Source organism: Watersipora subatra, chromosome 6 (assembly GCF_963576615.1).
Source record: "Watersipora subatra chromosome 6, tzWatSuba1.1, whole genome shotgun sequence".
Classification (NCBI taxonomy): Eukaryota; Metazoa; Bryozoa; class Gymnolaemata; order Cheilostomatida; family Watersiporidae; genus Watersipora; species Watersipora subatra.
Genome location: NC_088713.1, coordinates 47,933,589 through 47,984,187, shown reverse-complemented (window position 1 = coordinate 47,984,187; position 50,599 = coordinate 47,933,589). Strand labels below are relative to the sequence as shown.

General features: G+C 35.1%; 1 protein-coding gene across 3 annotated transcripts; it reads right to left on the bottom strand.

Annotated features, from left to right (window-relative positions):
• Positions 1 to 443: 443 nt before the first annotated feature.
• LOC137398495 (long-chain fatty acid transport protein 2-like) lies at positions 444 to 50,022 on the bottom strand. Of its 3 annotated transcripts, XM_068084612.1 has the most exons (17): positions 49,886 to 50,022; positions 43,071 to 43,114; positions 27,567 to 27,745; positions 22,868 to 22,994; positions 22,337 to 22,468; positions 21,352 to 21,462; positions 20,604 to 20,759; positions 16,153 to 16,222; positions 15,927 to 16,066; positions 14,980 to 15,069; positions 13,328 to 13,402; positions 13,060 to 13,211; positions 9,932 to 10,126; positions 6,957 to 7,060; positions 3,944 to 4,104; positions 3,065 to 3,180; positions 444 to 1,321 (listed from the first exon to the last, which is right to left on the bottom strand). In XM_068084612.1, the coding sequence occupies exons 3-17, from the start codon at positions 27,735 to 27,737 to the stop codon at positions 1,190 to 1,192; spliced, it is 1,932 nt and encodes a 643-aa protein (XP_067940713.1). In that variant the 5' UTR covers positions 27,738 to 27,745; positions 43,071 to 43,114; positions 49,886 to 50,022; the 3' UTR covers positions 444 to 1,189. The 3 variants fall into 3 exon arrangements, with proteins under 3 accessions (XP_067940713.1, XP_067940711.1, XP_067940712.1); XM_068084610.1 differs by lacking the exon at positions 43,071 to 43,114; XM_068084611.1 differs by lacking the exons at positions 43,071 to 43,114; positions 49,886 to 50,022 and adding an exon at positions 34,023 to 34,193.
• Positions 50,023 to 50,599: the final 577 nt, after the last annotated feature.

Here is a 50,599-nt window from a genome sequence, read left to right as displayed (position 1 = left end):
GTAGAAATTCCAAGCATGGTCACATAGTGGTATATCTTTGTCATGGTGACAGTTTCAAGAAAGATTACAAGACTATCAGAGTTTTATGAGGAATCAACTGCCTTCTGGTTTTGCAATTTTAATCTTAACTATAATAACAGCCGTGTTTCGTAGCACCAAAAGATTCTTGCGTGAGAAACCATTCATAAAAGCAGACTACCAAAGTTCCACGAGACATCTACGACTTATTCAATGTGAAAAAGCAGGACTTCTCCAATGCTGGGTTCAATTGACAATCTTAGAACTTTTGCTTTTTGTATAAATGCCTTATGATCTACCGGATCAGAAACTCAAGAACCCGTCTTTGCATGTGCAAAAGACACTTCTTTTCAATGAACACGCTCACGGACTTTGGTTGTTAAATCATTTGAGTTGAAAATGAAAAAATCCTGAGCATAGCCATGCTCAATGCTAGTAATATATATTTCCATAGCAAAGCGAGACAGCGTAAATACATTTGTAAAAATTGGAGCAATCATTTGGAAAAATTTCAAAATATAATATTAAATTAATATAATAACTAGTCATGATTTGAGCTCACCTTCAAATGCAAAGACTGTCTAAAACAATAAAATACATCAGGATGTTCCCTAACAGATGAGCTTACTCAAAAACTTAATAGATATTATCAGAAAGTATCAGTTATTTTTCTATCATTTGCAACTTTTTTTGGTGTTTGAGGTGATCTGACTACCAGGATATTTCAAGATTAAAATCGATAAAACTTGATTGCGATTAACGCTCAGAAGAAAAATGCGTGTGAAATGACGTCACAAGTTGTTATAGTTGTGATAGTTGATATCAGCTATAATTGCGTTCAAGTTGGAAAGTTACGCGTCTCTATTCTATCAGTTTCTTTGCAACTATAGACATCATAATCACACTTTTAATTGATCTGACGGTTTTACCGTGGTCAAGTTTTGTCAATTGTAATCTGATATATCAATTTTATATATGATCAAGTTTTTTAAAATTTTAACGTGGAACATCCTTGCGATCAGATCACCTCAAACATTAAAAGCAATTCCAAATGATGGAAAAATACTGATAATTTTTGATGGAATTTAGTAAAAATATTGTGCGTGTTCATCTCTAAGTACACCAACCAACAACATGTAATACCTCAGTCTAAACCAGTCTAAACCTCAGTCTAAACCTTTATACGGCCATTAAGAATGCCTTCATAGACATCTGTCGTGAGAGGGGCATAAGTCTCTGCCCTACCATCTCGCACATAAACATCAGGTACATCAACATCGAAGCCCTCCTGCTGGAGTTTAAACTAAAATATTCAAAGGAGAGGTAAGTGCAATATGAAATGTATTGGGGTGCTCATCATTTGTAATATATAACCATCATAATCATAATACAAACATAGTCTTTACTATGATAAGAGCTGTGCACGTCTGTCCGATAGTAAGATGCTGGGGAAAAGGTTACAACATACAGAGTTTGAACCTGCAACATTCTGCTGGGCCGCCCGGCAAGCTGCCCCCAACGCCAATTGTTCACCTTCCTGTATTTTAGCATATTTGTATGTATAGTTATTACACCTCGCGATTTCGTGCCGACTGGTTGGGGTTCAACATTTATGTTGGTTTTCTTGAAAGCTCTAACAATAGAGGCTGACTTTACCTTAGCTCATGCGTCCCACACTCCCGCTTATATGGTGGCGTAACTCATCCGCCCCTGTTTTCCAGTTTAAACTGAGTATTATAAGCATGTTGCTTTACTGATGCCAGTTTAGGAGGTTTCTTAAACGAGTGATTAGCAGCACACCTTCCTGTTATACTTAGCAGGAGTTTTCATTGTTTTAGTGGGAATTGTCTGCGGAGTGGTGACTGTAGCACACTTACCAAAGGCAAACAACAGATTTTAGAATTCAGTTTACAAAAAGGGCTCACTGTAATAAATGTGCGCACAGTTGACATTGTAACACATTGAAGTCTGCACCTGAGATAACTCGGAAATGTATTTTTCCACTTGATCCTATGCAAGAGTTAGCTTGGATTTGTAATTTCGCTATGTTTTTACAAAATTCCGGTTTACGAAAACTATGAAACTTTGAAGGCTTTGTGTGGTATAGGATTTTAGTACAATCGCGGTTTCAAGTTGATTGGACTATGTGTTTTTCATATATAGCCAAAATACTAACGCCACTTTTATCAGAGCAATAAATTAAAAAATGGCTACTGATGGAACAAGTTCTGTTTGCGATTCAAAACTTCTGGCTGACTTAGAATAAAGAAACTTCAACGACTGTGTGCAGCATATGTTTTCAGTCTAGTTTCAAATTGACTGGGTTATTATTTCTTGAGATAATATCAAAATAAGGAGGACACTTCTAACAGACTGAGAAAGGCAAAATGCCTGCCAATAGAACATTAATTTATTGTATTTCTGGTTTATGTAGTATTACTAAACTTTGCTCGCCGAATGGGGCCTATACTGTCAAAATAATTGATAACATCAAGTCAATTGAACTATTAGTTTTGGAGAAATTGCCGATATACCCCAAACATTTCTATTAAAAAAATAAATGATAAATTACTGTCATCAGAACACTAGTTTCTAATGATATACTAGTTGCAATTCTCAGTGATGAACAAATAGGCAAGCTTATTAAACTAAAAAGCTTCTCCTCAACAACAACAGCTTTATACTAAAATATTTGTTTTTCTATTCATAAGAATATACACACGCTATCAAACTTGGTATACTGCAATCACGTTTTTTCAGTTTCTAAAAAATATGACCAAAAAACTATTTGCTATATTACATTTCTGTTTTTTGTTGAGTTCTACAAGCTTCGAGCTATAAAATTTAGTTCAAAGAGTTCTGCTATTCCACTATTCCAACTACTTTCACAGTAGATAGAAAGTTGTTACGGTCTGGGATCAGGGGGCTTGCTTGTGTCTAAAAGGTTAGGCTTCAACGCGCGAAATTTTTTAAAAGATTTTAAGTGCGCCGTATGGTGCAAAAAATGAGCAGATTTTTTATTTCAATGCCTAACCATAAACCTCACCTTCTGGTGTTTGAAGGTGCCAGTAATGTGGAGCTGGGACATGAACCTGAGGAACACAGGCCTGGCATATGATGGTAGGTAGTGTTCACAGTGGGTGTAGATACTCTTTAACAGTTCTGTAAATTCACCAATAAAATTGTTCTCTAAATATCCATAGGAAAGCCTCCTACTCCTACATATGCTGCGGCGGTATGTGTGAAAAATATAAAACAAATATATATCGGAAATTGTGTGTAAAACTTGACTTCAATTTTTATTTTTTCATTCTAGTAATGTTCTAAACAATAACATGAAAAAAAGTGAAATAATGTATGTAATAAATACTTGTTTAATTAAACAATTATTAAAACAGGAGTTATCCTCTCCATGCAATTTTTGGCTATCTATGAAACTATGACAAAATTATATGAGTAACACAGTAATTACTCTATCCATGAGCAGTGATGAAACCTAATAAAACACATTTAGCTCCAAACACATTCGTTATTAAGGCTATCAAGTTTTTCGTAACCTAAAAACATTTGAATATTTGTAAATCTCATGAGTTGACTTTCAAAATGTGTCTGCCGCTAATAAAACATCAACAACTCAATAAAGACCAGAATCATCTCCGCGCATATATGGTTTTTATCTTCACATATCAATATACAGGAGCTGATAACTTCATATTTCCAGCAATAGCAATCTACTAATCTCTCAATCTACTAAACTAGTCTAGTTACAACTAGTTACGAACAGTTCAATTACCTCCGAATAGACTAGGAAAAGCCAAGACCCTGTAGAGTCACTAACACTAAGCCATGGAAGAAAACAAACATGTGTCGCTAAAAAAATGAAACAAAATATTTTAAGACGAATATGCAGAAGAGCGACTATTACCTGAAGTGATCTGCCCGCCTTCCTTGAGCACTATGGCTGCCATACCACATTTACCATCTGTGCCAGGAACAGCCACTCCATAAACAGAACAATCCTCTATTACAGCCAGTTCTGATATCAAGTTACCAACTTCCAGAGTGGACACATTCTCTCCTTTCCATCTGTTGGATACAACAAGGTACAACAACTACCTTTTATGTTATACTTATGCACGAGCTCTAGTTAAAATAGTTATGGAGTTTTCCATATTTAAAAACCTGAACGTATATACCCTACAGGATGAAAATATTCGTTGGTTATAAAAATTCGCGATATCGCGAACAGTCAATTCCGCAAATTATTAAATTCTGTGAATAATTTGTTCTATTTTTAATCACAAGGGAGAATAACTACTGCATCAAATTAAAAACTAGCCGCTAGGCATAAATACTAAACGTAGTTGAGTTCTAAAACATTTTTAAAATCATTGCCTGGGTTTTGAGCTAACACCATTGCCAATGCATCACATTTCTTTACAAAATTATTCAAGGTTGTCACAAGATATGCAGAATGGCGTCATCGCAAAAATAGCCGCGAGGCAGAAGTACTAAACGTAGCCGAGTTCCAAAACTTCTTTAAAATCATCGCCGGTGCTTCAAGTTTTATTGCCATTGTATCAAACTTTACAAAATTATACAAGGTTTTCACAAGTTATTCGGCATGGCTTCGTCATCGCAAAAAATCTCTCCTAGTCTTTTTACATTGAAATCAATCTCTAATACCGAAGTTGAGGACGATCATGATTCTGATCTGGACATTATGGTATGTATTTGATTTGCAGTGCAGATACGTTTTTCCATAATTAACTGCATTAGTTAATTCTTTTGTTTAAAAACTGATCGCTTTCATTAAATACTTCAGCTATTGTTTTTGCACTTCTGCACCGCAGCACGTTTTTGCACTTATTAATATGTTTTCTTTTTTTGTTTACTGCAGATTGAGAATGAAACAACCTACTCCGATTACGAAAACTAGGGACAAGTAGTAATATTCATCAAGGCAGGAATATTGGCAGAGAAGCAACCAGTCAACCTAGACCTTCATCGACAACCTAGATTTCATCGACAACAACTCCTTGATATCGCTGCAGCAAACATGATTATATTATATATTTTATTTTGTGTATAGATATATTATAATTTATTACAAACTTGAGTGTACAAATAAAATATTTCAAAAAACAATAAAACTTTACAAACGATGAATGGAGTAAATATAAACAGTTTAGTCATTATGGCGGTTGTCTAGCAATAAAATTAATCTGGTACTCTTGATAAGTGAATACTAGCGTGTAATGGTGCTCACTGACTAATTATTTTGGTAATAGCAGCTCTATATCGCTGTCACTGTCTTGGGTAGATGTTAAAGGCGATTCTATCGCTACTGCATGACTGGTAAGGAAGTTATCATCAGAACTCTCCTCGTGGCTTACTATTGCAAAGTTCTGCCGGTTGGCCAAAAATTTGTGCTTGTAAAGGCGTTTTTGTTCCTTTTTTAAAACAGATATGTTCTTCTCGTTAGCAGCTGCAGTCACTTCTACCCTAATTCAAGACCTCCCTGAATGATTGGTGATCTTCTAAGAATGACATCTACCACCCTTGTAGTCATGGTGCCTCCGTGTATGATGAAAAATCTCTCTCACACTAAAACAAATAACGAAGCGGTAGGGTTGGAAAAAATAAATATTGCGTTTTACTGAAGAACCAAAGTAAAATTCAACTAATTTAGTAAATGGTTTTGAAAAAACTCATTGCTTACCACAAATCGTTGGTTCATCAAAGGCCTCCAAATCGATGAATATTGGTGAAAACCTCTGAGCGCAGCAAAGAATTTATAGCTTAGCATGATCGACTCGTAGTTGCAAGCTGTGGTGTATACTGCGTTTTGGTGTATGCGCACACCGAAACACGCAATGTGCGCATGCATAGGGTAAACTCTATTGCAAGACGCAATAGAGTTAACTCTTCATAGAGAGTGACAGTTTTCAGCCGCAAATAAATTAATCCGCGAATATGCATGAAACGGCAATTTTCACGAAATATAATTCCGCGAATAAAGTAATCCTGTAGGGTATACTATATATACATGTACTACAATTATTGTTATTCAAATCTTATATATATTGTTTTGTCTAATTTATGATTATGTTATTGAATGACTATGTAGTCTAAATTCTAAAAAAATCATTTTTTAATGATAGAAGAATCAAACGCTTTTATTTGTTTATTTCTAGTCATAATTTCATGATTTCAAATAAGCAAATGAATAATAATACAACAATATAACTTTACAGCTGTTTGGTTTACATATTTGAAACCAGGACAGAATGAGGATTAATTTATTATATAACTCGTGGCTATTGACTAAATTCACTATGAGTAACAATGTTGTAAATGAGAATATTAGTTTTCAAACAAAGGGCTGCAGTATATTTTTTACACTACTGTAAATTTAGGTGTAAATAAAAGTGTATCTGGTGTGATCATATCTGTACAGATTGTAATCTTCAACCATTAAAAAATGAATTGCTCACATTTATAGCTACTGATTAAATTCACCATGTGTAACAGTGCTGTAAATGAGAATTTTAGTTTTCAAAAGAAGAGGTCCAGTTTATTTTACAGACATCTGTAAAAGAATGAGATCCTTTTCACCCTCTCAATAGATAGTTTTGCACAGATTGTATGTTCAATAGCTATTTGAATATAAGCAAGAAAATGCAAACGCTGATTTTGTAAGAATTCAATACTGTATTAAATGAAAAAACATTAAAAATTTTTTATTTTATTACAATTTCTACAACACTCCAGTTAGTCTATTTTGAAAACAACGGTTGTAAATGATAATTTTAGTTCTTTAACGAAAGGATCTAGTTTGTTTCTTACACCACTATATATCATTTTAGTTCAAATGACACAATTTACAAATTCTCTCAGATCAGACATTTAGGAATTTAGAAACGAGTGTCACTTACCTGAAAGTGTCTCCAACTCTGTCAACAAAGTAGACATAGTAATCATGGTCCCAGAGCAGCATGTCTCCTGTGTTGAAGTAACAATCACCTTTTTCCACCACGTTCTGAAACAAACTCCAAACAGATAGGACATAAAGACCACAAGAAACACTAACTTGAATAAAATGTTTCAGTTGACGCAGACACAGATTCAGCTAGCTAATTAGCTAGAAAAACATTTTTTACAAAAAAGTCTTTTCCAAACATTTTACTAAATATCATTGATGTAACCATGAAAAAACAGCACTTACAAAATAATTTTCATTAAGTTTTAGACTTGTTTTCTCTCATATAAAATGAGATCGTTTGATGTGGGAATTATGTTCTTCATTGGTTTTACTGAGGTATTTAGCCAATATTTGATGCATTGTTTAGTAAAACAGCCAATTGACAGAAACCTCATTTTTGGTAGGGCAGACAACTCCCTTTTGAGAATGATTTGCATGATAAAATTATCGTGGTTGATGGGGCTGTGCCGCTGCTAGTCTCAAACTATCGGACAGTCTCATTTGCTTAATGTTTGTATTTTGGTTGTTTTTTATGCTTCACTTATAAACTATATGCAATAAAACTAACACACTCAAACACCACACTCACACGTGCACACATACTCACACCATAGAATAGCATATTAATACTGAGTAGCATGCCAGTGTTAAATGAAAAGTATTATGCAGCTAGATTTGAAACTTCTAAACAATTGGAATTAATATAAAAATGGATGAAACATTACAATTGAAAGTAATACAAAAATAAAAGGCTAGACAATTTGATAATTGTAGCAAACTGACAGACCCACTCTGACATTGTCTGTTGCTCCATTGAATTGACTCAGAAAATGTTTAGGTCAATCTTTATTATAATAAGAGCATTATCTGTCTGTCCAAAAGGAGTGTAAAAGAGTACTGACTCAATTAGTACCAGTCAGTACCGTCTCTATTAGTACCAGTCAGTACTGACTCTATTAGTAGCAGTTAGTACTGACTCTATTAGTATCAGTCAGTACTGACTCTATTAGTACCAGTCAGAACTGACTCTATTAGTACCAGTCAGTACTGACTATATTAGTAGCAGTTGGTACGGACTCTATTAGTATCAGTCAGTACTGACTCTATTAGTATCAGTCAGAACTGACTCTATTAGTACCAGTCAGTACTGACTCTATTAGTAGCAGTTGGTACTGACTCTATTAGTACCAGTCAGTACTGACTATATTAGTAGCAGTTAGTACGGACTCTATTAGTATCAGTCAGTACTGACTCTATTAGTATCAGTCAGAACTGACTCTATTAGTACCAGTCAGTACTGACTCTATTAGTAGCAGTTGGTACTGACTCTATTAGTATCAGTCAGAACTGACTCTATTAGTACCAGTCAGTACTGACTATATTAGTAGCAGTTGGTACGGACTCTATTAGTATCAGTCAGTATTGACTCTATTAGTATCAGTCAGAACTGACTCTATTAGTACCAGTCAGTACTGACTCTATTAGTAGCAGTTGGTACTGACTCTATTAGTACCAGTCAGTACTGACTATATTAGTAGCAGTTGGTACGGACTCTATTAGTATCAGTCAGTACTGACTCTATTAGTATCAGTCAGAACTGACTCTATTAGTACCAGTCAGTACTGACTCTATTAGTAGCAGTTGGTACTGACTCTATTAGTATCAGTCAGGACTGACTCTATTAGTACCAGTCAGTACTGACTATATTAGTAGCAGTTGGTACGGACTCTATTAGTATCAGTCAGTATTGACTCTATTAGTATCAGTCAGAACTGACTCTATTAGTACCAGTCAGTACTGACTCTATTAGTAGCAGTTGGTACTGACTCTATTAGTATCAGTCAGTACTGACTATTAGTACCAGTCAGTACTGACTCTATTAGTACCAGTTAGTATTGACTCTATTAGTACCAGTCAGTACTGATTCTATTAGTACCAGTCAGTACTGACTCTATTAGTACCAGTCAGTACTGACTCATTTAGTACTGACCAGCCCGTAGTAAAGAATTTTCATTTGATTAGACTTCAATATTTGAGATTGTTTTGGAGAGTAAAAATACTGCGACAATTTGTGTTGCTGGAAAGCATAATGTGATAAAACATCATCGTTCACATTATCAAGTCATGTACTTAGACCGTTCAAGATGAAAAAAAATCCGGAGTCAAACAAAAAGTGGCCACGAGGAAGGCAAGATTAAAAAAGCATGAAGCACAGAAGGACATACAGTACTGACAGTTGACATCAACAGACAACAGATTTTCTACACTCCTTCCTGGACTATGCTTTCATAGAACTGATGATATGGATTTAAACTTGGGCGCATGTTAAGTTATCGTGTGATAAGTGTTTCAATGGACATTTGCATGTTGTGGATTGATGAGGATGCTTTGTTAGAAAAAATAAGGAATTCTATGCTAGACATCAAAGCGGCACACTTCTGTCTAGCTTAACATCACACTTTCGAAATGAGAACAATTAAAGTGTAGAGAATGTTTAAACCGAATAAATTGCACGGCTAGTGCCGTTTCCAATTTTTGCAAACATAGAATATTTGATAAAAATTTGCGAGTTACAAGACTTATTTGACTTGACTTGCAGGCTTTTGCAGTTTCCACATTGAGGATGACGCAAACTTGCAGATCAACGACCTCATCGATGGAAACATAGCGTTGGATCAAGGATGATATAATAGCACAACAGATCATGGCTTGTTTTAAACATTTTAATTGGTCAAGTTTATCGATTAAAATCTTGAAACATCCTGGCAATCAGATCACCTCCAATATAAAAAACAATCACAAATAATATAAAAATATCGATAATTTCCAATAAAAAGCTACAAAAATTTTGTGTAAGTTCATCTTTATTTTAGGAAAGTCAGCTGATTTACAAAAAAAAGAAGATAAAGTTGAATCACTCTTACTAACCCTGACTATCTTTCTGTTACTTTGCTCAGCGCTTGCATAGCCATCAAACCTGGCACGCTCATTTATCTGTCCTACGAGCAAGCCTGGTGTGCCCCGAGGAACCTGTATGCACATGCCATCCGCGTCGCGTACAATCTGGTCATTCTCCGTGTCATACTTGACGAAGAAGCTTTTAGGCACTTTTTCAGACTTGTTCTACAAACATTAGAGTGTGCTGAACTCTGTGTAAAATGACTAGCCTTAGGGTACCATTGCCTACAGCCAGTGTTCATTACCGGCATGTTTGGGACACATGTTCCATGGAACTAGTACTAAGCAAGCACATTGACAACTGTTTGAAACGCTTCTACAACACCTGTTAGTGATTTTCAACCAGGTTGCTGTGGCACACTAGCGTGCTGTCAGATATTGTCAGGTATATGGAAAAAATTATCATTGAAAGGCTTCGTTTTTTAACTTTCTTCATATTATTAGTATTCATTATTGCTACTATTATTATTCAGTCCTATTATTATTATTATTATTACTATTGGCTGTCCTTCTGTTCGCTTTTTAGGATCATAAAGCAGAGAGAATACGTATTTACACAATTATTCTTCAACTCAAAAAGTGAACTGATTAACGCAGTTGGTTAGAGCATCAGTCAGACAAGTTTCGGGTTCAAAGCCTACACAGCACAATGTTTTCTCGGATCTTCACAATTATTCTGAGGCTTTAGAAAATGGTGAAGAGCTTTTAAGAATCTATAAACATTTACACTTTACACTTGGTTCTTACAAGTTGGCTGATTTGTAAGGCCAGTTAGAGCATCAGTCTGACAAGCTGAATATTATGGGTTCAAGCCAAATAGAAAGCAATTTCTTTTCAGATTGTGACCATTATTTATGGAAAGTGACCAAAAGCTTCATGTCTTTTTACCATTCCTACACAGATATCCATGTTGTGTTCATCAGAGCAGGTTTTCCACTAACTGAGTGTATAAATACACTTAAAAACTAGATGTATTACTACATTAGAGTGGTATGGTACTCACTATATCTATGTCAAGTGCTTTGGTATTGCGCCCGACGATTTTATAAATGTAAAAAATATGGCACGGCTTAAAGAAGGTGGAAAATCACTGGTCTAAATGACTAAAAAATATTTGCCTTCGATTGAAAATCTTTTTTATCGATGAAACAAAATATGGTTAACAATAGCCTGAGAATTTCATAAAGTTTGCGCAGAAAACTGTGAGAATCCTAAATGGATGAGAGACAAGTGAAGTCCATCAAGCATCAACAGGATATGCAAATTCTAAAACTACACACAAGGGCTTGTAAAGGCATAGCTAAAAGCAGAACAAATAATTTGAAACAACAAACACTAATCAGAACACTAACTGCAAGAGTTGACCTTCAGTAGTTGCCCTTGCGCAAAGCTGCCATAGATCTTTCAACATTTTCTATAAACAAATAGATATAAAGCATATACACCCTAAGTCAGGACAATTTTATGCCCAGCAAAGCAAGATCCAAACAACAAAAGTATTTATTCGTTATCTGTAATATTATGGGAGGTACCATTTAATGATTATTAAAATTGGCCTATCAACATTTGTTAATATTGAGGCTTCCAAACATTAAATGTTTTATTGATATATCTTGCTGAACTCACTCTGCCAGAGAATTTTACAACGTATAAACTATCTATGCGACTATATCTACCCATCATGTAATGACTGCTTCACAATGTACAGATGACATTGATGAAGTCGAAGAACTTTTATTGAATTTTTCTGTTAGAACTATTTGTATTCGTAGCATGTTTTTAGCTTAACAAAATATCTATACGCCTTGGGTTTAAGAATTTAAAAACATTTTTGAATTTTTTATCAAGAAAGTAGCAATAATGCTATATTGTGACTAAAAAATAGTAAAAAAGACACTTGAAAAATTTCTGATTTTATACCCTAAATTTCTGTAAAGTTTGCAGTCAAGTTGTAAAATTTATAAAAGAGTAAAAATTGGAAATTCAAGTCTTGTTTTTTACCCGGACAACGCAGAGTGAAACGTTTTTGCAGTAATCATAATTTTTACATTTTTCTATATTCATACTTTATATACATTCATGTTTTTAGCTTAACAAAATATCTAACAATTTCAAATTTAGGAATTGAAATTTTTTTCAAATTTTTATTAGGCTAGTGGTAACAATGCCATTTTGACCAAAAAATGGCAAAGAACTTGAGAAAATTTCTGATTTTTTGCCCTGAATTGTTGTAACACTTTGTTTATTCGTTTAAAGACAACTAGAATAAAAGAGTAAAAATCATAAATTCAAGTAAAAGTACTTTTATCCGAATAAAAAGTACTTTTATCCGAATAAAAAGTACTTGTATCCGAATAAAAAATACTTTTCATCTGGACAGTGTAAAAAGTACAGCTTGACTGCGCAGAGTCAAATGTTTTTTTTGCAGCAAAAACCTCTTTTACTATCTATCACTTTTTTTGACATCATCAAGCCGTTTACACATGCGCTCGTTCACGAAAAAGCCACCATATTTGTAGAAAACGATCGCCATTCTCTTATTTAATAGTATTTTTTGCTGTTGTTTTGATACTATAATGAAAAATTGCAAACAAAAGCACCGTTTTCAAAAATTCAATGCAGAAGCCTCATATTTTTAACGATAAAAGTTGTCTATAAAGATGGCCGACAAAGATAGAATAACATCATGAAAAAACGAAGGATTATCTATATTCATAAACCCTACTCTGTCATTGTGTTTGTCTGTTAGTCTGCACAGCGACTATGCCTTATCTACTTTTTTGCCCAATTTCATCCAAACCCCCAGAAGGCATATACTCTATGCCTTCTGCCAGGTTTCTAAATCTATCTGGTTCCTGAGGACCTGCCTATTAAACACCCACTTAATGGCTATCTGATTGACAATAGAAGAAATCTCGGTCCATGGCACGGTTACTGATCGCTATTATTATTATTATTGAAATTAATGTTTATTGAGGTCACATTGTCAACACACTGTCAGAAATTTATACCGTCAAAGAATCATACGAGGCTATTAAATCATATAAATGATCTACCTAACCATGATGTTATTGACATGTTATATTCAACTTTCATACCGAAAGAGGACTCTTTCTTCCACATGAACCAAACTTGTCTCTTAAGTTTCCAAAGAAAACATTTCCTTCAGTTGCAGCATAAAATTCGCATATGCTTCGTATGTTATATCTCGTTTTGAACTCATTCCAAATGTCTCTTCGAAGGCCATTTCCTGCAATATTCCAGTTGTTGTTTCAGTCTGGCACATGGAAAAACAAATTTAAAGAGCTTTCTTTATATACAATCATCGACACCGTAAAACTACATCACGTGATGACTTCAACTCACCGATAGCCTTTCTGACTTTGTGTTTCTTATCAGATGGAGATGGAGGTCTGGTCAGTAGATATCTGCAGGTTTCCCCTAAAAGCAAGAATCTGCAGATAGTAAATCATAGAAGTTCCAGGTAGTTGAACTTTTAACGTAGTATGTAGTTAAATCTAGTTGAAAGTAGGTTTTAGCATGGGCTCCGCAGCAGACTAGATATGTGCAGTTTTGATCAACGTGACCTTACAGGTATAACACACAGGATGGCCTTTAGGTTTGAATGATACATGTTGAGGTCCTGATGCTAACTTATTAGAAGAAAATGAGAATAGGAATAAAGATATTGAGGGACACTCCACTTACAACTGCCCAACAGTTCAAAAGATTCCACTGCACTATTGTCATAAATTTATCAAAAGAATTTTTACATTTTGTAAAAAGCATTTACAATGACGATAAAACAGATGCATAAGAACAATAGACATAGTTTTATTGAATGCGTGAAGTATATTTGTGAAAATATTTCGACGAATGAGGTTGCAAAAAAGTGTAAACAGAAACCCTCTCTCACAGCTACATCCCATTTGAGCCGTTTTGGAAAGGGAATCCAAACTACGGCGGTCTCGTGTGGCTACGATTTTCTGTTCGTTTTGAGCTTTTAAGAGCTTGTAATCACATTTCCACATATTTGGCACTTACAACACAACAGAGTAAGACATGGTGAATATTTTGATACCAAATAACTGTAATGTGAAATTTGTTGCAAGTCAACATTTAAAGAATTTTTACATTTTGTAAAAGGAGTTCAAATTCAGTGTAATAAGAATTTCCTACCTTACGCTTATTTTTTACCCATAAAACATTAGCAATGCTTGATATTCGAGGTATGTTGTAGCATAATCAGATTTCATATCTTACAAGTGACTAGTTGTAAAAAATAACGAGCAGATACCAATTCGGGAACAAAAGCATGATTGCAGAAACTCAATTTGGATTTCAAAAAGGGAAAGGAACTCGTGAAGCATTGATAGAATTAACTAACAATACACTTGAAGCTTTAAACAATAGTCTATCTGTTTCAGGTATTTTCATTGACTTCTCAACTTCTTTACCAACTAAGAATAGGTCTTTTAGCCTTTTCACAATTTGAATCTCAAACTAACTTGTCAACACATTACAACACTCGTCATTCCTTATTTTCATTACCTCTTCCACCCTACTCCTCTACTGGTAGCCATAAACGAGTTGCCTATCGTGTCATCAACATGGAATTCCTTGCCAATTTGGTTAAGGAAAATTGATAGCCATGATGGTTTTAGGGCTGCTTTGAAGCAGTACTTGCTGGAGCCTCTGGAATAGATTTGTTCTGATTTCTTTTGCTAAACAATCCATGTTTTTTCTTTATTAACAAACTCGTCTGATAACTTGGGCTCTGCCCCTCGAATAGCTATGCTACTGCGCATATGGCTCCTCATTGCACATTGCTTTTTTTTTCTTTTTTGTTGTATTATGATTTATTGTAGAATAAAACAAACAAACAAAAAACTATTGACAAGTAAATCTATAAATAAACAAGTCATCAGATGAATAATTCAAATCAATTTTATTTTGATTCAAATCGAATTAGGATTTAAAAGTTGAAATGATATGGATATGAGTAACAAGCCACTCACCTATGTACTGAATGACTGTTGCTCCGTGTTTGTCACAATCCTCCCAAAAATGCCTTACTGAGAACTTTCTAGCAAAGCTGAATGTGCATCCTGTTAAAAAAAACTATCAGACGGGACAGCAGAAACCAATAAAACATACTCATCAAGCAAGCCAAATCCTGTCATATTACAACAATACATTTCGCCTGTCAAATCCTAAACGAGAAGCCGTGCAAGCCGAAAAGAAATCGACCATTTGACAAAGATGTACTTAAGTAAATGTGATTTCCAAAACGACTTCAACCATATAGCGACACAATTAACAGCAAACATATTCTCATATGGGTTATTTAAGATGTTTAAAGCCATTTTTATTTTATGTGTTTACACAATTACTGAGTAATTACTGTGGCGATCGCGTATTGCCGAAAGTGGCATGTAAGAGCAACCCCAAGTTTATGGGTAGGACTAAATGAATGTCACGAATTCTACAAATATAATTATTTTTTGATATTTTCTCATGAGTGCCACACTAGAATACGCATAAAAATCTGAAAGAGCAATAAGCGCAAATGTAAAAGGCATTGAGCAAAATCAGAAAGAAATGGGTAATTTAACAAAAGACAACAATGCATTATGGGGTAGTTGAGATATTTAGGGTCCTTTTTATTCTGTTTAACGAATTGTATTTTTTGAAAAATGCTTTTTTTGTTAAAAAGAATAGGACCAATTAATCTATGTTTTTACAAAATAAATATTTCTGATTGACATAAAATAAAATGAATCTGAAAAAAATGTTAAGAGCGCCAACAAGCAGTAATGCATCAGAAAAAGAAACAATATAGAATTAAATAATAAAAATTGCCATAACACATATTTCCACGCCACAAGATGAGATATTTACCATGGATTATACCTGAAAAAAGCTTTTTCAAAATTGCAAGCAGCTTAAAGAAACAAAGCCTCACCAGTCAGCAAGGCAGATGAATGAAATATAATCATGGCAGCAGAATGGTAGAGGGGAAGAGGAGAGTACACAACATCAGATGATTTCACTCCAAACACATGGAAAAAACCTGAGCCTCTAACTAGCTTGTAGTATGAGATCCTGTAAACATAAAATAGTAAACATAGAGGTGAGTCAAACCATAAACAACATACAAAAAATTCAATAGCAACTGATATCAGACTCACTTGGCAGCTTTTGGTAATCCAGTGGTTCCGGAGGTGAAAATGTAGAATGCAACATCTTTCGAGGTCAGCTCTGAAAGATCAATGTTTGTGTTATTGTAGCTATAAGTCATAGCGCTCTGGCAGCCAGATCATCAAGTATAATAGCTATACATACAATTAATCTGCAATCCCAATAGATGGTCGATTGGTGCAGTTGTTACACCGCTGGTTTAACTCTTTCACAACCGTAAGCAGATGTATCAGCTTTCGCGGTAATAGAAGTACAGACCATAAGCGTGAAACCCAATCAATGGGGTTTCACTTTTCTTTTCATTACAAAGCCTACACAGTTTGTCTGCAACAAAACGACCTTGTTGACAATCACGTGCAGCCAATCAAAAATCTTTTTGCTAAGCAATTCTATTTTTAATTATTTGTCAAAACGGGAAAACCAGATTGCTATCGTCATGGCAATAAGAAATTCACCGCGTTCCTTCAATGCAAAGAGAGCGTCAAAATTTTTGCGAACGTGGGATTCACTAAACAATTTTATACTTATCTTGTAGAGAATTTTTTTGAATAAGATGCATTTTACAGCAAAACAATATCTGCATTGACTATCGAGATACTGCTTAAATTTAACGGTATATCGGTTTTTCGAAAATCTATTTGATTTAATTTGGTCAGAATAGCGAATTTAGCGGAGTAGTGAAAGAGTTAAAAGATTAGTATTGCAAGTTCGAATCCTGCACCATGCAACATCTTTTCTACTTTACCGCTGCTGCTTTGGATGATTGGGAGAAAAGATCGCATCAAACAGGATTCACACGCGCAACAATGGGCCTAATCCAACTCACTATCACCTGCACTAATTATTCCCCTTACATGTTTTAGAATTATTGTGTGCATACTTATTCTCTCACATTATTGGCACCCATGATGATCAAAGTACAGCCTAAAGTACCTAAAACCTAATTTCTCACAAAACCCTGGCAGTCTAGTGTGCTGTGTGAGATTATGTACAAGTGGTAGGTGTGTATGTATTATTATGTACATGAGATTATGTACAAGTGGTAGGTGTGTATGTATTATTATGTACATGAGATTATGTACAAGTGGTAGGTGTGTATGTATTATTATGTACATGAGATTATGTACAAGTGGTAGGTGTCTACGTATTATTATGTACATGAGATTATGTACAATTGGTAGGTGTGTATGTATTATTATGTAAATGAGATTATGTACAAGTGGTAGGTGTCTACGTATTATTATGTACATGAGATTATGTACAAGTGGTAGGTGTGTATGTATTATTATGTACATTAGATTATGTACAATTGGTAGGTGTGTATGTATTATTATGTAAATGAGATTATGTACAAGTGGTAGGTGTGTATGTATTATTATGTACATGGGATTATGTACAAGTTGTAGGTGTGTATGTATTATTATGTACATTAGATTATGTACAATTGGTAGGTGTGTATGTATGATTATGTACATGAGATTATGTACAAGTGGTAGGTGTCTACGTATTATTATGTACATGAGATTATGTACAAGTGGTAGGTGTGTATGTATTATTATGTACATTAGATTATGTACAATTGGTAGGTGTGTATGTATTATTATGTAAATGAGATTATGTACAAGTGGTAGGTGTCTACGTATTATTATGTACATGAGATTATGTACAAGTGGTAGGTGTGTATGTATTATTATGTACATTAGATTATGTACAATTGGTAGGTGTGTATGTATTATTATGTAAATGAGATTATGTACAAGTGGTAGGTGTGTATGTATTATTATGTACATGGGATTATGTACAAGTTGTAGGTGTGTATGTATTATTATGTACATTAGATTATGTACAATTGGTAGGTGTGTATGTATTATTATGTACATGAGATTATGTACAAGTGGTAGGTGTCTACGTATTATTATGTACATGAGATTATGTACAAGTGGTAGGTGTGTATGTATTATTATGTACATTAGATTATGTACAATTGGTAGGTGTGTATGTATTATTATGTAAATGAGATTATGTACAAGTGGTAGGTGTGTATGTATTATTATGTACATGGGATTATGTACAAGTTGTAGGTGTGTATGTATTATTATGTACATTAGATTATGTACAATTGGTAGGTGTGTATGTATGATTATGTACATGAGATTATGTACAAGTGGTAGGTGTCTACGTATTATTATGTACATGAGATTATGTACAAGTGGTAGGTGTGTATGTATTATTATGTACATTAGATTATGTACAATTGGTAGGTGTGTATGTATTATTATGTAAATGAGATTATGTACAAGTGGTAGGTGTCTACGTATTATTATGTACATGAGATTATGTACAAGTGGTAGGTGTGTATGTATTATTATGTACATTAGATTATGTACAATTGGTAGGTGTGTATGTATTATTATGTAAATGAGATTATGTACAAGTGGTAGGTGTGTATGTATTATTATGTACATGGGATTATGTACAAGTTGTAGGTGTGTATGTATTATTATGTACATTAGATTATGTACAATTGGTAGGTGTGTATGTATTATTATGTACATGAGATTATGTACAAGTGGTAGGTGTGTATGTATTATTATGTACATGGGATTATGTACAAGTGGTAGGTGTGTATGTATTATTATGTAAATGAGATTATGTACAAGTGGTAGGTGTGTATGTATTATTATGTACATTAGATTATGTACAAGTGGTAGGTGTGTATGTATTATTATGTACATTAGATTATGTACAAGTGGTAGGTGTGTATGTATTATTATGTACATGAGATTATGTACAAGTGGTAGGTGTGTATGTATGTACAATTAATCAGTAATTTCTAATGTGGCTAGTGTAAATGTTACTACGCTGCGCTATCAAGCTGTAGTTCAAATCCTGCATGGTGATATCTTTTTTGAAAGCCTCAAACTGTGGCTCCGAACAGATGGATAGGGCTTTTATTATAATAAAAATTAGAGCATATTTATTATAATATTTATAATACTATATCATATTTATTATAATATTTACTACACATATATAATAAATATATTTATATTATTTATATACATATTATTTTATATATTGCATTATTTAATATACATATTGTATATAATAAATAGTATATTCTAATCTTATTTGTATATTATGACATACAAAATATACTTATATTTTGTATGTCATATAATAACAATATGGCCATATATCTTTATTATATGACATATAAAATCTCTCGAAACTAAAATTTTTAGATGAAAAAGAAATAAGCTGATACAAATTTAAATTTAATGTTACACATTAAGTATATGAGAACTACATTTAGTTAGAGAAAGTTATGCTACGTATCTCTATCACTCACTCTACTGCTGAACCTATGCATTGGTGAGCCTTTGCTTCTGTTCACCTGTCTCTATAGTAAAGTAAGAGAAAACATCTTGATTTATAATCTCCATTTATAAACTCCACATGGTGATGTCTGTCTGTTAGTACGTGTAAACACTGCGTTTTCATAATTAATATTTTAACTAATTTTATAATTAATAATTTCATATTTTGCCAATTTAATCCCACCTTCGCACTCATACATATGTACTATGCGTTCTCTAAGTTGCTAAAAGTATTTGGTATCAAAACATTCTTACGGACCAGAAGGCTGGTTTCTGAGAACCAGCCTCTTAACTCTTTCACTACCGCATTAACTTCTGACCGAATTAATTCAGACGGATTTTCGAAAAATCGATATACCGCTTAGCATTTAAGCAATATCTCGAGAATCAATGCAGATATCATTTTACTGTAAAATGCATATTTTTCAGAACAAAATTATCTACAAGATAAGTAAAAAATTGTTTAGTGAATCCCAATGGCGCAAAATTTATGATGCTTTCTTTGCAATGAAAGAACAAGGTGAGTTTATTATTGCGATGTCGATAGCAATTTGGTTTTACCGTTATGAAAAATGATCAGAAATAAAATGGCTAAGCAAAAAGATTTTCGATTAGTTTCACGTGATTGGCCACAAGGCTGCTTCATCGGAGACTAAATTTGATTGGTCTAGCTAATGGGTAGGCTTCGTTATGAAAAGAAAAGTGAAACCCTATTAATAAGCCAATTCATCAATTTACGTTCTGTCCTTATATTACCGCGAAAGCGGATACATCGGCTTTCGCGGTAGCGAAAGAGTTAAACACCCACCAGCGGGTTACCTGATTAAAGTGAAAGAAATTTTGACCGTCGTTGGGCATATGAATTTGATTTTTACATGTGATACAGATTTTTGCATCTAGTGTTTAGAATATAACATAGTATTGCACAAAAACTGTAAAGTAAAAACACACAGAGGAATATATAGCCTAACAATGTTACCCGGTGAAGTAATAGAGCTATATAGTTCTAGAGTTATATAGAGTAATAGAGTTCCCTAATCATAGAGTTATACAACTCTTACCCAATCTGGCTGGACAGAAAAACTGACGAGTGTCGCATCTTTCAATTGTCTTTTTCAGGTTCTCATGCTCTGCGTGGTCCCCATATACAAACACTCTGACTCCAGCTTCCGCCAACTCTGTTGAGATCTCACTCACTGCCTCCAGTAGATCAGGCTCTGTTAAAGAAATAAAATAGTTGGAAATGAGACAATTAGGTGTCTTAGTAAGGAATTGATTACATTTCTCTCCAATTGACACTCGCAATTTATGGAGCCAAACTTCTTAACTTTTCCGCTACCGTAAGCCGATGTATCGGCTCATGAACAGAGTTTCACTTTTCTTTTCATTACAAAGCCTATGCATTAGCTAGACCAATCAAATTTGGTCTTCAATGAAACAACCTTGTTGCCAATCACGCGCAATCAATCGAAAATATCTTTGCTAAGCAATTCAACTTCGAACTATTCTTCAAAACGGGAAAACCAGATCGCTATCGTTGTGGTAATAATAAATAATGATACAGGCCTACAGCATGTATTTGAGTGCTAGGTGTTATCACCTTCAGAATTTAATAAAGATCAATTTGAACTGTGAATTGAATTTATTGATTTGAACTGTGAATTGAATACACCAAACTAGAGTGTATTCATCAGTATTATTTGATTCTAGATGAGGTGATGATATGTACCTTTACTGTAGTTATTTTTAGCCAGTTATGCTTAAACTATAATTGCCAACAATGGATTTATGAAACATCTGAGAACTTACCATTATCTACAATAAGGTTCATAGTCGAGGCGTCCCTGATACAATGGAGAAGAGCCTTAGTTCTGAGGTTGGTGTTGAGGAAGCTGATTGGAATAACCATCTTAAAACAACCTGCAAGGGAAGACAATTATTAAGTAAAAAGAGAAATCAAGTACAACAGTACAGGTTGACAGCTATGAGAGTTATGGTACAGTAACCCCAATAATTAAAAAATTAAAATTGAATTAATTAAAAAACATTACAAAATTAAAATACATTTACAAACACATTACTTATTTCTTGGGCTTAAAATATTGGAACTAATGTTGAAATAAAACAGAAAGTCAATCAAAATAACTTCAATAACTTTATTAATTTACTTAATGATTATATAGGAAATGCATACAATATGTTTAGAAAGGAGTTCAGGTGTTCTGGTGGCAATTTTGGGTCATATATATTCTTTAAAAAGACAGTGTCAATTTCGCAGGGTTTTACTCATATTTTAACCACTTTTCATGTGGGAAAGTCCCGTGAAAAGTAAGGGATAACTAGAAAAGATATTATTAACAGTAAATGCAAATAATAAGATGCCTACCGTAATTGAGAAACGAAAAGGAGAAATTTTCGCACCAAGACCAGAAGCAGTAAATCCTGCATTTGTGTTACAGGTTTTAATGCTTCAACACCACCAAGTGAGACCACATGCAAAAGCACCAAAACATACAAGCCACCCAAACAAGTACAATGCAAGAACTTCAAAAACACCTACGCCACTAAAAAAGAACACTCGCAAAGTTTTTCCAACTTCAAAATGCCACAGAAGTACCTTGCAACCTGCTACTGATTTAGACACCTGCTGCTGGTGTCAACCATCCCAGAGTAATGAAAAGAAGCATACTTATAAAAGGTTCGTATAGTTAACGACCATCAAGCGAGTACATTTGTACAGGCTCTAATACCTCTATGACACTTGTCAAGCACCTGTCCAAAAGTGTCAACTAACCATGGGCAAGGAACAGAAGCTCAGGACAGTTTCTCATCAAAACTGCCACTTTTTGCTCTCTTGTAATCTCTAACTTCTGAATGGCGTTAGCAACCTGATTGGCTCGGGAATTTGTTTCCGCAAACGTGTACTCTGTAAAAAATAGAGCAGACAACAAGGTCTAAATTTCATATTCTGTACTTTCTTCGGTCAAGGTTACAACAGGGATTACGTGATTTGAGAATTAAAGGCCCTAGGCCCATTAAAGAACTTAGGTTAATGCTCAGCATGAATTTAGACTAATTTCAACTAGTTTCCAATAACATTGGAAAAGGGTACCCTACCCACATTTTTACTGTTTTTCAAATCAAACGGTTTCAATCTAGTTATAGTCCCTAGTTAGCCTGTTGGTAGATTATGGGAGACTTAAGTCCTGCAGGCCATAATTAGAATAGCACAATCGCACTGTTTTAACTTCAGATCAAAAACCAAACTTAGAATGAGATACCAAAACCTAAAGAGACATGTAAACACCGCCCCCTCCCAACTCACTCCGGTCCTCAAACAGAAGAAAAGTCTTGTCTGGAATCTGAATTGCTTGTTTCTCGAGCTGATTGGCCGGATCATAAAGATTATCAAGGCCACCAACATGCTTGTTGAACGAGTATATTCGGGAGGCCTACAATTAACAGAGAATTACCTAAATGTTATGTCCAGAAAAGTTTGTCTTTTCTTGATGCACAGACACTACACAGACTACGTATGACATCAATCCATTTTGAGATATTAATCATAAGTTAAAACCATGGTATGTAGAAGCAAATATTTGAATAAGAATACATGCTAAACAGTTTAATTGGTTCTAAAGCTTGAAAACTTATGATAATTTCCATATAAATACCGCAGCTCAACTACAAAAAACATTGAAAATGCATAAAATAAAACTTGAATTTTACATAAAATTAATTTAACTATCCCACGACCAAACGAGCGGAGCGAAGTGGGGGGGGGGGGGGTTTTTATGATAAATGCATGTGCACACAACTTACGAAAATTATTCATCAACAATGAGACGAACCCTCGTCAAGAAATTTCATCAACAAATTTAAGCATCGTTATGTAAAGTCGTTAAAGTATAATAACGTTACAAAACACATTTAAACCTATTTAAATATGTTACCAAGTCTTTGTAAACCTTCGATAATATCTTAAAACTTACCCATCTGATCGGATTATACACAAATAGACAGATTAATTTCAACGAAAATCGCCACAAAACATTTGAAAAGCGTGGTTTAATAAAAGTTAAGACCGAAAATTGAAACGCCGAGGGACAGATAATAGAACGATGAAGTCTTGCGCAGTTCACAAAAAAATAACGTGCACTTTCACCAGTCTATAGCATTGTCGAACTGCCGAAGGTTTTGGCAATTAACATAGGAGTACAGAAATCGTTCCATTTTTGCCGACTTCAATTTTTTCATTTTCATTTGCCGACACATTTGAATAATTTCCCATTCTAACTGATGTCCAACGCAGTATAGGGGAAGGTGGGGGAGGTTGAGCCACATTTTCTATTTTTTAAGTTAATTTTTAAACTATTGAAACTATTCTCACAAAAATTTGAGATTAATGTACCCCACAATGTTTAGCAGCAGTGCGTCGAAGAAAAAACCTGTAAAATAATGCTTTTGGTTGTTACAATGATTATAGTAAAGGTCTTCCCCTGGCTCTACCTGCCCCACACTTGGGGCAGGTAGAGCCATTCAATAATTTGTTATGGGGTAGGTTGAGCTACTCGCATAAATGTAACCAAACAGCTGCAAACTTTAAATGATCCTGGAGAAAAACCTTATGCTGTCAATACAACAAAGTTGCTTACTACTAACATATTATCTTGGTAAATATTTTTAAAATATTGATAAAAAACTATTGTTACATGATTAAAATATAATTTGTGTTAGAACTAGACTAAAATCACTTAACAAATGTTTGTTCGGAACTTTGCAATCAGTCATTTATTGAACATTGATGCCACTAATATCTACTGAAAACAACCTTGCTCACTAGTCGATTGGTTCTACCAACTCTAATAGGATTACCCAAGTCCATAACAATATTCTCTATTCAAACGTTCTCATCCATGTCCTGTTTCTCAGGGTAGATAAAAAAGGCCGCACTACCACTAGCTTCACGCATAAAGTTTATTTTGTACAGGTTGTTTTCTTCACCGATAATAGCTCGACATAGTAGGTTTGAGTTTTTCTCCGGGTGGCATATTTCACTAGTACATGACTGTTTATAGTTAGTGTTTCCTTTGTCAGTTGAGTAGCTATATCATGAACTAGCTCATCATCCATGCTGTCACTGTCTGTATCTAACATCTTTTTTGCTAGTTCTTCTGATGTGGATTCATGCCTTTGTTCTGTGATCTCGCCTTCGATAGAATTTTGTCTTTTCCTAATTTTCTGTTTATCTGAACCCCTCTTCTAGTCTGATTTTTTTCTGGAGTGTCAGTCAGTATTGCAGACCTTGTCTTTTTTTCTTTTACATCTAGATCGATTTCCGAGTCCTGCTGTAGGCAGAGGCATAATTTGTTGGGGTATATACTTTTCTCTTAAAAGCTGTAGCCTGAATAGGAGTGTACTCTTGAGCGGAAGTAGTTTGTAGCATATCATTATTAGCAACAGTACCAGAGGTTGCAGAACGTTCTTCATCATTTACAGTAGCAAGAGTTGCAGGCTGTATATATTCTTCATCAATAACAGAGTTTGGAATTGGTCGGTCTGTCACGTTGGCTGCCATGAACTCGTGATCACCAAATATTTGAGTATTTTAAGAAAAGATGCCTGTGCATGAAAACCCTGATAAAATATTCGCTGGAGTCATACATAAGTTGAATGCAGTAACGGCCAATCGACCTATGTCATAGATTGATACAGGTCTAGCAGGATTAGAGCACATAAAGTTGTAACAAGCCTTATTGCAATAGGATTTCAGAGGACCAAAGATTGCTCGATTAAGAGGCTGAAGTGTGTGTGAGGTATGTGGTCGCTTGCATAGCTCAACTACTTCTAATGATACATGGGAATTATGGTTATCCAAAATCAGCAGAGCTGGCTTATCTGGTGAACAATGAGAGTGTTTGATGAAAAATGGCATGTAATCAGCTACAAATATCTCTGATGTGATGTAGCCTGACGTAAAAGCTACTCGTTTTGCACCTGGCGGAGTGCCATTCACGAAAACCTTTCTCGTGAAAACACTCGGAAATATGAAGAAAGGTGGTATGTAATTTCCACCTGCACTTATTGCTCAGCACAAAGTAGTAAGTAAGCTCATGGGATGCAACGTCTCCAACCTGTTTTTTACCCTTAGAGCTAATCACTTCGGCAAGCACCTGGACAGTTGTAATGCCCACTTCATCTAGATTATGTATCTCCCAATTGGATTGGGGGCAGGTTGAGCCTGGCTCAACCTGCCCCCAAACCAATTGGCTCAACCTGCCCCTTATGCTCGTATTGAATTCAAATGCTAAAATAAATAAATATTCTTGGAAGTTGATGGTAATTTAAGAAGAAATTAACATAAACATGCCGCTTCTAAATATATGTTAATGAGAAGATTGTAAACAAAAATGGGAAGAAAATACATCCGGTTGATTATGGTAGACGAGAATTACTTTTTAGGGTGTTTTCCACTATTTTAGAAATATTTCATTTACCATGCATCTGATGCAATTGCCAATGGTTTTGAAATGGCTGACATTGAGCGTTGACCTTCTGGAAAAGAACACAACTTTTAATGTGTAATGGTTTTCAAAAAAAGCGCTATGGCTCAACCTATCCTCTGGCTCAACCTACCCCAGTCTCCCCTAAGTAAAGCAAATGACGATGATATTTTTAACGTTTCTTATGAGATTATTACAATAATTAATTATAAGTTTGGATGACTACAGAACAATGACTACGTAGTACAGACTTTCTAAAAATCTAACGCAGTGTAAGTAAAGGCATGACGATGATATTTTTTCTAATGGTTCTAATGAGATTATTGCAATAATTAATTATAAGTTTGGATGACTACAAGACAATGACGACGTAGTACAGATTTTTTAAAAATCTATATAAATATCGCAACTTCGTGATATTGTTAGCTATGCCGTTTTGAAATGTAAACAAAATTGTGCATTGGTTTTTTATTATTACTATATAAATAATATTGGTTATTCTAATAATATCAGTGCATTTACTTCTAATATTGGCCAATATTGCATTTCTTTTTTTTGCAGGAGAAGAGATATAAACATATAATCTTTTCCTTTCATTATTGCTATTTGTTGTATATAATAACACCCACACCCAGCACATTACAGCTATCAATGAAGTTATCCTATTTGACTGCTAATATTGCACTTCTCAACCATCAGTACCCTTTCTTTTTTCCAATATCACTTTGGTCGTGGGCTGTATGACAGTGGAATTTCTAGTACATAAAAGAATATGTTGATAAAACATTTATCAATAAAGAGGTATCTACATGTATGTATTGTTATTAGATCTGAGAATTAAGGTTTTTGCTTAATCACAACTAGAATGGCTTTGAGAAGCGGAAACAGGAAGCTTGAGAGGCTTTAAAAGTTCTATTGAATGTAAACAATTATTTTGAAAATATAATTGCAAGCAGTTTTAACAATCTTCAACCCAATATCCATTGTCAGAGAAAGGTATTTTACACATGTCAAACCTTTTACTTGATTTTAGTGACTAACTGCTACAATTTTTATTTTATTATTGTTGTATGGTATATTTGAATAACATTTTTATTTGAAATGAAATTATTGCCGATAAATAAATTTAATTATTTTTTATAATTATATATGTGGAGGAGCTATTATTGCGCCTGACGATTGTGGCAATGAACTCAATGTTAACAACCTTTTTGTACATACCACACGAAACAATTTGTAATGAAGTGCGTTTAGTGGTTATTTTTGCATCTTTATTTTAACTATGATTTAAGACCACAACTTTGCCTTTTTATTAATGAAAGATATATATTATTAGATAGATATATATATATATATAATATATTATTAAATAGATATGGTAGATATAGAAACCCAAACATAAGCAGGGAATGTTCTAAGGCGTCAAGATTATGTTATAAAATATAGCCAAAGCCATTACGTTGAGTAAAGACTTGACCATAACAACTTCCTGTAACTTTGATGATGCAATACTTGTCTTACCAATAGGACATCGTCTATGAGCCAATCCAAGTAAACCTTGAGGTAAAGCGCTGTCGCAGCAGCAAGAGTAACACCACCAGCCACCAGTTGTCTGCCAGAAGGAGGCCAGGTAGGCACGAGCCAAGAAGGGATGTATTTAGAGAGCTCCTCACGGATTACAGCCAGATCCATCTTTCTACCTGGATGATAATAGTGAAAATTATTTGATGACAGAAAGTTCATTTAAGACTAGACAGTTATTACAAATGTGAAGAGAACAATATATGTGTTAGTTGAATATATAATAGGAGCATAAACGAGACAATATCTTAGGTCTATCATGAGACCTCAAGTCTACTATAATACCTCAAGTCTATTATGAGACCTCAAGTCTACTATAAGACCTCAAGTCTATTATGAGACCTCAAGTCTACTATAAGACCTCAAGTCAATTGGGATACCTCAAGTCAATTAAGATAACTGAAGTTTTTTTTATGAGACCTCAAGTTTATTGTGGGATCTCAAATCTATAATGATCCCCCAAGTCTATTATAAGACCTCAAGTTACTTATAAGACCTCAAGTTATTTATAAGATCTCAAGTCTATTATGAGACCTCAAGTCTATTATAAGACTTCAAGTCTATTATGAGACCTCAAGTCTATTATGAGACCTCAAGTCTATTATAAGACTTCAAGTCTATTATGAGACCTCAAGTCTATTATAAAACCTCAAGTCTATTATGAGACCTCAAGTCTAGTATGAGACCTCAAGTCTATTATGAGACCTCAAGTCTATTATAAAACCTCAAGTCTATTATGAGACCTCAAGTCTAGTATGAGACCTCAAGTCTATTATGAGACCTCAAATCTATTATAAAACCTCAAGTCTATTGCGAGACCTCAAGTCTATTATGAGACCTCAAGTCTATTATGAGACCTCAAGTCTATTATGAGACCTCAAGTCTATTATGAGACCTCAAGTCTATTATGAGACATCAAGTCTATTATGAGACCTCAAGTCTATTATGAGACTTCAAGTCTATTATGAAACCTCAAATTTATTATAATACCTCAAGTCTATTATGAGACCTCAAATCTAGTATAATACCTCAAGTCTAGTATGAGACCTCGAGTCTATTATGAGACCTCAAGCCTACTATGAGACCTCAAGTCTAGTATGAGACCTCAAGTCTAGTATGAGACCTCAAGTCTATTATGAGACCTCAAGCTTAGTATGAGACCTCGAGTCTATTATGAGACCTCAAGTCTAGTATGAGACCTCAAGTCTATTATGAGACCTCAAGTCATGTGTAATAATTATGTGTACAAGCAGTCCTAGAAGTGGAAGATGATCCAGTTACACAGATGGTAGAACACTTGCGTGGGAATCTGAATATCTGAGTGCGATTCCAATCATTTCTATTTTTCTAATGCTCTTAGCTTCGGACGTAAAAAATTATAGGAAATATTACGCTATCAGTGAAAACTATATCTACACTTTTACTTGTCCTTATGATTTTGACTGATAACTAGACGTATCAATTTTGTCTATTTTATGTATAAATACCTTTTGTTAATTGTCATACTGTCATACCTCGACACGTGAGTGCCCCAACATATGAGGATGTCGAAATATGAGCAAAATTTCGAGAAATCATATCCCTTCAGATGTTGTACTAGTAATCTTCGAGACACGAAGCCGCTTGTCGATGGTCCCTATATGGCCAAGTATACTAGAGGCTGCTTTCGAGAACAGCATCGCTTGATCTTTCTCCTCAAATCAGCTTGAAAAAAGTTTTTGAAAGGCAGGCTAAAAGTTCTAGTGAACGAAAAGGCAAAAGGCCAAACACCGGAAACAGATAATAAAAAATTGGGATGGCAAAAGTAAAGTGATTTTAGTAAAAGATTAAAATTTAGCTTTAAGTGTGTGTTTAGTAAGTTAAACTCATTTCAATTAAATTCAAAGTTTCTGTTACCATCACAAAGGTTTACTGTACCAAACACGTTGCTGTCAAGTCTGTCAAGTTAGCCACTACGCCTGTCTCAAAGGTAAAAGCTTACAGTAGTGTACCTAGTGATGTCACATTTTATTGCAGATTTTAACAACTAAATACTTATTTGAAACTTTGTTAGCATAGGCACTGACTTATAACAGTTAAATGTTGATCTGCAACAAAATTCAAATTACAGGTATTTCGTATCAAAAGATTCACCTGTCTTACTCTGCTGGGTTGTAGGTTCAAAATATGTGGGAATGTGATTACAAGCTCTTAAAAGCTCAAAACCGAACAGTTAATCACAGCCATCATGAAACTGCCGTAGGTCGGAATCCCTTTCCAAAATGGCTCAAATTGGACGTAGTCGAACACTGGATTCTGTTTACAATTTCATGCAACCTCATTCGTCGAAATGTTTTCATAATATCCTAACATAATTTTCGTAATATCCTGCTTTATGTTTTTTCCTAGTATAGTAACGTATTAATTTTGTATGTAGTTATTTTATATAAGAAATACTGGCTTGAGACATGAGTAAATTGATGTATGAGCTAGGCCTTGTAGGTAATAAAATAGGTCTTGTAGGTACTGAATTGTTAATACAGTATTGAATTGTATGTATGCTCAGAATTCTGCTCATATCTCGATTTTTTCATACGTTGGGGCGCTCATATGTCGAGGTACGACTGTACTGATTTTATTATATGTATATGTGTTACCACATTTTAAATGCACATTTTTCATTGCAGTTTTACAGTCGAACAAACCTACATACATCTACATTTCCATGATCAGTCATATTTAATCAACAACTCATACTAGACACAACAATGACGAACTGACATTCCATAGAATAATTCAGAATAAACCTTCATCATACTTCCATGGTTATTAGAGGTAACAAAAGAGAGAAGCGCCTCATACACAATTATCCTTTACGACCGCCAGCTTAAAGAGCACATTTGCTGTTTCCATTGGGTGGATAAAGCGGATGTGGAGTTGTGCACACATTAAGTTACTGTGTGATAAGGGCTTTAATGGACATTCGAATGTTGTGGATTACAGTAAAGCCGGCCATTTGTTGAAAAAGATAAGGAATACTGCTACAGAGGTGATAGCGGCTCACTCAGAACTGTTCAAACCAATAAAGAACAGCTGAAGCGTGGAAAATGTTTAAAATGGAATAGCCTGCGCGGCCTTTTTTGCGCGTCAACCGCAAGTGCCATTACAATTTTTCACAAACCGAAAACATCCAGCAAAAGTTTGTGAATAAATAACCGCGCTTAACTTGAAGATTTTTGCCATTTCTAACCTGCAGATTAATTGCATCATGAAAACATGTTTACTTCCTGGATTGGAGAATGCTCTCTTTTCTACTGTACAGACAAATGGAAAATGTTTAAAAAAGGGTGCGACGAACATATCACAAAGTTTATAGAGTAATAATTTATCCACCATTCGCTTTGTACTAAAGTCAGTTATAGAAATGCCTCCCCTGGTCTGTCTTTGCTTCATGGATAATTAGAATGCTGCTGCCTTTACAATAATTCATATAAGTGTCTAAAGAGAAAAATTGACAAAATAGATTGTTTTTATATAATATTTAAATACATATTAGATTATTATTTTATTTTTAATATAAAGTAATAAGTAAGAGCAAAGCTAAAAATTAGGGAATTTTACATGTTTTAATAATATTTAGGTATGTTTTGTGAAACCAAAACTAAAATTCAATTTTTTAACCTTTGAGCTATTGCAATAGTGATATAATATTGATTATATGGATAAGCAGGAACACATGATATACTTGAATCTCTTAACAACCCGTTGCTTAAAAGCTAGGTTAGTAACAAAGCATCCATGGCTAGTTTGTAGAATTCATTTTCATGAAGACTATGTGATCCTTTGAACTAAGTTCTTAAAAGCTTCGGATAAGTGAAACACATGATAAAAATGTGTTGACCATAGCCTATGTTCTTTCGCCAGTCACTATTGTTGTTGCTTATGCATAAATGCGGTGAGCGATTATAAATTGCTTCAAGGAAATTGGCTCTGAACCAGAGATAGGAAAATGTTTTAAATTACTAGGCAATTTTGGAAAGTCAAGAAGACATACTAGGCCAGAAAAACAAGGTTTCCAGGAAGAGATACATTTAATAAAATATATGACACAATCAATTGTAAACATGTTTCATCAAACTGATCAAGTTTTTTTCGTTAGTCATTATCCATCATTTTTTTTGATGTCATCAAGTTGTTTGCACATGCGCTCGTTCACGAAAAAGCCGCCATATTTGTAGAAATCGATCATTTTTCTTTGATTTATTAGTACTTTTAAGTGTTGTTTTGATGCTATAATAAAAAAAATTGCAAACAAAAACATTGTTTTCAAATTATCATTGCAAAAGCTTCGTGTTTCTAACGATAAAATTGTCTATAAAGATGGCAGACAACGATAACATGACGTCACAAAAAAACGAAAGGTTATTATAGCCTATGCACAAGCAATTATAAACACTTTCAAGATAAAATTGCTTTAGACCAGGTGTCTAGAGCTATTTTCTCAGATCAACGCCCAAATCAATTTTTGCTTGATCTGGAAATTTTAACCGCTATAGAGTGCTGCCTATTTGAATCCTAAAGGTTGACTTGCAACAAAATTCACATTCCAGTTATTTGATATGAAAAGATTCAGCATGTCTTACTCTCCTGTGTTGTAGATGCAAAATATGTGGAAATGTGATTACAAACTCTTAAAAGCTCAAAGACGAACAGTTAATCGCAGCCATCACGAAAACGCCATAGGTCGAAATCCCTCTCAAAATGGCTCAAATGTGATGTAGTTGAACACCATGTGCTTCTGTTTACACTTCCATGCAACCTCATTCGTCGAAATATTTTTGTAAATATATTTCACGCATTCTATAAAACCATGTTTTTTGTCCTTACGTGTCTATTTTATTATCATTGTAATGCGGGAACTTGGAGCACTGATATCTCAAAACCTAGCCTAAAAATCAGTTTAATTTTTAACCACCTATACGGCCGTTTCGTTTCGACTGTTTGTTATTGAGCTTTCAAGAGCTTGTAATCGCATTTCCACATATTTTGTACCTACAACACAGCAGAGTAAGACATGGTGCACCTTTTGATACCAAATAACTATAATATGAATTTTGTTGCAAGTCAACCTTTAAAACATCCTGGCAGCCAAGTTACCTCAAACGTAAACAAATGGAAAATAATAGAATACCAAAACTTTCTGATGAAATCAGTTACAATTTTGTGTAAGTTCATTTTGGTCTACCGGGCAATTTCAAGAATCAAGAAGGTGTTTTAGGCCAGAGAAAACAAGGGCTCAAAAAAAGATAAATTTATTAAAATATATGTTGCAATCATTTGGAAACATGCTTCTCCGAGATGGAAAAAATATACACTGAGGATGTGTTCAACAACAGAATGTCTTTTAGGTGATCATCTGTGAGCTGAGATTACAGATTACTCTTACAGAGTTTCTTCTAAAAGAGCTGCTCACACGAATAGGTGCTGCTCACACGCTTGGCACCGGCTAATGATACAACTAAGAAATGGGAAACTAAGAGTGTGGCAATTGATGGAAGAAGTCATGGGCGCATGGGCCAGGCCAATGGAGGATTTTAATCATTTTAACGCATGCTTTCAGAGTAATCGGTTTGGAAAAAACTGTGACAAGCCAGTTTAGCCAGATGCAGTTAAAAAACCATTTGCCATTATAGACTACTGTAATACAGATAGTCGTCGACTTACGACCTATGCGACATACATCCATCTGACTTTGCGACCGTGTCCGTGGAAAGGTCAGGCAGTTCAGTGCGAGGCGTAGCGTAAGCTGTTCTTCATTATTTTTGTTAAGCTTTTCCGTTATGGCGAATTTTTTCAACAATAATGCTTTCGAAATCAAAATTTGGCGATTTGTGTACCGATTATATATGCTATTAAGAGATATATGTTGCTCGCCATGGCGAGTTCAGCGTTTTCCGTTATGGTAAAAACAAATTCGCAAACAGATAAATGATAAAATCTTATTTAAAATTTGAAGTTTACTAAAATACATAGCCTACTAAAACTTTTTTTTGCGTTTTGTGAGCTAAATTCATTTAAGTTAGATCATAATCGACAGAATATATATACAGAATCGACTTATGGCCGATTCGGTTTACGACCGGCCGGAACCAAACGTGGTCGTAAGTTGACGACGACCTGTACTGGCTAGCCATATCTGGCCTAAAGGCGATAATTTGGTCGACTTTTGCTAGATTGAAGTACAATTGCAAATGGGTAAACTCTGTTGCCGTCTCACCTTCACACTATTTAGATGTTAACAAATTGACTAGTGTATACTAGTATACAGGCAGTAGACTAGGCTTGACTTCCTATTAGTGAAACTGCCAGTTTCTCACATTTAACATACAGCTGCAAACAGATAAGGTGAAGCTTTACCTGCAATGATGAAAGCGGAACTAGCAATATATTCTAAAGGAATGAATCTTCTGTATTAAAATGGGTAGTCTCCTATCTTATCTCCACTGTGAGAGTACCCAAAATGAGGGCAGGCAAAAAAACTGGGAACTAAATCGAAAAAGCGATAAGCAACATTAATCGCTGGTTACGCTGGAGTAACTCATCTCCAAATGACAGGGCACTAGCAAAGCCTGTCAGTTCACGAAAAACCACACGCGTTAATTACAATGTGCCACAGGAGATATCCTTGCGGTCAAACTGCTAAAGTATTGGAAAATGTTGAAAAAGACCTTTGCCCTACTCATAGATCACTTTATGACATAAAGTGGTGGAAGGGTGGGTAAAGGTCATAACATAGAGTCAGTGTTATCCTAGCTGAAACCGTCACATGTGAATGGCTTGGAAATTCTTGGAAATGGCTCATAGAAGGCATAAGGCTTAATAAATATTAGCAGGGCTGAACAGTTCTTAGTTTTCAAGAACTTTATGACAATCACTGGAATTAGGTTGAGGAAAACTGTGTCAGTAAGAAAAACTAAAAAGCAATCACAATAGGCTACATTATTATTACATTATATTCCTTGTATGGGTCAAGAAAACTAATTACAGTGCACCCCTCTTACGGCCTCCCTGTTTTACAGTTTTTTAACCTTACAATGGGAGCACGATTTTTATTCATCCCCTCGTTAAGTTTTTCTGCAATATGACATCAATTAAAATGTCTATCGAAATTTAAATCTGGCGGTCGGTATGCTGAATGCTTTGGAATCCCGAATATGCCGATACGCTATTTGCTGAAATCCCTCCCACAACGCCTGAACGAGATATCATGCTCGCTGTCGCTCCCTCAGCTCAGCATTCTTAGCGTTTCATAAATTGCTTGATATTACGTGAAACGAAAATTAGTGAAAAGTAAGTGACGGTGAAAATTTATTATGCATTTCATCTTTTAATATAATATTTACTATAAAATTTTATTTGTTATATGTATGTAAGTATATGACTACATGTACATATATATATAATTTTAATTCATTAGCCATGGATTCTAAGATTAATAAAGTCATTAAAAGAAGAAGTAAGAATCATAACCATAAGCAGATCATAACCATTAAATTAACAACTAACATAACAACCAAACTGCATAAATATACGCACTAGTAAACCATAGTATGACAAGGACAGCGTAGTGTACAGAGTTAGCTCGCCTGTCTGCAGGCCTGAAGGTTCCAAGTTCAAGTCAAATGCGAAGCGAATTTTTCGTTCGTAAAACTTATCGATATAACTGGACAACCAGACAACAACAACTGAGATTATAAAATACAGTCAAACACGGATAACTCATTCACGGATAGCTCGAACATATGGTTAACTCGAACGGATTTGTTTGGTCTGTTCCCACGCAATGATTAATTGCTTTAGATAACTTGAACTTTGCATCATTAAGTCGAACAGTCTTTGACCAACGGTTACTGAGACGGTTACTGAGACGGTTGTTATCACTTTATTCCAAGCCATAGAGATAAACATCAACTTTTAGTATTTCTTAGGCGTCATTATTACCACCATCGGCAAAATAGTTTCGTTGAGAACTTTTATAAAAGTTTGCAATTTAAGTAAAACTTTACCAAGCATCCGCTTTGCGGTAGCCCATCGAAAGCAAAGGAAAGTGTGGAAACCTTGGAATAAAGTTAAAGTAAAATCGGCAAAACTGATCTTGGTTAAAACGCTCAGAAGAAAAAGATGTCTCTTTTACTAAGCATTTCAACTGCAATCAAGTTTTGCCAATTTAATCTGAAAACGTCCTTGCAGTCACAAAACCTAAAACAAGAAACAAATCTCAAATGATAGAAAAATATTAATAATTTGTGATAAAAAATTTCAAAACTTCACATGAGAGGCCCTTTAACTTGCAACAAGCAATCTATGCTGTTGATTTATATATAGTTTGTATATGTACACGCATCTACTGATAAATACATGCACTTGTGACAGTGCTCTGATAACTTGAACACTTTCGCTCATACGTTATTAAGAGAGATGCGGTGCTTGCGAGTTCAGCGTTATCCGTTATAGTAAAAACTGATCGCGAACATATAAATGATAACATTTTAATTATAAGTTTGAAATTTACTAAAATACATACTAAAACTTCTTTGAAGTATGTGTTTAGTAAGCTAAATTCATTCAAAGGTTGACTTGCAGCAAAATTCACATTACCGTTATTTGATATCAAAAGATTCACCATGTCTTACTCTGTTGTGGTGTAGGTGCAAAATATGTGGAAAGGTGATTATAAGCTCTTAAAAGCTCAAAAGCGAACAGAAAATCGCAGCCACATGAGACCGCCGTAGTTTGGATTCCCTTTCCAAAACGGCTCAAATGTGACGTAGTTGTGAGAGATGGTTTCTGTTTACACTTTCATGCAAACTTATTCGTCGAAATATTTTCACAAATATACTTCACGCATTCAATAAAACTGTCTATTGTTCTTACGCGTCTGTTTTATCGTCATCGTAAATGCTGTCACTTTTAGCACTGATATCTTATAACTTACCGTAAAAATTGTTAAACTTTTTAACCTTAGCTGGAAGGAGTATATATCATTGTCTTATAACTATGACGAGCCTAATGGTCACCTGTGATAATCGAAAAGTGCTGCAGAAATTATTTGCGAAGCATTGGGTCACATGATCAGATTACGACTTGCCGATTAGACCAGGCCGAAACAAAACTGTAAAGTAGCGAGCATCTATATTTGATACGGGGTCTTCAGTAAAACCCGAAGTGTTTGTCATAAACTGGTACTACGATAAGTTTTATATTGAGATTTGTATTGGGCTTTCAATTCACGTGAGAACATACGTGACAAGACGGTAACCAAAATTCGTGGCTACGTCATCGAAATGAAAAGATTTCAATCTACGGCGGCTTTTCGTTTTTGAGCTTTTAAGAGCTTGTAATCCCATTCCCACATATTTGGCACTTACAACACAACAGAGTAAGACATGGTGAATCTTTTGATACCAAATAACTGTAATGTGAATTTTGTTGCAAGTCAACCTTTAAGTTAGTTTCAGCATTTATGTTACACAGCTGTCTCGAATGTAAGAACTTTCCAGGTAGTGCATCGTAATGTTATATTGTCTTGCAGATCATAACCACAAAATGGCAATTTTTGCGTGCCAACACTGAAACGAACTGATATCATATATTTGTATACCAAATAATTTCTAATTGTAATCGTAGCGAAACAGACTATATTTAGTCATTACTTGCAAATGATTTCACATTTACATTTAAACACCTTTACATTTTTATTTTTTCCTTCTAATTCATTTCACCGAAACATTTCTTTTAAGTTGTGAAGTCTGAAAGTTACTGCTTTTTGATAAAGTTTGAAAACATTTCCAGTTGTTTTTATTTTCTCTCTTAATTTATTTCAACTACACAAAACACTTTTCTCATGATATGTAGTTGGAAAGTTAAAACGGCAAACATTCTTATATGTTAAATACTAATAAATGTTTTGAACAAAAACCTTTTTATTACCCGTGCGACGCCGGGTGGCACAGCTAGTGACGACACATATAGATGTGAGTGTTCGTCCAGTTTTAAGGTTAAAACCTAGCAATGAAAAAACCGCCTAGCAGAAGATTTGAGTTCGGAACCTCCAGGTCTGAAGACCAGCGATCTAAACTAGTACACTACCATCAGTTAACTGACTCTGACATCAACCTCTTTCACTACAGTACTTTGGGCTATACTTCGATCATCCGGTGTGTCAATAATGAGAGAGAATAAGTGTGCGCACATTAATTCTAAAACATACAAAGAGAATGATTGGTGCAGGTGGTAGTGAGCTGGATGATGAGGCCCATTGTGGCGGGTTTGAATCCTGTTTGATGCAATATTTTTGCCCAATCATCCAAAACCACAGCGGTAGATTGGGAAAAAATGTTGCATGGTGCAGGATTCGAACTTGCAATACTAATCTTTCAACTTTTTCACTACTGCGCTAAATTCGCTGTTCTGACCTAATTAAGACTGTATTAAATTCTGTATAGCGATATAGCAATTTTTGAAAAAGCGATATATTACAAGTATTTATGCAATATCTCGAGAATCAATGCAGATATTGCTTTACTGTAAAATGCATTTTATTTAGAACAAAATTCCCTACAGGATATGTGTAAAACTGTTTAGTGAATCCCACTCTCACAAAATTTCTGACCTTCATTTGCATCGAACGAACACGGTGATTTTCTTATTGCCATGACGATAGCGATTTGGTTTTCCCGTTTTGAAAAATGATTAGAAATGGAATTGCTGCGCAAAAAGATTTTTGATTGGTTGCATGTGATTAGCAGCAAGGTTATTTTGTTGGAGACAAAATTTGATTGGTCTAGCGAATGTGGAGGCTTGGTAATGAAAAGAAAAGTGAAACCCTATTGATGATAAGAAGCTGAACAAAAGAAGAAGAAGGGTCCCGAAAGAAGTTGAACACTCCCTAGCTGGTTATCTGATTGAAAATAAAATAAATCTCATGCAGCGCCCGACTCTCTGCTACATTGTTTATGAAATATATATTAATATATATTGTATATATTAAATGTACTTTTTACACAGTAATATAATTATTGTATCATAATTATGTTAACCACAATTTTTAAATTTTCCTCGTTTTGTCTGCTTTTTTGAAAGTGAATTCATATGCTGCCAACAAAGCATTTTAATTGCTGGCTAAATCATAATATATATATATATATATATAAATCCCAGTCTTTGTCTTTTTGTTGGTCATCCCTGTGTTCAGTTCCAACGATTAAAATTTACCAATGAAAAATCTGGTTCGCAGAAGATTAGATCCTGGTGCCTCCAGGTCTGAATACCAGTGATATGAACCACTGAACTATAATCATTCTACTGACTGTAGTGATTAATGATTGTAATAACATTTATTACATCCATTAACATACTCACGCTTAAGCCTGGTTTTCATATACGTCGCAAAGCATCGGCGACAGCACCGCAGGTACCACGGTACACGCCAGGTACCACCCGTAGTTGCCGGCAGTCAACGCAAGAGTTAAGCGCTGTTCAATTTTTGTGGAAAGCCGCGGGCGAAACAATTTATGAACCATTTATGAATCTTTTATGAACTATTGCGCAGCTACATACTCTCTGTTTTGTCATCACATCTGGCAATCTATCACGACGAACTAGAATGTGATGGAAGTTGTATATATATATAATAGATATAGCGCTATACGCACATAATTTCGTCTCTCACAAGTGCAGCGAAATGAATTAACACTCAAATCGAAGTTGAGAACTTTCCCGAAACTTCACAAATTCTTTACGTCATCTGGAATTTACGATATAAGAGGTATACGTTATAGAAGCCTCTACTGCAGTTGATTTTAATGTTCGCTTTCATAAAACTTGTTTAAATATTCCAAAATCAACACACACAAAATCTATATTAATAAACCACACTTTGTTATAGTGTGTTGTTAGTCTGCGCAAACACTATGCATTTCCAGATTTTTAGGTTGATTTTCAAAACTTTACATGCATATGCTTCGTGTGTTCTGTCAGGTCGGTAAAAAAATTGGGTGTCAAACTACATCTGGTTCATGATAAACAGCCTTTTGACACTTTCGCTACCATAAGCCGATGTATCGGCTTTTGTGGTAGTATAAGCACTGACCGTAAGCTGATGTACTGATGTATCTGCTTATCGACAGGGTTTCACTGTTCTTTTTATTACAAAGCCTACACATTAGCTAGATTAATCAAATTTTGTCTCCGATAAAACAACTTTGCTGTCAAGCACGTGCAACCAATAAGGCTCACCAATTCCATTTCTAATTATTTTTCAAAACGGCAAAACCAGATTGTTATCGTCATGGCACTAAGAAAGACACTGCGTCAAGGAAAGCCTTAAAAAAATTGTGAGAGTGAGACTCACAAAACAAATTTATACTCATCTGATAGGAAATTTTGTTCTGAACAAGATGCATTTTACAGTTAAACGATATCTGCTTCTATTCTCGAGATATTTCTTAAATACCAGCGGTATATCAGTTTTTTGAAAATCCGTTTGAATTTATTTGAGCAGAATAATCAATCCGTCAGAATTTAATGCAGCAGCGAAAGAGTTAAACACCCACATATTGCCTATTTGATTGGGAATGAAAGGAATCCTGGGTATCAAAGGGTTTACTGCTAGTATATACATAACTTGTCATGCTATTACACAATATTTTATATGTAATGCGTCATAATAACAATATTATATAGTTATATGTAATGCGTCTTGTAATACGTCACAATATTACATAGGATTTTGTACATAATATATTTAATATATGATTAGATATTATGTATTACAAAACTATGATATATTTGATACATATTAAATGATGATATTACTTAATGTTTTACATATATATTATGTAATATCTTACACCTAATATATGTAATATATAATTATAAATAGTGTATTACAGCATCAGAATATATGTGATATGTAATCTATACTATAATAAGGTCATGTCCGGCTGTCATGTTCTGACCTTCTGTCAAGTCACTAAAACTATTTTCAAGCCCGAGTTCTTCATAAAAAACATGCTGAACAATTAGTGCCCAATCTAAGCCTGGATCACACTATATAGCTGCAGATCCGCGTTTTCCTTTCAACGTTTATCGCCGATTATGTGACCAATACATCGATGGCATCAACGAAGCAACGCGGACATGTCGAGAATGTTTGCAGCTGTCAAACTGTCCCGATATTTCGCCGAACATCGATGACTGCCTTTCAAATGTGAACCATTTCAGCGACGATAATTCGTGGTCACCAATAGCGTGATTTATTTATTTTCGATCGTTGTTGCGAGACTAGTATTTGATTTCAATCATGCGAAACAAAGAAATTTCTTCGCGAAAATTTAAAAAGAAAAATGAGAACATCGTCATCATCGACGATCATCAAAGTATTGTGACATCAACGCCGAGATACGATATAGTGTGAGCCAGTCTTCAACTGTGTATGCGGTTGCATTTTTCAAAGGTCAAAAGGTTAATAAACTTAACAGCGGCTTGTTTGCCTAGTTTGTACAGCTGCATTCCTATAATGAATGTAGCAAAATTGATGATCACTCCAGGACTCCAGCCCTTCAAAGTCTACTGACAAACTAGAGCTGTAAATAGAGGGAGTTATGAGAGCATGACAGAGTTATCACCACCATGTTATTTATATACTGCTATTGATAAAACACCAAGAGAGATCAATGGTCACATACATGAATCTTATCAATTCTCAACCAACAATATGCAGCAGTAACTTTAAACCATTGGCTACAGCAATCATATCCTAGGTGATAGGCGGTTTCAGATTCCCTCAGCATAAGTGTAGACGCCTATTCACTGTTACCAGACACTAACCTTATAACTGGGACTAAACTTTTTGTGGAAACACATTTGACAGACATACATTTGGCCTAAGGTATATTCAGCTTAGTCTTTATCGAGACGTTCATCAGCCTGGGAGACTGTTAGTAGAAGACACACTTATTCAATATTCAGGTTCTCTATGGCGCCTTACAGTGCCTCGCGTTGCGCGTTCACAACTCGAGTTGCACAACTCGAGTTGTGAACGCGCAACGCGACTTTTCAAAAGTAAGGTGCAATATAATGGTATTACGGTAGCATAACCGTAGATCTGGTTATATTAACAATGATACATCAATAGGCACCCGTTAGCTAATAGAAATTAAACTATGTATGTACTGTAAAACTAGAACTAATTGCGAATTATTAAAATTATACTGTGCCGAGTTTGCAACTCGAGTTTTACAACTCGAGTTGCACAACTCGAGTTGTATAACTCGAGTTTGTAAATATAACTCGAGTTGTACAACTCGAGTTCATCAAAACCCAAGCCGAGTTCTTTCAACAGCAACTCGAGTTCAACAACTCGGCTTGAGAACATCTCATCGTTTCATTTTCTCTAGCAATATTTTCTATATGTATGGAATTTTTTGTGCATCATTAAACGCCGTTGAAATAATTTCTATGTTCATTTTCGGTGTTCATTCAGTTTCTGGTCAGATTCTAGAGAGATGACTCTTTTTTATTTGCAAAAGAAGTTGCCCGGCTGGCTGCGAATTTCTTTTTCCCAAACAGGTTTACATACGGCAGTAAAATTTTGGCTCATGATTGGCTTTAGTAATTGAGTTTTAGTAACCAAAACTTACATAATTACATTAGAAATCAATAGTTATAATTAAAAAGGAACACAAAATTCTAAATAACGTAGCAAAACTGATGTTATCATTCAAAAAGGGCTGTTAAAACGTAAGAGCCCCTCACTTAAAACCCATTAATTTACGCCATTTTGAATAAAATTTTGGAATTTTGTGTTCCTCTCTAATTATAACTATTGACTTTCAATGTAATGATGAAGGGTTTTGATTACTAAAACTCAGTTACTAAAGCCAATCATGAGCCAAAATTTTACTGCCGTATGTAAACCTGTTTGGGAAAAAATTTCGCTGCTCGGCTCTCATATAGATTGTTTTTAGTTTGCTTTTTACATTCTACAATTGTTTTTGTCTCTTTATATTTATAGAAATGAATATGCGCAAATCTCGCCAATATATAATTTAAATATGTATACATATTTAAATTATCATTATTATATTTCTGTAAATGAGACACCCCAAATACTCACTTTGCTTTTTTACAAACCCGTGTTAGTTTTGCGTATAGGTAACACAACTCGAGGTCATAAACCCAAGCCGAGTTGTACAATTCGGCAACTCGAGTTGGACAACACAGCAACTCGAGTTGTACAACTCGAGTTGTGAACGCGCAACGCGAGGCACTGTAAGGCGCCATAGGTTCTCCCCTAATCATTCTTAAACCATAACTGTCACGTAAAGCTTTAATCGTAGTTTCTAGGTAAATCAGACACGCTGATTCCGATTTTGTACTCAAAATAAGGATTGGTCCACTAACCTTCAAAGTCATTAAGGCTTTTTAAAGCGTTTCAATAGCAATCTCTAAAACAACATAATCAGCATAACAAGCTCCGCCCATAAATATGTGACGAAACCTAGCTTTTTCAGGAATGGAAGTTAGGGATGTTTAGTCCAAATTAGAATAATAGAGAGGGATGTCTTAAAACCCATTTTTAACTAAATCCAGCCTGTGAAATAATCTCAGTCTTTTATGAAAGTTATATAAACTATTTAAAATTGCTCGTAGCTTGTTACATGATGTTTAAATAGGCTGAAAACCAAAAAAATGAGCTCACAAAAGCGCGATTTTATCACAAGCTAGCGTTGTTATCACGCTTTTTTAGCTCATTTTTAAGTATGCAATGCTAAATGGCTTATTTACCTCTCAGAAAAGACTGAGATTATTTTTAAGACTGAATTTAGATAATAATGGATTGTAAAACACCTATAATTATTCTCTATTATTCTCTATTATTCTAGATCACTCTAAACATTCCTAAATTCCGATCCTAAAAAGCTACTAGGTTACGTCACGTATTTATGGGCGGAGCTTGTTGTGCCGATCGTGTTGTTTTCGAGACCGATATTAAAACACTGTAAAAAAGCCTTCAATACTCTGAAAGTTAGTGGACCAATCTTTATTTTGAGTACAAATCGGAATCAGCGTCTCTGATTTACCTAGTACTTATGATAAAAGTTGTACAGGACAGTTATGGTTTAATATGTCAATACCTTGAGACACCGAGTGACACATTTGTTCTACTGTTATTGGTTCTTCGAACTGTATTTTGTTATATATTTTGCAATACTATAATTAATCTATATAATTCACAGCATATACAAATCTCGGTGTTGGTCGTTTGTCATATAGATGTTCAGTTGTAGTGATAAAGTTTCATGACTGAAAAACCCGCTTGAACTCGATTTGAACTCATAATCTCCAGTTCTCCAGACAGGCATACAACCCACTATACGACCAATTGGGATAATAATTAATAATGTGCATGTACTCATGCAGCGCTTGTAAAAAGACCCTACAGGATCAAAATATTCGATGGATTTAATAATTCGCGAGTTTGTGTACAGTCAAATCCGTGAACTATTGAAATTTGCGAATAATTAGTTTTATTTTGAACACAAGGTAGAAAAATACTACCTCAAATTAAAACTAGCGGCTAGGTAGAGTTAGTGAACATACAGTGTAGCTGAGTTCCAAACTCTTTTAAAATCTTAGCCGAGGCTTTAAGTTAAGCCCATTGCCATGCATCACACTTCTTTACAAATCTTTTCAAGGTTGTCACAAGTTATTCGGAATTCAGCACGACATTTTCATCAAAAAAAATCTCTTACAGTTCTTTATGTTGAAAGAACTCATAACTTACCACACACAAGTTGTTGGTTCACCAAAGGCCTCCAAATCGATGAACATTCATGAAAACCTCTGGATGCTGCTAAAGAATTATAGCTTAGCATGATCAACATAAAATTCTTAGCTAAACAGAAACCTAAACACGTGGTATACGCGCGTGAAGATTTTACTCCATTGCTAGCTGCTTTCACAGATTAACTTATTCGTGAATGTGTTTATCAGCAAATAATTTGGTCCGCGAATATGCATGAAAATACAGTTTTCGCGAAATTTAACTCCGCGAATGATTTTATCCTGTAGGGTACTATTTAGCCTGTCTTGACAAACTGTTGTTTTTGCGGAGTTTTCCCCCGTCGAGCGGGCGAGCAACAACAGCTTGTCACAAGACGTACTGCACCTGATGCATCAGCTGCACTTATAGGGAGTTGTTCTCTCCCGTCTACGCGGCTTGGCTGCGATGTTATGTCGGTCGCTCCATTTATAATCATAACGGATTTCACGCAAAATTGTATGTAGAAAAATTAAAATAAGAACGTTTAACTGGCGACCAGTCTCTGCGGTAAACTTTATTAGAATTTGAGAACTTAGGCAACAACAACGACTAAACATGTCGTTATTTGTGCGCTCAGTCAGTTTTATTTCTATTTTTGTATCAGTCAGTTTTATTTGTTCTTATGGATTTTATTTTAAGTTTATTTTATTCTTAAGTTTTACTAAAGTTTATCACAGAGACTGGTCTTTGGTTAAACGTTGTAGGCTTTTCTACATAAATTTGTGCGTGAAATCCGTTATGATTACCAATGGAGCGACCGACATAACATCGCAGCCAAGCCGCGTAGACGGAAGAGAACAACTCCCTATAAGTGCAGCTGATGCATCAGGTGCAGTACGTCTTGTGACAAGCTGTTGTTGCTCGCCTGCTCGACGGGGGACAACTCCGCAAAAACAACAGTTTGTCAAGACAGGCTAGGTACTATTGGACATCTTGTCGTTACGCGTAGCATGAAGCTGGCTTCGCGGTTCCCATTATATTCTTTACTATAAGAGTCATGTTCTAATGTCTGTCTGAAACCACACTAAAAGCCGGTTCACACTATGTCGCCGTTTATCAGCATTTCCCTTTCAGCATTCATCGTTGATTATGTGAACCATGAATCGATGGCATCGAGAAGCATCGCGGACACATCGAGAAAGTTTGCAGCTGTCAAGCTTCCTGATATTTCACCAATCATCGACGAACGCCTTCCAAATGTGAACCATTTCGGCGATGGTAAATCGCGGTCGCTGAGAGAGTGATTTGTTCATATCCGTTTATGATAGTCGCTGCAGGACTAGTTTTTGATGGATAGGTTTGTAATAGTGTGAACATTGTTAGCATCGACTATCACCAAAGTATTTCGGTATCAACTCCGAAATACGACGATATAGTGTAAACCTGCCTTAAGAAGGTTAGGAAAAATGATTACACAATACAGGAATTGAACCAGGATTGGTGGATTCTCAGCCTGGCGCACTACTGATTGAGCCACCCAGCAACCTATCAACATCCAGGAGTAATTGTGCACATAATTATGACACAGGGGCCGCCAGCGTACTAGTGATTATAATCCTTGCTCCAATCTGCAACTGTGTGATATTATTTTTACTAAAATATAGCTTTGGGATATGATTATTCTTATTGGAACTCCAAACTACTTCTTATACCACATACTACATACAACAGGTTACAAAATACTACCAAAATTTTCTTTTATAGGCTGTTATTTTTGTGCTGTCTCAAATTACAGCAAAAGGAAGTCACTAATCTATATACTGATCTAGCAGAGCGAATGTACAGTCAACACCCCTATGATGTAAACCTTCTTTCACGTAAATTGCACTTAATTTAAAGTGTTGATGTAGTTTTTGCTTCAGATTACACAAGAAATTCCATTTAAAACATACAATTTTTTGCAGCATTTATTTTGCTGTCTAGAAAAAACCCGAAACAAATTGATTTAAATTGAAGGTTTGCGCTTCTCTTAATGTAAAATCACCATAACCTTAAACCATGAACCTTAAACCAAGTGAAAGGGATATTGAAAAAGAAAAAGGTTGACGATACAAACAAATAATAAATTTACTGAATAGTCATCAAATTAATAAGTTGATTTTTTTCTATTTCAAGGGCCAAACGTGTGAGTTTGATCATATCTTAGAACAGATGGGCAATTTGCATGTATTTCATAGTTTGTATAGCATATAACGTAAACGTTCTCGGAAGGAATTATTTACGTGGCAGGATGGTCCACTGCACCAACAAATAGAGTCTACCAAAACCCATACATCCTGAAACATGGCAACAGTGGAATGATATAGATGTAGGAAAGATAATACATCCCATCTGCAAAGATTAATCATAACTTGTGAATAGCTGCCAATCGACAACAGTTGGTTGGCAGCAACTAGACTATAAAACTTTCAGCGAATGAGGCAACAGTTAATAAAGAAGTCAGCGAATGAGGCAACAGTTAACAAAGAAGTCAGCGAATGAGGCAACAGTTAACAAAGAAGTCAGCGAATGAGGCAACAGTTAACAAAGAAGTCAGCGAATGATGCAACAGTTAACAAAGAAGCTAACAGTATCATTGACCAGAACCTAGGCAGACCGATGTGCTGTGAGATCGTTAGCTGTTATCACTATACGTACAACTATTCTGTAATTCTGTTCTGAAAATGTGATTCTGAAAATTGCGAGTTCGATACCTGATATGATACAATATTTTTTTCCAACCCCCAGATGTAGCTTCGAAAAAATGGGCACATCTCTTATTATAGTAAAGACTTGTACGCTGGCATCATCAAGTGTAATAATTATGTGCATAATTAATCCAGTATGCAGCAAGGTGGCTGAGTGTTGCAGTTGATAATGCGCCTGGCTGCCAAGCTGAATATATTGGTTCGATCGCTGTTTGATGCATTTTCTTCTAACCTCTATGCATGGCTTCACACAGACAGACACGACTCTATCTAGAGTAAAAATTGGCTAGTAAATGTTACAGCGCTGCAGATGCTCAATATTGGAGAAATCTATGCTTGGGAAGTGACTCTTATCCTTGTTGGACATACTGAACTCCACAAGTTTCATATTTACTTTCATTTAAAATCGCTTTCATTAAAAATTAAGTATGTTTTTTTTCACATTCAAGACATATATGTTTAACTGGTGTAAAAAATGAACTACAGTAAAGCTATTGGGTTCAAAGAACAAAACCAATACAGTTGACCCTCACCATACAATTTTAATTTATTGCAGTTGTGGCGTCGTAAGGTGAAAATTTTGTATGGAGGGATATGAAAACCCATGGTAACTATCTAATGCAAACACCCCTGGTAATAATCATAAAATTTTATATACATACTGTACATATTAAATCGTATGGCGAAAAATATTTCGTAAGGAGAGGGCAAAAAAAATTTTGTAAAAAGAGGGCGAAAAATAAACGAGTTCTACATCGCAAGGAAAAAATCGTATAACAGGATCATCGTAATCCGAGGGCACACTGTACAGTGCATGAACTCACACCAAATTACATATTTTTTATAAAGACATGACCTTGAAAATCGGTGTGATTCCTGTTGTTGCAACAGAGGGGATGCAACAGAGGGGATGCAACAGAGGGGATGCAACAGCAGAAACCACACTGGGGCCCTGAGGCCGACTCACTGAACCCGGAGATGGACTCACTGAAACCCCCCCTCCCTCCCCGGATATGGACTCACTGAACCCCTAGTGTTCGTATCAAACCCAGGCTAAAAACCCGCTGCTGCTCTAGAGGCTAAAGTCTCAAGGTAACACGCTTATATTTGGCTCTTGGCCAAAGATATGCGCTTTTCTAGCTGATAGGAAACTGCTGAAATTATGAATACAGTTACAGTGAGTTGAAGGTGGTGGCTTTATCATAGACATATGTTTATATGTTATATTAACCTATAATAGACACATGTTTATGTGTCAATATTAACAAGTGAGGAATGTCTATATCTTATATTAGCATATAGACACCCTCGTTTGTTTAAACTAACACAGAATGGCCCATTGAAGGAGTTTGGGCATTGAACACTATTATATTGTCTCTCACACATACTACTAGGTTACAATATGGTACAATATGCCTGGACAGTATAAATGAGAGTGAAATATGGTTATACCTGCAATAGGGTACCGTATAACATGAGAAACAGTAATAATAACAAATGATAATTACAGTACAACATTCTACAAGGAAGCTTACGCGCTGGCGTCGTCTGTGGCGAGGGCCACCTGTCAGTAAAAAATGTCCCTTTTCAGACAGACACCACCACACTAAAAAATTGTCCAGGCCCTGGACGTTGCCTGAACAATTGTAAGTACAGGAAAGTAAACTCCAAAGAAGCGAAGGTCGACTGTACTATGGATATGCAAAAACTACTATACATGTAATGTATCCTTTTTTAGTGAAAATTCAGTATTTGCCAAAGTTGATATCTACTGGCCACCCTTACACAGAAACAATATGAACGTTGTAAAACGTAAGACACCTCAGTGTAAAAGCTTACGGTTACAAAAGTATTTAATATTTTGTGATACTAGTAAAGAGCAATTAGAATGGTATCAACAACTCCTTTGGAAGCTGTCAGATCTAGTGAGAGCTATAAAAAAGACTAAATACTAAGACATAGCGTTTGAACCAAATAAGTAAACTTTGGGTTAATTTTATACATTTATTCAAGAACCTTCACTACAATAATAGTTTTTGTTCACCTGCCTGAAGCCACAGTTGATGACTGTAAAAAAAGAATGTATCATTCAGGATTGGAACTCGCTACTTCCCGCATGGTACAGCGTTACCCTACCAACGGTGTCACGCGACTGCTCACTTGCCCACTGTCATTCGTTTTACATCATATGAGATGTAAAATGAAACCTATTCTATCACAGCAAATTATTCTGAACTATTCGACAGCATTATTTTTGCAAGTGCAACACAATGCTGACTTCATCCGATGGAGAGAATCCCTCGGCTGATGATAAGACAGTTGCTATCTATTTTTATTTAAAAAATTATTTTTCAGATGCTAACACAGCATCAATGGTGGACAGTCTGGTTGGTAATGTGGCAACTTACAGTATTGAACAGCTACGGAAAAGTGAATTGGAACTTGCCACGCAAAAACCTATCTTTTTTTATTTAGAAAATTATTCTTCAGACGCTAAACAGCGTTGATAGCAGACAGATTGGAACTTGCCACAGAAACCAGTTTGTATGCTTTTTTTTTAAATCGGCAAGATACTTGCAGGAGTATCTTGTAAAGATACTCCTGCAAGTATCTTGTCAGTTTTAGTTCAGATATTTATAGTAGAAGCAAATAACAATTTTGTGTTCATCGATTGATCAGTCGAACTGTATGTTTGTTTAGCTTACCGATTAGAGGTTCAATCGAGGTGAATAAATAGCTATTCCAGTAGTTATGGTAACCCAATCAGCATTCAGTTTTGTCTCTCAAGAAGTTAAACTGGACAGCAGCCGGAAAATCTGTTCATATGGCAACCAACTACCTCCTTCACACTATAAAACAATTACCATATTGACAGTATTCATACAAGCAGCCATCTACAGGCACAGTTACAGGTGTATGGCAGTAAAAAAAATCATGGTAAGCTATAGCTGAAAACTAGTGAAAAATTAGAAATGTCCAAGTTATAAATAACATAAAAGGTGTTTAGCACAGAGTGTGAAGGAATGGAAAATAAAAATGAACCACAACTACAACTGGAGGATGGTAAAAAACTAGGAATGTATTATTTTGAAATTCAGCCCTTTGTACAATTGAGTTTAAAATCCCTGCTGTAAACAATATGTTGGTAAGGACCCAATATGGCTACCAGTTTAAAACTGAACCTGCACAAAATTTTATTAGATTGTATCAGAAAGTATCTGTATTTTCCTAATATTTGAGATTGTTTTAGATGCTTGAGGTGACCTGACATCCAGGATGTTTCAAGATCAAAATCGACGAAACTTGATCGTGCTTAAAACGCTCAGAAGAGGAAGACGTGCCCAGACTGCCTCAAAAATGACCTACATAATAGCGCTTCCTGTGTTGAGAGTGGTAAATGTGTGGTATCTTCTTTAGCC

Excerpts from the sequence above, each read along its gene's own strand:
- LOC137398495 (XM_068084612.1), bottom strand. The coding sequence starts at position 27,737 with ATGGATCTGGCTGTAATCCGTGAGGAGCTCTCTAAATACATCCCTTCT. Across the intron at positions 13,403-14,979 it reads AACAGTCATTCAGTACATAG|GGGAAACCTGCAGATATCTA; the intron begins GTGAGTGGCTTG and ends TCTTGCTTTTAG. Across the intron at positions 7,061-9,931 it reads GTAACAGAAAGATAGTCAGG|AACGTGGTGGAAAAAGGTGA; the intron begins GTTAGTAAGAGT and ends AGTTTGTTTCAG.